Source organism: Ammospiza caudacuta, chromosome 28 (assembly GCF_027887145.1).
Source record: "Ammospiza caudacuta isolate bAmmCau1 chromosome 28, bAmmCau1.pri, whole genome shotgun sequence".
NCBI classification, from domain to species: Eukaryota; Metazoa; Chordata; class Aves; order Passeriformes; family Passerellidae; genus Ammospiza; species Ammospiza caudacuta.
The window spans coordinates 511387-572334 of NC_080620.1; the positions used below are offsets into that span (position 1 = coordinate 511387).

General features: G+C 45.9%; 3 protein-coding genes across 3 annotated transcripts; 1 reads left to right on the forward strand and 2 right to left on the reverse strand.

The window, feature by feature from the left end:
* The first annotated feature begins 33488 nt into the window (after positions 1-33488).
* LOC131569019 (platelet glycoprotein Ib alpha chain-like) lies at positions 33489-36557 on the forward strand. Its single transcript, XM_058821211.1, has 2 exons — positions 33489-33536; positions 34085-36557. The coding sequence occupies exon 2, from the start codon at positions 34088-34090 to the stop codon at positions 36233-36235; it is 2148 nt and encodes a 715-aa protein (XP_058677194.1). The 5' UTR covers positions 33489-33536; positions 34085-34087; the 3' UTR covers positions 36236-36557.
* A 650-nt stretch (positions 36558-37207) lies between these two features.
* Positions 37208-42500, reverse strand: KLHL33 (kelch like family member 33). The gene is made up of 5 exons (XM_058821185.1): positions 42262-42500; positions 40414-40941; positions 39226-40159; positions 38609-38779; positions 37208-38038 (listed from the first exon to the last, which is right to left on the reverse strand). The coding sequence occupies exons 1-5, from the start codon at positions 42344-42346 to the stop codon at positions 37462-37464; spliced, it is 2295 nt and encodes a 764-aa protein (XP_058677168.1). The 5' UTR covers positions 42347-42500; the 3' UTR covers positions 37208-37461.
* Positions 42501-43610: 1110 nt separating this feature from the next.
* On the reverse strand, positions 43611-46976 carry NDUFA11 (NADH:ubiquinone oxidoreductase subunit A11). Its single transcript, XM_058821190.1, has 4 exons — positions 46859-46976; positions 46675-46767; positions 44681-44803; positions 43611-43819 (listed from the first exon to the last, which is right to left on the reverse strand). The coding sequence occupies exons 1-4, from the start codon at positions 46938-46940 to the stop codon at positions 43707-43709; spliced, it is 411 nt and encodes a 136-aa protein (XP_058677173.1). The 5' UTR covers positions 46941-46976; the 3' UTR covers positions 43611-43706.
* Positions 46977-60948: the final 13972 nt, after the last annotated feature.

The window sequence follows — 60948 nt, forward strand, 5'->3', positions numbered from 1 at the left end:
ATCTCTATTCTCCCTACAGCCTCCATTTCACAGAATCCTAGAAAGGTTTGGGCTGGACTACCAAACCAAACTACCATCTAGTTCCACCTCTCCCTACCATGAGCAGGGACATCTACAGGTTGCTCCAGCCTCCATCCAGCCTTGAACATTTCCAGGAATGGGGCAGTCACACCTTAGAGAAGCTCATAGACAACTTCTGCCAGTGCCTCAGCATCCTTACAAGCATGAATTTCTTTGTAATAACTAATCTAAATCTCTCTTTCACTTTGAAATGGTTATCTCTTGTCCTATCACTGCATTCCCTGATAAAGAATCCCTCTCTATCTTTCCTGGAGTCCCCTATAAGATCTCTCAACATAACCTAGTTTCAGAGAGCACACAAGAAGCAGCTTACACAGGCCAGCACCCTAAAGCCCAGCAAGAGAAGGACTGATATGATGTAGTTCAGAATTGACAGCACTGAAGTAAGCAGGGAAGAATTGTCTCCTATGACAGAAACACCCACAAGGATGAGAAGAAAAAGACCAAAGCCAGAAAAAGGAAACATATTCTGAACACATGACCCTGGTTATTACCTGGCATAGAACAGCAAATAGGCTTGCTGCCTGAGAACTGCATGGATGCCACAATTATCCACAGACTCATCATCCATCTTGTACCATTGTCCATTGCTGGCCTGCAAAGAAAATCATCTATTCTGGAAAGGAACTGCAGATTTTCTCCACAACACGAAAGAGAGAGAGCAGCTAAACAAAGAGTACACCAAAACAAATCCAAATCAGCCCTAAAAGAGACCTTTCCCAAATGCCTTGAATACCTGTAACACTGACAAAGAAGTTTGTTTTTCCAGCACATGTTACTTTATCAAGATAGAAGTTGCTCTTTACCTTTGTATAGCAGAAGAAGTGTCCATCAAGACAGGTGTCACCACTGTGCACCACAAGAGCATATAAGGAGTAGAGGAGGGGCTCTCCAGCTGTGTCAGACATGTATGGCCGAAGATCCAAGTACTCAGGATACTCAACAATCTACGGAAAGACCAAGTGGGCTCAGAAATTATCCTGAACTACCACATGGAATAGCCCTTCAGCACATAATGGTTTGGGCAGCAGGAAACTGTTCTCAGCCAAAGCAGTTCTGTTGGAGCAGAGTCCAGGTCTTCTCATAGGAATTCTCCTCTACCCGTAACAGAACACAAAACCCCCAACATAAGCAGCTTCTGAAAGTGTACTGCTATGGGAAATCTCCTGCTTCAAAGGTAAAGTTGCACTGCCGTTGCATACACACCTTGCTGATCTTCCTGCCTGTGTGATCAGCAGCCCTTTCCAGGCACACTGTGAAGACCTTGGGCACACGATGGACTGTAACCCTCTTAGAGGCTGTTACCTTCTTCTCACACCTTGAAACAAAGCAGAGCCAAGTGCTGAAATGCACCCTATCTTTGCCCAACAAGATGAGACAAACTTTTGTGTCTCACATATTCTTACAGTATATTAAGGCTATTCCATGACATAATGTCACAAAGAAAATCCCATGTCTCATTATTGTGCTTTGAACCTCCATGAGAAGATGATTCTGCTCAATGACACGCAGCTTTTCCACACAGAATCAAGTGTTAATAAGTTGTTAGAAATTATCTTACTTGCTACATTTGAGGCAGTATTTTCCATCCAGATTCTTGGGTGTCACAAAGTCCTCCAGAGCTTTCGTAAGGGATGAAGGTGCCTGGAGAAGTGACAAAGGAGCCACTGAGCTGTGGGAAATGCCCATGCCTAAACACTTCCAAGGAGTCAACAAGAAGATCCAGGCAGCTGATGCTGAGGAGACCCAACATGACCCTGCAGGCTGTGGAAGGAAGAAAGGAGGGAGGGATTGGAGGGTAGGGGGGAGAAAGGGAGATGGGAGACAGGGAGATGGGAAGGGAGACAGGGACAGAGACAGGGAAGGAGACAGGGAGGAAGAAAGGAAGGAAGTGTCAGAAGGAAGGAAGTGTCAGAAGAAGGAAATGTCGGAAGGAAGTGTTGGAAGGAAGGAAGTGTCGGAAGGAAGTGTTGGAAGGAAGGAAAGAAGGAAGTGTCGGAAGGAAGGAAGTGTCAGAAGGAAGGAAGTGTCGGAAGGAAGTGTCGGAAGGAAGTGTCGGAAGGAAGTGTCGGAAGGAAGGAAGGAAGTGTCGGAAGGAAGTGTCGGAAGGAAGTGTCGGAAGGAAGGAAGGAAGTGTCGGAAGGAAGGAAGTGTTGGAAGGAAGTGTCGGAAGGAAGTGTCGGAAGGAAGGAAGGAAGTGTCAGAAGGAAGGAAGGAAGTGTCGGAAGGAAGGAAGTGTCGGAAGGAAGTGTTGGAAGGAAGTGTCGGAAGGAAGGAAGGAAGGAAGTGTCAGAAGGAAGGAAGTGTCGGAAGGAAGTGTCGGAAGGAAGTGTCGGAAGGAAGGAAGGAAGTGTCGGAAGGAAGTGTCAGAAGGAAGTGTCGGAAGGAAGGAAGGAAGTGTCGGAAGGAAGTGTCGGAAGGAAGTGTCGGAAGGAAGGAAGGAAGTGTCAGAAGGAAGGAAGGAAGTGTCGGAAGGAAGGAAGTGTCGGAAGGAAGTGTTGGAAGGAAGTGCCGGAAGGAAGGAAGGAAGGAAGGAAGTGTCAGAAGGAAGGAAGTGTCGGAAGGAAGTGTCGGAAGGAAGTGTCGGAAGTGTCGGAAGGAAGTGTCGGAAGGAAGTGTCGGAAGGAAGGAAGGAAGTGTCGGAAGGAAGGAAGTGTCGGAAGGAAGTGTCGGAAGGAAGTGTCGGAAGGAAGTGTCGGAAGGAAGTGTCGGAAGGAAGGAAGGAAGGAAGGAAGGAAGGAAGGAAGGAAGGAAGGAAGGAAGTGTCGGAAGGAAGTGTCGGAAGGAAGGAAGGAAGTGTCGGAAGTGTCGGAAGTGTCGGAAGGAAGGAAGGAAGGAAGTGTCGGAAGGAAGGAAGGAAGTGTTGGAAGGAAGTGTTGGAAGGAAGGAAGGAAGTGTCGGAAGGAAGGAAGGAAGTGTCGGAAGGAAGGAAGTGTCGGAAGGAAGGAAGGAAGTGTCGGAAGGAAGGAAGGAAGTGTCGGAAGGAAGGAAGGAAGGAAGGAAGTGTCGGAAGGAAGTGTCGGAAGGAAGTGTCAGAAGGAAGTGTCGGAAGGAAGGAAGGAAGTGTCGGAAGGAAGTGTCGGAAGGAAGTGTCGGAAGGAAGGAAGGAAGTGTCAGAAGGAAGTGTCGGAAGGAAGTGTCGGAAGGAAGGAAGGAAGGAAGGAAGTGTCGGAAGGAAGGAAGTGTTGGAAGGAAGGAAGTGTCGGAAGGAAGTGTCGGAAGGAAGTGTCGGAAGGAAGTGTCGGAAGGAAGGAAGGAAGTGTCGGAAGGAAGGAAGTGTCGGAAGGAAGTGTCGGAAGGAAGTGTCGGAAGGAAGTGTCGGAAGGAAGTGTCGGAAGGAAGTGTCGGAAGGAAGTGTCGGAAGGAAGGAAGGAAGGAAGGAAGGAAGGAAGGAAGGAAGGAAGGAAGGAAGGAAGGAAGTGTCGGAAGGAAGTGTCGGAAGGAAGGAAGGAAGTGTCGGAAGTGTCGGAAGTGTCGGAAGTGTCGGAAGTGTCGGAAGGAAGGAAGGAAGGAAGTGTCGGAAGGAAGGAAGGAAGTGTTGGAAGGAAGTGTTGGAAGGAAGGAAGGAAGTGTCGGAAGGAAGGAAGGAAGTGTCGGAAGGAAGGAAGTGTCGGAAGGAAGGAAGGAAGTGTCGGAAGGAAGGAAGGAAGTGTCGGAAGGAAGGAAGGAAGGAAGTGTCGGAAGGAAGTGTCGGAAGGAAGTGTCAGAAGGAAGTGTCGGAAGGAAGGAAGGAAGTGTCGGAAGGAAGTGTCGGAAGGAAGTGTCGGAAGGAAGGAAGGAAGTGTCAGAAGGAAGTGTCGGAAGGAAGTGTCGGAAGGAAGGAAGTGTCGGAAGGAAGGAAGTGTCGGAAGGAAGTGTCGGAAGGAAGTGTCGGAAGGAAGTGTCGGAAGGAAGGAAGGAAGTGTCGGAAGGAAGTGTCGGAAGGAAGTGTCGGAAGGAAGTGTCGGAAGGAAGGAAGTGTCGGAAGGAAGTGTCGGAAGGAAGTGTCGGAAGGAAGTGTCGGAAGGAAGGAAGGAAGTGTCGGAAGGAAGGAAGTGTCGGAAGGAAGGAAGTGTCGGAAGGAAGGAAGGAAGGAAGGAAGGAAGGAAGGAAGGAAGGAAGGAAGGAAGGAAGGAAGGAAGGAAGGAAGGAAGTGTCGGAAGGAAGGAAGGAAGGAAGGAAGGAAGGAAGGAAGGAAGGAAGGAAGGAAGGAAGGAAGGAAGGAAGTGTCGGAAGGAAGTGTCGGAAGGAAGTGTCGGAAGGAAGGAAGGAAGTGTCGGAAGGAAGTGTCGGAAGGAAGGAAGTGTCGGAAGGAAGTGTCGGAAGGAAGTGTCGGAAGGAAGTGTCGGAAGGAAGTGTCGGAAGGAAGTGTCGGAAGGAAGTGTCGGAAGGAAGGAAGGAAGGAAGGAAGGAAGGAAGGAAGGAAGGAAGGAAGGAAGGAAGGAAGGAAGGAAGGAAGGAAGGAAGGAAGGAAGGAAGGAAGGAAGGAAGGAAGGAAGGAAGGAAGGAAGGAAGGAAGGAAGGAAGGAAGGAAAGCTGAACATTTCCTTTTTGTCCCAGGAGTGGCTGAGGCCATCAAGAGCTTCCTCTGTAGAATGGGGAGATGAGTGCCATGGTCTCTGCAGAAGAAGGTGCATTCTCCTTACCACCCACCACCAAGCTCCCTTGTGCTCACAGGATCCATTGTTAAGACAAATACTTTGGATCTTAAAAACTACAGGGGCCCTGGGATTTCTTGAAGCACAACTGCGAGCCCTCTTACTTTGATATCCAAAAGGACATGCAGGAAGGCCTTGTAGGAATCAGAAACTGCTTGGCACCTCAAACATGTGACTGGAAGGAAAATCAAAATGCTGAGTGAAGAAGTTAAATTATGGTGACAGCTTATGTTCATGGTACCAAGTATGCCAGTTACAGGACCAGCCATTTTTCACAGACAGAAAGGTGAAAACAATGCCAAGGAGATCAATAGATGTGGAAACATTACCTCTGGATTTCAGAAAGCCCCCAAATATTTGATGGATGATAGTAGTTGTTTGAGAAGAGATGTCCTCACTGGAAATAAATGGCAAGGCAGTTATCCCCTCCTCCAAGAGTTTAGCTTGGAAAGCCCTGGGCATAGGTTTTCCTTGATGGGAGCACATCCAAGGAGTCCAGTGGGCTTGGGAACATGGAAAAGATAATTTACTTATGCTTACTCGCTGCTTCCGCTCAGACAAGCTCTCTGCATGGCCTCAAGAGCACAGCGTAAGAACTCATAGGCATCTCCAGCCATGTCAGGCTCAAATTCTTCTCCTATGACTAAGAAAGAAGTTAGTAGTTCTCATCTACACAAAAGGGAGATAACCTATCAAAGCATCTGAAATTACTTACATTTGAGGTCCCTGACAACAGCCCTAGGCCAGATGACATTGGCTGAAGAGTGCAGGACTTTCCTAACGTGTGCTTCCATGATGCACATCATGCAGAAGCCTTGCTGATGACCTGAAGGAGGAGGGAGGGAGGGAGGAAAGCTCCTCAGGTTAGCACATAATCCCTAGCACTGGAAAACCTAATGAAGATCTTGAAGTTCTAAGAATAATCTTCACTTCTCCCAAGTTGGTAATGTCACAGAATCATAGAATCACAGAATCACTAGGTTGGAAGAGACCCTTCAAGATCATTGAGTCCAACCCATGCCCTAACATCACCTCAACTAAACCATAGCACTGAGTACCACATCCAGTCTTTTTTTAAACGCATCCAGGAATGGTCACTCCACCACCTCCCCAGGCAGGCCATTCCAGAACTTTATTACCCTTTCTGTAAAAAACTTTTTCTTAATATCCAACCTATATTTCCCTTGGTGCAGCTTGAGACTGTGTCCTCTGGTTCTCAGCTGTTGCCTGGGAAAGGAAATCAATGGCCATCTGACTCACACCCACCCTTCAGCTGTAGAGAGTGATAAGGTCACCTCTGAATCTCCTTTCCTCCAGGCTAAACAACCCTAGCTCCCTCAGTTGTTCCTCATAGGCTTGTGTTCCAAGCCCCTCATCAGCCTTGTTGCCCTTCTCTGGACCTGCTCAAGCATCTCAACATCCTTCCTAAACTGGGCCCAGCACTGGACACAGCGCTCAAGGTTTGGCCTCACCAGTGCTGAATGACCTCTCTGCTCCTGCTGGCCACCCTATTCTTGATAGTGGCCAGGAGCCATTGGCCTTCTTGGCCACCAGGGCACACTGCTGGCTCACGTTCAGTCAGCTGCTGACCAGTACCTCCAGGTTCCTTTCTGCCTGGGCACTGTGAAGCCCCTCTGTCCCCAGGCTATAATGTTGCAGAGAGTTATTGTGGCCAAAATGCAGGATGGCACTTGGACTTATTAAACTTCTTGAACTTATTGAACTCTGCCCATCTTTCCAACCATTCCAACTGTTTCTAACAAGCCCAGGACATTTTAGTGTAGGTAAAACATTCTTCAGATTTGTCACAAGTTTTTGGTGCAATAAGCCAAGAAGGCTTATTGCTTGCAGGGACAGTGATACCAAGCAAGAAAAAGGTGTCTTCCTTAAGAGGGACACACATCTTGTGTCATCTGTGGACACACAAAATGGAACAATGGGTTCTTCTTTGAACACAAGCTCATGGGGCTGACAAAGAAGGGCTTTTGTCCTCCTAAATACAGTTCCAGGTTCTGTAATCCTTAGGATGTGCTCCAGAGATTTACAAGGAAATATTCCTGAAAGTACTCACACAGTTGACTGTGGTCACGAGACAGCAGGTAGTTGGCCAGAGGGGGTGTATATGTCAGGCACTGCAGGATGACATTGATGTAGCAAGTACTGCCCAGGTTGCAGAGTCCTGCTCCAGGTCTCTGTCTTTGCTGCCAGTCCATGCAAATCTTCTGTGGGGGAAAGAGGATCCTTTGTGGCAGAGCCATTCCCTCAGCAATGCCTGCCGCTGCAGGGAAATTATATTTGATGAGATATGACAATATTGTTGCTTGAAAGCACATTCAAATGTTGAGTTCTCTACAGGAACACCAAGGACAACAACTCTAACTGTCATCACAGAAACACTAGGGAAAGCCTAACAGGCCATTAACATCTACAGGAATGGAAACAGTTTTGGAAAGCAGTCTGTTCCCCTGCTTAGTCTGCCAGAAGTCCAATAAACTCCCACTCTGATTTCTGGACCTCTAGAGAGGAAGAAAAGCTACCTTTCTTCCTCTCTGACCCTTGGATTATCAGTTCCTTTTTCCTCATTGTAATGTGAAAAGAACAAGCAAGTACCTATGGATGTCAGGTCTTTCTATGAGCAATGTCCTCTTTCAAAGTCTTGTGCACTAGTGACAGAGTGACCAAATGCATTTTCCTGTGTCTAACTAAAATCACCTGGGTCAATCTGGCTGCTGTCAGGAAACACTAGTTTCACTCTAGTTTGTTAGCATACTGACGCTCAGGAATGAATGAAGCACCAGCCATGTTGTCTGTGGGCATTCACAAAGTCCAAGGCTGCTGGCAAAACTGTTACAGAAATTATTTCCTGTTGCAGCTGTTGCTCCTCTCAGGAACAGATGGAAAAGTTGTAGCTGACAAAGGATCCAGATCCTCCTCCAGAAAGATCAGATCAGAAGTAAACCCATCTCCTGTTGAAAAAGAAAATAAATGTAACTTGAAAATTAAAAAACCCAAAATGTGACCCACAGTACAGCTTTAACTGTCAGGATCATTTTGTTGATGCTTGTAGACACTGCCAAAGACAGACAATGCTTGAAAAAATGCAGACATGCAAGTAGGAAAGAAATTAGCTGAGTTATCCTGAAGACCAGCTCAATCTTTGCTGGTCTGCTCCTCAGAATACCAAGCATTGGGCAGGTGAGGTCACAGTGGCTGGACAGGTGCCACATATCTGCCCCTTTGTGATGCGAGGCTGCACGGGCACATCTCCTGTTGTGCCCACAGAACCCTATGGCTACCACAACCCAGGTACCTCTCACAAGTGGAAGTCACTGGACTTCCCCTGTCAAAGAGTTCACCCACCAGCCCAGCTCTTGTCTCTTCCTGGAGCTGCAGCAGCTAGAGGAATTAAAGGCTGCTGAGAGCTATGAGCTCAGTCACTGTTTTGACTGGCACACTCGCAGAGCTGGAAGTTTCTTTTCCATTCTTCCCTGGTACTGCAATATGTCCATGTGACCTGTGTAGCAAATCACCTAGGTTCTTAGGGTTCATTTCCAGTGAATTTTCTCTGCCCTTAAGGTCAGCCTCAAGCTGAACCTGAATTAGAAATACCAAATAAACCTCTTCAAAAACTGCTTGGGTGGACCTGCGATGGCTGCTAGGCACCCACCCAGCTTCTCCATCACCCTGGCTTGCTCATCCTTGCTAGCTTTTTAGCAACAGAATTCTTTGAAATCCACCTCTCAGGAGAGTGTGTTAGAATCCAAAGCCTCATTTTTAGCTCACTGAAGGCTCAAAGCCTTATGTTCTTGATGCCCAAAGTCTCATTTGGAAGCTAAAACAAATTTTTCTAGGATATAAAACTCCATTTTTAAAGCTATTCCTTTAGTATCCATATATTTTAGTCTTGTTTTGAGGAACCACAATTTCATTTTCAGGGTCCAAAAGGTCCTGGGTCAAGTCCAAACTGACCTTGTTTAGGCCAAAACCCTACAACTCATCTGAAGGGCTCAGAGCATCATTATGAAGGCTCCAAGTCCTTTTTGGAAGGTCCAAAGCTTCATCTGCAGGGTCCAGAGACTCATTTGTTTTAGTCCCAGAGAGGACACCTATGGAAGCTAAAAAGAGGATTTGGACCCCAGAAATACCTTTTGGAGTTTCTAAAGAAGGCTTTGGACTCTACAGATGAGCCTTCACCCTACAAATGAAAATTTGGACCTTCCAAATCAGGTCCCACAGGCAATAAAAGATAATATAAAACAGGTTGGAAGGTCAGAAATTATGGTTGTGGCCCTAAAATGGAGGCTTTAGGCATGAAAAAAATTAATAGGTAAGATGGTACCAAAGACCCTTTAGAGCCTATTCTTATTCTTCTCCACCACCAAGAAGTGAAGCTATAGGCTCCATGGGGAGCTAAATACCAACAATAGCTTTCTGTCCTGTTACCTTTTGTGTGGAAGCAATCCCTGAACATGTTCAATTTTGGATGTGCTCTCCTAAAAGTAGAGTAGGGCCTTTTAAGGTGGGTCTCTTGCTCTCGGAGGAGAGCGTAGCCTGCAGTTCCTCTTGCTCTCCTCAGTGAGGACAGGTCTATAGGATTCCTCACATTTCTGTGCAGATGAGAAGGATATGGGTGTTGTCCTACCTTGTACAGCAAGAGCTGTTGTTGGATGTAGCTAGACTCTGTGTCTCGGACAGCCATTCACTCTGGAAAGGAGAGGAAAGCCAGACTGTGCTCTGCATCTGCTGGCTCTCAACTCTCCCAGCACCCGTGGGCTGTGGGGCATTGGCAGATGTGCCACTGCTGTCTGCAGCCTTGGAAGGAGACACCCACAGGAGAACTGCTGCGTCCCACAATGCTGCATGGGTCCTGCATGCAGCATGTGGTGTCTGCAGATGTCTGTACCTCAAGGGGTGATGCTGGGCATCATGAAGGTGAGCTCCAGCCTCTCCCAGAAGCCCTTCTTGGTCTGCTTCATGTTAGTGAGTTGATCCTTAGTGGAGAAAGCCCTGACAACCTCTAAAATCTGCAGCTCCCTGTCTCAAGAGTCACAGCTGGTATGAAGAAATTTTTCACCTTGCCCAAAAAACTATAGAAGATGAGCCACCCACAGACAGACTGTTGTAGCTGACATGCATCCCAGTGTTGTTAGTGTTCAGAAATGCATGATCACGGAATGATTATATGCAGGTGCTTTTATTGAAGAGCTCCAGGTGTCAGGGGTACAGACCCAAATCTGACTCCAACATGGGGTCAGGATGCACACGTTTTTATACTCTTATATGATTCCATATTAATTATTAAACTTATATTGTTCTATTGTATACATTGATTTAATCCAAGCATGGATTTTTGTAATTTCCATCAAACCCCCCAAACATAGTTTCTCATTATTCTTGTTACAATTAAACAATAATTGTGTCCAATTACCAAACAATCATGACATTTAACAATCATCTAATTTATCATAGTCATTAAATGCAGTTTCGCATGATCCACTAAAACCTAACATTTTTCCAGGGCCTACCAGGCCCGACCTTTCTTTACAGCCCCCCTGATTACCCCATGATTTTAGAAACATTTCATCCCTATGCTATCAGTGTGACTCAGGGAACACCCACATCATCACAGAGCAGGAAGAATGAGCCCTCTTACCCCCTCCCTGCCCTCCCCTGCCCCATAGTGACTGAGGACCTAATTTACTCATAAGTGCATGAGGAAATGAGTCTTTGAAATCTTAAAAGAAGGACTGGAGATGACCAAATTGCAGACTAAATACTAAAGAGGGGCTTTAGTGCCCAACATTGAGGCTTTGGAAAACTAAAAAGAAAGATTTGGGGGCAAAAATGAGCCTTTGGACTCACAAATCAGTTTTTGGACCTTGAGCCTTAAAAATAATGCTTTAGACCCTCTAAATATGTCTTTGAACTCTAAAAGCATAAACCTTGGCAGTTATGAATTGCTTTTTAGAAATTTAGCAAATTTTAGCCATCTTACGTTCTAAAATTGTGGATTTTGACTTTAAAATGACTATTTATTCTCCTAAAAACAGGTTCTGGTGATTTAAAATGTAAGTGGTCTTCCCTCTTTGTGTGGATTGAGTCATAAAAATAGTGTTTGTGCCTGAAAAACTCAGGGTTAAATCTGAAAAATAATCATCTGGACCTTGAAAATGTGGTGTGGGATCTAATTTTTTAATAATTTGTTTGTTTGTTTGTTTGTCCTTGGGATTCAGATTAAGATTCTGACCCTAATAATGAGGGGGCTGGAACTAAGTTATCCCTGTGCTATAGGCCCTGTTCTTGGCACAAATCCAAAACATAGGCCCCTTAAAAGGTATTATGAAGAAATTTAACTTAATTACAGGCCAAACTAGTATGCCTTAGGTTAGAAATAAGAGTGTGTATTCCATTCCTATCTGTTAGGGGTGGGGCAGTGTTCTGATAATTTCTGTTAATTAAATAACGTTGTTCTGCTAATTCGGCAGCTTTCTTTATCTCTTCTACAACCAATCCTCCCTTTGGGGAGATATCTTGTGTTATTAGTCCATTGAGTCTCACTGCACGACTGATAAAATTACGTCATCCCACTGTGAAAAGCTCCACCCAGAGGGAGGAGCCGACCATTCCTACCTAGATATAATCAGAGAAGACCACAAATAGCCTTTTCCCACTAGATTCCCAAAAGAGCAGTTTTCTTCTCTACTGGATTCCCAGAGGAAAACCAGGCCCATCTAAACCACCCCAAGACCTTCAGAAGAAAATTACAGCCTTCTATAGGATCTCTCTTCAAGAGAACTACATCTGCTACTCCAGGAGGACTGTAGCCACCATATTATAAGCACCCTGACCACAGGGTGTCAGGTTGTATTCTGATTCTGTCAGTGGGGATTTTTTTGTTTGTTTGTTTGTTTGTACTATTGCATTTGTTTGGTTTTGTTTTGGTTTGGATTTTTTTTCCTAGTAAAGGACTGTCATTCCTATTCCCATATCTTTGCCTGAGAGCCTTTTAACTTCAAAATTACAACAATTCAGAGGGAGGGGGTTTACATTTTCCATTTCAGGGGAGGCTCCTGCCTTCCTTAGCAGACACCTGTCTTTTCAAACCATAGACATAGTACTACTGTTCCCCATAATCCCTTAGGTCCCTTTAGGAAACTAATAGGACTCACTTAAGGATGGATCTTGTTCACGTAGGTTGCCAGCTAACAACCCTCTGTAGCTAGTATGCAAAAGCCCCAGTTATGTGTTATAGGTTAGTTGTGGTGGGGAATCAATCACCGACTAGTAAGTCCAAATAAAATGAAATTTATTAATTGATAGTGCAAGTGATAATAGGCAAAGTCAGCGCCCCAGGCGTGCTGGGCAACAGGGGAGTCCCCGCTCCACCACTGCTGCCCTCTTCTGATATTTCGTGGAGTTTTTATACAGTCCTGCTTCCAGGTTGCTTTCAGGGTAGTACTCTGCGCATTCTTCTCCTGCGGCTAGGTGGTCATAGTCCGCCTCCTGGAGGTCTGAAGATGAAGGCCGGTATTTTCCTTATTTGCTAGGTTTATCTGATTCCTGGATTTTTAGGCTCAATCAGCTGAGTTCCTGGAATCTTAGGTTTACTGAGTGGATAAGCTAATACTGTGCTATCCATCATAGCAAGCCCATCACCCATATTAACAGTTTACTAAGCAGATAAACAAATGTTTGTGAAACCCATTGTCTTTGGTTTCATCTTCCTTATCTTTTAAGTCTGGAAATTTATTAAGCAAACAACTGGAGGTGGTGCAACAGTCTTACTGGAATAACTTTGTCAGCTTTGATGAACAAACTTAAAGTTTTAACCCATTACACTATGGGGTTTAAGAATACATGCCATATAGTCCAGACCCCTGCCTCCCCAAAATGTATGAAATGCTAGAACATTGACAATCCAACTCTTCTGAGATAAGAACAAATTATAGCCTTATTTTTAATAATAAATACTTACTACACTGTGTACCTGTAGTTACCAAAATGGAGTAAAACCAAACACAAACAACAAGCAATGTTTTTCATGTAGAGTGTCCTGAGTAACCCAAAATGTTATTGCCGTCTGTATGGATCTGTGCCAAAAAATCACTACTGCCTCTTTAAGAGCCTGCAGGCTGGAACAGGGGCTGGGGCTGGACCGTGCCTGGATTATTTAAAGTCGGAGCGCCCTGGAAGAGCTCTGTCTCTCGCCTCGTGCTTTGCTGCTCGGTTTTTTCTTGCTGCTTGTCAGTAGTCGCAACAGTAGCAAATCGAGAAGCTCCGTTTCACAATCAAAAAGTGTTTCAAAGTAAATTTTGCAACACTGTCCTGGTTTAGGACAAATTAGGGGAAATCTCCAAAAGGGAGCCCCCCAAAACAAAACAAACCCTCCCCCAATACCGGGTTCGGGAAGGAATTTCTCGGAGGAGCAAAGGGGAAAACAAAACCTATTTATTTACAAGTAACAAAAGAACACTCCCCAACACAAGAAAAGAAAAGAAAACCAAAACAGACTGTGTTGAGAGGGCGCCGCTCTTCTTTGCAAGCTTCGGGTGTCCTGGAGCTCTCAGGTCAGGTCCGGAGCCGGTCCAGTATCTTCAGGGGAGGGTAAGAAAGAGGGAACAAGAGAAAAGAAAAAAAACAGCGCAAAAAGCAGAAAGCAAGCAAGCAAAGCAGCTAGCCAAGCCAAGCAGCAAAAGCAAAAAGCCAAAGAGGCCTGGTCAAACCCTCCCTCCTCTCTTCCCCGCCCCGCCGCGGCAAGACGGCCGCGGGGGTGGGGGGGGGGGGGGGAAGAGAGAAAAGGCACAGCTGCCAGACACAACACATGATATTGGGATAAAGGCTGTCAACCCACGACAAACACCTGCCTGCAGTCGCAGCCGCGTGTTCCGAGGAGTGGAGCAGCCCCTCTCTGTCCGTCCACCGCAGCCTCCAGCAGCGCCCAGCCGACACGAGCAGACATGGGGAAGCACCAGCCCAGCTGCCTTGCCTTGCTGTCTTCTGCCAAGAGGAGAAATCCCTCCAGGAGTTCTAGCCCTTGAGTATCAGACGCCAGAAGGTGCTGGCCACCTTCGCCAATGGAGCTGCCACTGCCGGAGAGATAAGAGGGATGGCTGCCACAATTTTCCCTTTGTCTCTACACACGTGTTCAGCTGTGGGGGCCACCCTCTGGGGCAAGGGATCACTCTGGCATTTTGAGTTTCTTTGTTCCTGGGAGTCCCTGAGACTTCAGCAACTTTGTAACTAGTGACTATTACTGTTAATTTTTGCCCGTCGCTGCTTCACCTGGTAGTAGACTTTATTTTTTCACTTTGTGTACCTACTTGTATTCGTTTCTCCTCATTGGTGGAAAGGGATTGATGAAAACCGTAAGGCGAAGAAGCCATTTGAGGGCATCCACCTCTTAAATTGTCTTAAACTAAGACATAAAGGAAACAGAATCTCCAACTTGGCTCTTAGAAAAATCAACCCCAACATCAAACCCAATAGAATTGTGCAGAAAAATTCACAATGCCAGGGGTTTGTGTCCAAAAAGGAGACAGAGGATTCCTGTAATTGTATTCGAATAAAGGGAGAGGCCATGAGGTATTTCCCTGAGGTCTCTCAAATTACTGGAGGATGAAGCCTCCTTTTAATCCTATTTTCCTGGCCATATCACCCTCTCTCTTTCCACATTGGCTGTGGTACTCAAGGGGTACGGATTTCTTGAATTGCTTACTACAGGACCCCCTTAACCTATTACACCACCCACCCCACCCCCTGTTCTCTTGTTCATCATCTTAAAATTCAGGAACTTAACATGGCCTTGGTTGAGCAATATTTCCTTTTAAAATGGTAACATTCCTTTCTTACCTATCAGTCTCTGGTTTTACTGACAAGCAGCCTTACACTGACTCTTACTAAAGACACACTCATTACTTTCAGAATCATCTTAAAAGTCACAATTTTAAAAGTTTGAACCACATAAAAATGTAAGTTGAGGAAAGATGTGCTTATGTCTTTACAAATAGATTGCTGGGTGAAGGTTATGAGTGTTAATGTCTTTCAATTGGGTCCCAATGTTTCTACAGACTTTGGGCTGCAGGTTTGTTACCGGGCCCTGACAGTTTGGCTCCTGAATAGGCAAGGGTCTGAACTTCTGAACTTTGGTGTAAAATGACAGGTTCAAGAGGAGATATATGGTAGGCGGTTCCAGAAGGCTGTACCTTCCTAGTACCTCAGCCAATAGGGAAAGGAAGAGGGCAACATGTGGCTGAGAGTTTAGGAAAAAAGGGAGGCTGCAGTCCGTGGGTGTGTGTTGAGGATTTTTTGCAGGCTGAGGAGTTTTTGCAAGACAATGGCGAAATTCAGCTGATGCACAACTCAGCCTGCTTGTAATAATGGACAATGGACATGTTCACAAACAATGGATAGTGGACATATTCAGAAATGGGGTTAATATATCCTTGAGAAAGACACAAGAAGAAGAGTCATCAAGACTCAGCAAGTTTGTCAGCAAGCTTGAGAAAGTGAGAAAAAAGAGAAGCCATGGGTGGGCCAGATGACCACAGCAAGACGCAGGAAAAATTAGATTATCCAATCAGCATTCTATTTTAGATGCATGAACAGCTAGGATTAACCAATCATGTGTTAGCTAGAGACACATGGACAGTAGAAACTTATTATAAATATAGCCCTTGTAGGGATAATAAGTTTGGCTTCACTGGATCATATTGAGTATGGCGTGATGTCCCTGAACCTCCGCTCCCCACAGGTGTGTGCCCCAGTGGACTCTGTCTCTTTATTCAAAAAAGTTAAAGAACTCCTCTGTCTCCTTTTTGAACATAAACATCTGGCATTTTGTGCATTCTCCTGACACCTGAAGGCTTGGTTCAGGATCCTTCCACTCTCTGGGTCCAGCATGTGGCAAGAAGAGCTGGAGGCATGCCTCACCCAGTTTTGGTCATCTGCTCCCTTCAGCACTGGCTGGCCGGCGCTGGCTGGCCAGCACCGGGCGGTAGATTAGGTACCCAAGATTGTCCACAAGATAGGCAAGGGGCATACCAGAGCGTCCATGAAGGGGTCTTTAGGGAGAGGTGAACCAGGGAGGGTCTGTGAAGAGTCCATAGCAAGAAGAACATAGATTGACTCTCCTTTATTGCCTGGAGGGGGCAATAAAGGAGAGTCAAGAAGGGTCTTGGCAAATCTCACCAGTAAGCAGTACTTTGGGGTGTGATAAACACATATCATAGTTTTGGTTTTTGCGAACAATAAAATGGATGCTATTTGCTGTATATAATAATATAATGTTAACTTTTGCAGAAGTAGCTGTAATTGTGAAATAATAACAAATTATTTTACTTTCTTAACTAACTGACAATAATTAAAATAACTCAGACATATTTGTGGAGTAGATTTATATTTGTGATTTTGATTTAGAGTACTTGTGGTTAACTTGCAATGACTGAAATAGCTAAACTGTCTGCATGGTCAGATAACATTTGAGGAATGGACGTGATGAGGACCCCTGCTACTGACACTTCGACTATCAATAGCTGTCACCTGCTGAAACCACGGAACAGGGGGCCATTGTGAGGAGGTGACAAACGACCTTCAAAACCACATCCAAGATTACTGCACATGCTCCAAAAAGGCAGACAAAACAAAGGACCATGCTAAAAAATTCCTGGAACCGGTAAATTTGTTCAAAGAAATGTTTGAATATGTATAATCATTTATGAATATGCATTTTACTGATGCAATAGAAAGGGTATAGAAGAAGAGTTGCTATGGTTAGCTGATGTGCCTCTGGCTGCAGCTACACACCAAGCACTGTTATGTTTGATTTATTATTTTGTCCCCTATTGTCTATTAATGAAAAAAGGGTTTTGACTACAGGGCTGAGAATCCCAAAATACCTCTGAAGGGTCCTTTAGGAGAATATTGAGATGGTTTTCAGATTTTCCCAGAAGTAGCTACAGGGACATGAGTACCCAGACTGAGTAATATGGTGTATGCCCAGAGGGAGCAATATGGGGAACATGGATGTGCTTTGCGGAGATAAACAAAACTCCACAATTTTGTGAAAGTTGTAAAGCCGGTACGTTTATTACAGTGCTGGACGCATGTAGGAATTATTCCCTTAAAATGACATGCACACTTCTGAGAACTTCAGGTCCCTTTTTATCCCCCTCTCAAATACATATGCATACAATTTCACAATAGGCTCATACATATTCATTTTTACGAATTTCATGTGACATTTGCTGCTAGTTCTTCTTTATCAGAAAGAATTCCTAGGTCAGGTTTACCTGCTCTCACAGCAGTCTCAGTCTCTCTTTATCACCCTCTGTCTCCCCCCCCACCCCTTATCTCTGTCCTTCACTGAAGCAGTTTCTCTGAGCCTAGGCTTTTGCAGTCAGGCTAAATAGCTATGTTTTCAAACCACAGTACATGGGGGCTGAATCTGTTGCTCTCGGCACTGTATTCTTTTCTTTATTCAGCACATATGCTTTTCCTCATATCTACAGTTTGAACAATCCATCCCCTCACAGTCTCACCGATGTTATGTTTGCCCAATTATTCCATTATAAAAAAGAAACAAACAATATTAAAAGTAGTAGCAATTTTAATTGAATAGTTAAACTAAAAATATATAAAATTGGATACAATATAATTTGATTAAAATAAGGGATAATTTTGTTTATAATAGCGCATAAGCAAACGATAACCACAGGGTACAGAGGGCAGAGTTCTGGAACCCTTGCCACGTACAAGCTTGCCAAGTGAAAATCATCCCTTATATGCCATGTGTCAATACCATCTCCTCCTATTTTCGGTTCATCCCTTTTCTATCTCCGCCTTCATTACCACCTTTACCAAGCATGCGCCACCACTCGGTTTGGTGGTCGCACAAGTCTTTGGGGGTCATCACTGATGAAGGCTCAGTAGTCTTCTTCATTGTCCTTTCATTCACCTTTCGGTTGCACATGCACATCAAGCCAGTACAATGTAAGCCAAGACTAACATATCACTGCATCTACATATCAAGGCAATAAATCCCTTATAATTAGCATTTTCTGGGATCCAACCAGGTTTTTGCTCATTTTTAGCAACTGTATCTTCAGCTTCTTTCCTGTGGTCCTTGAGAACATCTGCTGGGGGGGGGGATGGGGGGTGTGGAGCCCCTCCTCTCCCTCTCTTCTTTGGCATTACAACTTTTAACTATTTTATTATCCTCAAATATTAATTACTGTATCAATATTGATTACTGTTTCCATTTTTATCAGCACAAATCATACCTATTTATCACACCCACTATTCTCAGTTCCTGCACCATAACTGATGGGATAGCGGTGTTATAAGGAGACATACACAGCTCCAAAAGATCTGCCTTTAACCGAGACTTAGCTACAGGCTGCAACCCCTTCCTTCCTGCCCTTGGAAGAGGGTATTGCTTTTTAGACACCAGTCATCCAGGTTGCTGCAGGGTAATGCTCCAGACCCAGTTTCTGTATCACAAGGGCACTAGTATCCCATCATCCTTCACAACACTAACTGGCATTCTCAACTCCAGTCTTCAAATCTCCTCCTAGCAAACCACAATCACAACCAGGAATAATCAGAAACTCATGCTTTTCAAACCCATCTCTTACATTCACCAAACTCTCACAGGCATCCCTGTGTTATTTTACACAAATTGCATCTGCTTATCTTTCTTATTTATAAAAAGAACATTACCACAATTGTTCCCCTTTGGCATAAAATTGAAATTAGTCAGAGAAGCCCCTGTGTCTACCAGGAAACAGACCTCTCCCTTCAGTAAGTGTTCCAGTGTAGTGAGCACCCAGCACAATAGCAGATCCTGAACCCTTAACAATCCATATCTAATGTTTTCCTTTTCCTTTCTTTCACATCTTCTATATACTTGAGGTGCCTTTCTACCCAATTCCTACAGGGACACACTTGGCCACCTCTCCAGCCCCTGCTCCTGCTGTTTGTGGGCTCTCACCTTCTGTAAGAAAAAACTCTCACTTTTAAAATTTTAAAAGGTTTATTAAACTTCAAAAAAAAATATACAACAAAAGACTGAAGAGGGAAAAATTTCATAGCTGGGAGTGTCTGTAGCTATCAGCCATGTGCTCATCTACAAAATGGATGCTCTGCCTTTTATACCCTTAGCCCCTCCCAAAGTTTTATAAGTCAAATCTTTCTCTGCCATCCATTGGTGGAGATTACTTTCTTACATCTTGATTGGAGTTCAGGTGTTGCTATGCCATGCCTCTTGGTAGCAAGTTGATCGTCTCCGAATGTCCTGACTACAAAGACTATTACAAGGGGGAAGCGAAAGAGGACTGTGGGAGGACATATTACAATAACATCACTATACATATGCATAATATTCACTCCTTAATTGTGAGGGCTGACATTACTCATCTATAACACTTCCCGCAGCTGCTAAACTCTCTGCAAAATCACTTACTTCCCTGGTGGCACCCTACACTGTACACCAAAGCTGTATCATAGCATATACCAAAGCCGGTGCTTATCAAGACGCAGTGTTTAAACGCACACCTGCAGCACATCTGGGCTGTTCTCCAAGCACCACAGACTCTGTAAAGCACCAGGTGCCAGCACAGCTCAGTGGGTGGGTACAGCTGATGATGCTACAGGAATGGGCAGGTGAATGGAACATCCTGCCAGCCTCATGGGGCTGGGGAGGCCCCTGCCTGTGGGGGTGGTGGTGTTGGGCACAGCCTTGGCTCAGTTCCACACCTCCCCAACAGGTTCCCAGCCCATGCTGCCAATCCTGAATATCCACACTTGACTTCAGCATTCTTCACCATAGAGAAACCATTTCAAGTCCTGAGAAGCAAGAAGACAAACCCAAATCCTCCACTCTGGCTTCATAATAACCCAGGAAGGAGTGTGGATGTAGGAATAACACCTGCCTGTTTTCCTTCTCCTAGAAACTGGGAATAAAAAAGGCTTGCAGCTGGCCCTGTATTACACTTCAGATTTTAAAGACAAGAGAAGGTGGAGAACATCCCAGTCCTCACTGTTCTTTCCTTATCACATAGCTTCCCTCTGTTATTTGCCTTAACCATATCTCTCCACATTCCTCTTCAACTGATCCTTTCCAAAATTAATATTGTATTGCCCCCTCTGGGCGTGCGTATCCTTAATTACTTCTGGGAGAATGCAAAAACAATTTCAACATTCTCTCAAAGGACACTTTGGAGACATTTTGGAGTCATCAGTCCCATAGTCAAGACCCTTTTTTGACTTTCCTCTGTTGTCCACACTGGGCATCCTGCCATGTTTTACTCCCCAACGTTGTGCTCACCAGTGAGATTTGCCAAGACGCTCCCTTGACTTTCCCTTACTGCCCTGCTCTGGGCATCCATGTCCAGTTCATCCTTTCCTATGGACTCTTCATGGACCCCCCCTGGTCCCCCTCTCATCTGTCTCCTGGATGATCTCAGATACCCAATCAATCACCTGGTTCTGGTCAGCACTGAAGGGAGCTGATCACCGACACTGGGTGAGGGTATGCCCAAAACTAGGCAAGAAAATAAAACTATAGTCACTTCGGCTACAGAGTAGGTATTTGTTTATTCCATGCTGGGAGTAAGGGGGTGTCCAACCTACAAAACTCACTCAGTCTTCTTTAGCCTTCAGCTACATTTTAGAAGTGCTTGTGTGGAACGTCACAATTACAACATATCATTAGCATACTCATATTTGCATAAAGCTGTGTTATAGTTTTGTAACAGTTGGTTGCTTTCATCCGTGTGTCAGTTCCTTCTGTAATGGTCGTCAGTTGTTTTACTTATATAGATCAATTAGGGCAAATAACAACAGATATACATACAGTCTGGCAACATGAAAAATACTCCATGAAGTAACAAAGGATGATAATCTTGGTCAACTGACTTATGGGAGACATTTACCTCTTAGCTCCCTAATCTAAATTGGTTGAAAAAATTATTCATGGGAATCCTGTTGTTAGGAATAATAATTTTGTGTACATGCATATATAGCAAATGCTTTTTGTGCTCCTGTCAGTGAACCACAATGTATTATGATGATTGGAAGAGATATAAACTGAGACATAGAGTAAAAAGAGGAACATATTTCCAGAGAATAAACACATGATAATTTGTGAAAAGATTCACAAAAGTGAAAAGAAAGGAGGGATTTTAAACCTAAGTGATGTGTAACAAAAGGTTAACCACAAGTAATATTGTAACAAGATGTGCAGGCAGAGCAAGCAAGATAGTGGAGTGAGTGAGATAATATGCACAAGCAAAAGCAGGCAAGATAGCAAGTTTTAACGGAACTTGCAAACTGCTAAATTAGCTAAAAACAAGTTAGACTGAAAAACAAGAAACACAGAGCTTGTGTTGAAGACAGAGGTAAAAAGTTCAAATGTGAGGAAAACTACAAAAGTCTTCATCAAAAGATCACCAGAAGACTGATGACCCATTTGTGCTGTGTGATCATATCTAATACCATATTAAAACCGTGTAATAATTTATTTGCAAATAATTGCAAATGGTTTGCAATTTTTACCACTTCTGCTGAGATATTCACTATACTTTTTCTAAGTGTAAAATTCCTGAAGTTGGGAATAAAGCTCTGACAAAGATGTGAAAGCCTGTGTTATATCTTGTCAGAGGATTAGAAGGTATACTTCGACTAAATTGGTTTCTCCAAATTCCTCTAAAGATCCCTGTAATTAAACTAATATGATTTATAACTTGTATAGGTGAGATGAGATACCCCATAGTACACTGACCTGTCCAATTTCCATGCAGTTGTTTAAGGGCTATTCCATTTCCACACAACCACCAAAAGTAATCTGGCAAATCACAGCTAGTTATGATGCTCATGTTGGAATTGTTAGTATGACTTGCAAACAAAGTCATACCATTGAGCAAATTGAACTTTAAAATCCAGTGAGATATGTGCTGAATTTACACCTGCTATGTTTCATAGAATGGCAGTAATTCTGGTCCACTTGGTAGTATTATTAAACTGGCCAGAGTTTGGTCCTGTAAAGTTTGGCTCCACATAAATAACATATTGACTGATGAGTGATAACTGAAAAAGGGGTTTTCCTAAAGGTGAACCTATTTGTTTTCATTGTGTACTAATACTATACAAGGTACACAGGCCTAATTCAATCCAATTACTAGAGGATCCCCCTAACAATGGTAAGTGTAATTGTTGTACCTCTCCACACAGCCAATAATCTCCTATTCCAGTATGATTAGCTGCTGCTTCAGGCAAAGCTACATACTTATTAACATCAAAAGTTACTACAATCTGCCAAAAATCAACAAAGCAAAGCAAAGTATTCATTATTTATTTATGATTTATGATTTTCAGCTTCAGTCCATCATTATAAATGATTGTTACTGTCCAAGGTGCAACAGGAAATTTCTTTACTCAGGTGTAATGAATCCAGGTAGGTTTTTCTCACACATGAATTACAGTAAAGGTTGTTAGGAGGACTTGACATGGTCTGTCCTGCTTCTCCTGTAGAGGATCACCTGAAAAATTCTTAACGCACACCCACCAGGATCAATCACGAGCAATTTATGATTTGGTTACTGAGGTTGGGTTTCAAATAGAACATTATACTTCTGATCAACTGAGTGTTAATGGTTTATAAGTATTCATAAATATATTGATTACCAATCTGTGCCAGGTTTTCATCATGAGGGGCATTTAACCCATAAGATCTACCACACAAAATGCCAAATGGGCTAATCTTTATTTTTTTGGCCTTGGCTTTACCCTGATTCTTATGAGGGCAATTGGTAATGCTTGGTACCAGTATGACTTTGTCTTATAACAGATCTTAGCTATTTGTTGTTTAGGTGTGTGGTTCATTTTCTCTACTTGAACACTATCTTGTGGCCTGTAAGGACTATGGAGTTGCCACCCAATTCCCATGTCATTGTTAACAGCTAATACAATTTATGCACAAAAATATGATCTTCTATCAGAGGATATTTCCCTATGTGCTCCAAATCTAGGTATGATCCATTCAACAGTAGTTACTACTTTTCTAACTTTTTATGTCCTACAAAGGAATGCTTCTGGCCACGCAGAGAAGTGTCACGATCTGTCCTAGTGAACAGATAACGTGATGGTTCGTAGGGGTGATCTCAGGGTGCAAAGAACCAACAAGGCACAGGGGATTTGCAGTAACAATCAACAAGTGCAATTTTATTGAAATAACCACAACAGAAATGCGTTGGTGAGGGGAACCGGGGGGAAAAAAGGAGAAAATAAGGAAAAGAGGGAGGAAGAGGAGGGGTGGGTTATAGCTACCAAACAGGGTGCTGCATTATCCTTCAAGATCCAGCTGATAAAATTCACCAGGCCACGTCTGGGGAGATCTCAGAGGCATAGTTCATCTGGACCTCAGTTATACTGTTTTGCGCTGGGGGAAGGGGGAATGAATTTCACAACCAAAACAAAGTTCTTCAGGGGGAAAGAATGGATTTTGTCACGGGTACACAAAGTCGAGCTAGACAGCAGGCAAGAACCATTGTTTTCATGGCCCATTGCTTGCACCTGTACTTGCTTTGGGCAGCTTTCCTTCCCCCACCGCTGCACATCTCCCCCAAGTTGGGGGGGGTTTCAGTCCCAGTCTATGGAAGAAGGTGAGAGGGAGCCTTCTCACACAGGGATTTCATGTCTTGGTTCCTTGATGAAGAGGCCTACATCTCTACTTGTCTGTCACGATGGTTAAGGACGGGCAAGAGAGGTCTTCTCTTGGAGGAGGGACCATCCCAAAGCTCAAACCAGTCAGGCCAGGAGGTGGGGAGGATTCCTGGGCCATTGTGGAAAAAGGGCAGAGTGATCAGAATCCAATTTTATTGTGAGATACAAATATTTATATACTATTTCAGAGAGACTAGTAATGTGTACTACATAGATTAGATTAAAATCACATACACAAACTTATGCAAATAACATCTCTTGCTTGCAGAGTTTAATGGGATTTTCTTTTTCCAGTAAACCCGTTTGATTGAATCTTCTTGCAATCTAGGTCTAATTTTCAAAGTTCCGTTTGCTTTTGCCAAGACATCCTGGTATCAAATCTCTTATGTTAACCAGGTCCAAAGTCCATCATCTGTCTTGTGTCCCCCAACATTCCAACACCCATCTGATTTAATCTTCTTGCAATCTTCAAAGCTATTTGTTCTTGCCAAGGCATCCTGTTATCAAATCTCTTATGCTAACCAGGTCCAAAGTCCATCATCTCTCTTGTGTATCCCAATAGTTAACAATATTGGTCACTTTAATTTCATTATCATTAGATTTGGCCAGGACTGCTTGGTATTTTAGGAAACTTGAAGGAGACAGCCAGTGACAGCCCTTTTGTTCTATAACAGCTTACACCATGTGCGACACTAAGTAATCTTTTGTCCTAGTGTAAACTTCCATTCCTCTTCAATGTTCATGATCACTGCTGGTATTGTCCTAAGGCAGGTGGGCCAGCCCTTGCTCACAGTATTGAGCTATTTAGAAAAATCGGCGACTGCCCTTTTGTAAAGACCCAAGTGTTGTGCCAGTTCCTGAGCCTAATCTTTGTCTCTCATGTGAGATAACCAAAAGTGTTTACTTACCCCAGGAAGTCCCAAGTCTGGGGCCCTCATGAGCTTGTGCTTTACCTCTTCAAAGTTGTGATTTGTTTCAGGGGTCCATACCACAATATTTTTAGAAATTTTCACTGGCTCATATAAAGGTTTCACCACCAGTTCATAGTTGTATATCCACAACTGGCACCAATCTGTTGTTCCAAGTCCAGAGTCCTCTTACGTTTTGTGGCTTTGGTGTTTGGCAGATTTCCTCCTTCCATGCAGTTCTCAGGGATCGTTGTTCTCCAAAGACTTCATATCCAAGATAGGTCACCTGTTGTTGCACAAGCTGAGCTTTCTGTTGAGACACTTGACCAACATTTAGACCAAGAAAATTCAACAGACTTATTGTCTATATAAGGCACTCTTTGATAGTTTTTGTAGAAATTAGTAGATCATCTATATATTGAAGGAGTGTTTCTTCCCCAGGAAGAGACTGCCATTGTTACAGTTCTTTGCCCAATTTATTCCCAAAAATTGTGGGAGGTTTTACTGTTTTTGAATCCCTGAGGTAACACTGTCCAGATAAGCTGGTTTTTCCAGCCTGTGATAGGGTTCTCCCATTCAAAAGCAAGTACGTTTTGACTTCTTCTGCAAGTGCCACACAGAAGAAAGCACCTTTGAGATTTATCACCAAGAAACAAATGAGATCATTGCAGAGTTTAGTTAGCAAAGTGCAGGGATTTGCAACCACTGGGTGGGTTCTTTTAGCAATCCCATTGACTGCTCGCAAATCTTGCACTAATCCATAGGTTCCGTTAAGTTTTTTCACTGGTATAGAAGTATTAAATTTGGATTCACATTCTTTCAACAATCCTAGTGTCAAAAACTTGTTAATAATTGGTTTGATCCCTTTTCTGTCCTCTGTTCTCAAGGGATATTGTCTCCTAACAGCTGGTCTGGCTCCTGTCCCCAGTTCAGTCTTATAGGGTCAGCCAATTTTGATTTCCCAGGAGCATCAGTATTCCATACTTCTGGGTATACTTGATTCATTATTTGCTGCAAATAATTGCTATTGTTCTCTGGTCCTCTATCAATTGCCAACCTTAATGCTAAAATAAATTTGTCCTTGGGTACTTTAAATTTAATTTTTCCCTCTCTAAACTCAATTGCTGTGTCTAAATTTTCAAGGTGATCTCTGCCTAACAGGGATTTTGGTGAATTTGGTAGATAGAGAGATTGATGTATTCCCATCCTTTTCCCAATTTCGTATTCTAACAGTTTTAAGAAAAAAAAGCATTCTCTGGTCGGCCTGTGGAATCCATTACCTGGGTATGTTTTTCACTTTTAGTCATTAAAGTCTCATTTAAAACCAAAATTGTGACCCCTGTATCTTTTAAGACTTCAACTGCTTTAAAATTCCATACCTGTATCTTAACCATAGCAGGTACACTAAGGAAAGATCTGTGGGTCCCTGTCACTCACTGTTAACTATTGCTGTAACAACAGCTTCCTGTGGAGTGTTCAGTAACTCTGGGCACTGGCATTTCCAGTGCCAGTGCTTTCTTACAGTAAACACATTGATTTGGTCCTAACCTCCCTTGGGATTGATTTGAGCTGCCTTTATTATTTCTACCTTTTCCTCTGCCTCGTCCCTGACCATATTCTCTTCTGTGATGTTGCTCTAAAGCTGTCACTGGCTCCTGTGAGTTTTTAGTTCTTTTGCTTGTCTCAGTTGTTATATACCCTCCATGTTTCTTCTGTGATTGCTTCTAAATTTCTATTATCTGTCTCTTTTAATCTCTGTGATGTCTGGGCTGGACCGTCCTGGCATCAAGGAGACTAACTGCTGCTACCCCATTTCTGAGGCAAGATCAAGGGTTGTAAACTTTCACATTGTCATTCAGAGACTCTTTACAAAGTCGGTTGGAGACTCATGCTGTCCCCGTTTAAAATTATACATTAATGCCCAATTTACTGCTTTCAGAATGCCATTCTCTAATCCAAATTTTACTAACTCCCAGTATCTGGTTATTGAGGCATATTCCCCTAGATTGTTTGGATCCCACAGAGGATTTGTGTTAGGGATTAGCATGTTTGCATTACTTTATAGGGCTCCACTAGCAATTCATCCCTGCACACGTGCTTTAGTTCTAATCAGTAACTGTTTTTCAGTTTCTGTTAATTCTGTCAGCATTAAATTGATATCACCTCAATCTGGGTCCTGGTTCTTGACTATCAAATAATTTTGCCACTTTACTGGGGTCTTCCCTGTAACCTTTAAGCTCTTCTCTCCAGTGATTCAAATCACTAGTGGAAAGAGGTACTTTTATGCATCTACACTGGCATCTGACATAGCATCTACATTTTCAGTGGGGTCTGTAATGGTATCTTCGTCTGCAATGATACCTCTACAGTGGGTATCCTCATCTGCAATGAAGTCTGCTATGGTGTGTTGGTTTGGCACAGCCTGGTTTTTGATAGCAGGGGAACAACAGAGGTAGCTTCTGTGACAAGCTGCTAGAAGCTTCCACCATGTCTGACAGAGCCAATCTCTGATGGCTCTGAAGATGGACATGCTGCTGGCCCAATTAGAGAGGTTGGTAACACTCTGTGATGACGTATTTGAGAAGAAAATCAAAACACTGCTCATGCAATTTTTTTTCCAGGGGTGGCAAGGTGCCACCACCAGAGGCCATTCCTGGAGCAGTGCACAGCAATATGCCACAGCTGCAGCCATCTCAGTGTGGCCAACAGAGAGCCTTGCCAGCCTGGCCACTCCTAGCCACTGTGCCATGGGCAGAAGGGCAGGGGCAGCAGCGGCTCCCCCTTCCCGGTGCACGTGGAGAGGCATTGAATGGCGCCAGCGCCGCGGCAGCCACCACTGCCTGTGCAATGGGGCAGAGCCGCGTGGCTGGCAGCAGAAGCATGACGAGTGATTCCCAACGTGGAACCTGGGCGAGATCAACTTCTCAGCGCTGCAGGATCCTGCAGGAATCTTTGAACTCGTGGGATTTGTTGGCAGTGGTTCCTATAAGCAGTAGCTCTTCTTCTAGTCAGAGAAGAGGAGGAAGTGAGGACTCGTGAGGGAAAACAACATGGCGGCACCAAGATCAGTGGTAAAGAAAGAGGGGGAAGAAGTGCTCCAAGTGTCAGAGCCAAGATGCAAGCTGTACTGAGGACTGTGGTTGAAACAAACTGTCTACTTGTAACGCATGAAGTCCACCGGGGGTGAAGAGAGCCGCTTGTAGCTCATGGGAAAAGTGCTCACACTGGAGCAGGTAGATGCCAGAGAAAGCCATGATCCAGTGTGTGAAAAACAACTGCTCACTCTGAAAATTTAAAAAGCTTTATTAAACCTTAACAAAAAAAAACAACAAAGGACTACATAAGGAAAAACTGCAGAGCTGGGAACTGCCCCTCATGCACACCACATTGCCAGTTCATCTTCAAGATGGGTGCTCAGTCTTTTATACCCCTGGGGATTGCATCAGCCAGCCCTGGCCCTTCCCAAAGTCTGTCAGCCTGCTCTTCTTTGCCATTTTTTTAATGGAGACTGCTTTGTAAATTGATTGGAGGTCAGGTGTTGCCATGCTGCACCCCCGAAGCACCAAGCTTTTCCATTCCCAGCTGCCCCATGCAAGGGACACATGTGCACACCTTCTTTTTACTTATCCTAGAAAACCCAGAAAACTTTACTTAACCTAGAAAACTGTCTGATGGCAACAATACGGGGGGGCGGAGGGGGGATGGGAACTATGGGGAGAACAGAGGACATCTCAACTACAATAACATAACTATACATCACTAAAGCTTTTCTTAATATTCACACTATAGTTATCTTTTAATTGCAAGAACCAATTTTCTCATTATCCATCTATAACAAGTGGGACACCCAAATAGAGAGAAAGGGGCCCCAGCTTCCAAAGACAGAGAGAGAAGGAGCCTTTGCTTCCAAACTAGAGCAGCCTATCCTTATGGGACTGCACCCCTTGGATGAGTGACCCACACCACAACAATTTTGGGATGACTGTTTGCCCGTGGGAGGGACTCCATGGCATAGCAGAAAAAAGACTCCCCTCCCTGAACAAACAGGAGATCTTGAGTGACTGTAAGAGACAGTCCTAAGTTTCCCTCATTCGCCTCATGACCGTTGCAAGGACAGAGACCAAGACCCTGAAGATCCCGACTGGAGTTCTGGCTTGGTTGAGGTGGATGCTTGCCAAGGGATTATTTGCAGGTGAGCTTGCTGTGTCACCACAGTACACTGCTTTGAGCAGAGACTGGCAAGGAGCAGCTTGCCCTGTATGCTTACACCTGCTTCATGATCCTTGTTCATCACAATAGCCATGAATCTCCCCACCTCTTGGCCAGATGCCACTTGCTTTAGAGAAGGTAACTGGTGATTCCCCATGGAAGATCCTTCATCTGCCTCACGACTGCCATCAAGGACAGAGATTGAAGCCCCCCACCAAGGACTGAGACTGAGATCCCTATAATTCTAACACAGGGATGCTGGCCTGACTGAAGTGGGATGTCTGCTAAATGTTACTTGCAGGTGTGTTCGCTGGACCAAGACTGGTTTCCCATGGGAACCAGTCCTGAAATGGGTCCTGCTCACTGCTGGGACTGGTTTGTCCTGTTTGGAACTGGATTGTCTGTACTTGTTCTCAACAGACTTATTCTCCACTGTTCTGTAGCTGTTCCCTCAACATACCACCCTGTTCCCACCCCCTGGTGGAAGACTATAAAAGACCTCTGAGTTAACCAAAGACTAAGATTCTCCCCAGTGTGACAAGACAGATCTATTGGCTGAACAAAAAGGATTTAGTCTCTCTGTTGGTAGCTATTTCCCCCCGCCTCCCTTTTTCTCTCTCTCTCTGTCTTTTATCTCCTTTCTAATCCTTCTATCACATTTGCTGTGGGCAAAGTGCATTTGTTTTTATTAATACTGAAAGTCCCCCTGCTGTACATCTTTTGCACTCTGAGATCAGTAAAACGAACCATCCTGACCCCAGCTTGTACCAACGGATCGTGACAGTAAGTGTACTTGTTGATCGTGACAAACTGACCAAACTGACAACAAGTGTACTTGTTGATCGTGACAAACTGACCAAAACCCCCACACCCTGTCTCCCTCTGCTGTTGGTGGTGAGGAGGGAGGGGCTGGGGGAAAAAAAAAAGGTGTTTTAAAGGCTTATTTTACATCTCATTATCCTCCTCTGATTCTGCTAATGATAAATTTATATCTTTAAATTTGAACTTGTTTTGCCCTTAGTGTTTTTTTCCTCCAAGACCTTATCTCAACTCATGAGCCTGTTGTTCATCTTTTTCCCTCTCCTTTGCCCAACTGTAGCAGGAGAGGGTAAGCAAATGACTTTTGTGGGTGCCTGGCATTTGGCCAGTGTCACACCATGACATATGGCAACTTAACCTTCAATACTACCTGCTTCTGCAATGTTATCTGCACTCGGTTGTTGGACATAACAAGTGCTACATATATCATTCCATATGCAGATAGCATTGCAGATCCTGTCACATGCGTTGATAGCATTGCACAATTCTGTGGAGACAGCAACATTATTACAGATATACACATATAGCACACCAGGGCTCAGCACTGCTCAGACCAAATATACACAATACCACACCATGTATGGTGTTTGCCCCCTCCATACCCACAAATTCCCCTCCTCTTTAGTACTGGAGGGACATCGGCCAGTAGGGGACACTGCTACAGGGGAACGGTGCACAAGCACTCACCGCCCAGGGAGATGCTAAGGGCACAAAGCACCTCACCCTGGGCAGAAGGCTTCAGAGATCTACACAGTCCACCATGGGGCTTCAGCCAGACTCTTTTTTTCTGGTAGCGGCAGGAGGAGACACCATGGATCACAGCGGAGAGGAGACACCCAGCAATGCCCTTCCAGCCTGCTGCTGGCCTAGCAGCAGCTCCAGCTGAAACGATCACTAGAAGACACAGCCCATACTGCATTTGTTGAACATTCCCCAGAGAAATCCATTCATTGCATCTGACACTCAAGCAGCTTCAACATGGACCTGACTACAGCTTTACCTTACTCTCTTGCAGAAGAGGATAAGAAGACACCAACAACTGCAGTGGACCCAGTGTTTGTATCTCCAGACCACACTGGAGAACACACTCTGCACTTGCTTTTTGCAGTGACACCACTGTTTCAGCAGTGGTCAAACAGATGTGAGCCAGGCAATATATAAAACAGAAAGAACAGGGGCAAGCCAGTTTTACTTATCAGCATGCTTCTGCTATCTTTCTGTTGCTAAATGCCCCAATATCGTCAGGATAAATAAAACCCTCTAATACTGTCTTTTCAGTGTTAACAAGTAAGGCATTACTTTATCCTTGGTCCAGAGGTGTGTGTATGGCCAACAAAATTCCAGCCTCCATACAGACATTGATGCAACACTTTTTCACTTACTTGTACGTTGTTAGCAAACAAAGAAATTAACAATAATTTATTCTAAATTACATAACTCTCTTTCATAATTACTATTCTATCTTCTACTGGCCATTGAATTCTTGCTTCTTATGCTAATTAGTCCTTATTTTTAGTCTTTTTGGTATCTTTTTCCTCCAGTAGGGACTTTCCAACACATATACTGAGTCTTTGTTAGCCCTTTATCTTCCGGTTTCTGTGAAAAGGTCCTTACAGTCCATGATTTCTGCATTCTAGATGTCCAGCTTCAACAATATATCTCACTCTCCCCAGTTTTGTTCATTGAAACTTATCTGAGTTAGTTTAGAAAAATGTAAAGTTTCAGTAATTTTCCAAAGCTGTGTTCCCATAAAAGGAGCATATGACAACTTTACTAAATGCTGGCTAAAAGTTATTTAAGACTAACACACTACCTATAACTTACATACTGATTATGATTAATTTTTAAAAATAATTAGATTATAATTAAAACATTAATTTAAAAATTAGAGAAGTTATATAATTTCCAACATCTGGGCCTAGAAAAGGGAGCAGCCAAAGCACACAGGTGTATCTGACTGTAAAAATGAAAAGTAAAAAGAAGGAAAAAAGCCTGGGGAATCAGAGGTTCTAGTTAAAATGATACGTCCTGTCTCAATCCCCAAAGATTCTGCCCATGTTTTCTTTGTTTGGACTAGGGAGAATAAAGAGAGAAATAAGAGAATTTTTAAAAGAAAAATAAAATTAAAAGAGGGCAAGAATATTAAGAAAAACTTATATTCCGAGCTTAGGTAACTCATATGATGTAGGCAGACGCAAATGCCATTGCAATTACTGTTGTAAATATAGGTATCATTTCAGACTCCATTTCTTCTGCAGATACCATTATAAATTAAGATTTCATAGCAGAGGGAAATGCATCTGTGGATGAGTACCCCAGTGCAGTTACAATCACACATACCATTCATAACTTGCATCTAAGCTCTGTCTTCCAGCAACCAGGCATGTTGTGTGACCACCTGCACAGGTTGAACACATTCCTCCTACCTAACTCCCAAGGCAGAATGGTGGACACTCCTTTGAGAGCAAAGGCTGCAAATTCAACGCAGAGGTCTGCACCATCTACCCTGGCTACTGCCAGTTCCTGCATCCAGACAGAGCTGCCAAAAGGAGAGGCTGCAGTGTGGATCTCTCATTGCAGGAAGTGAATAGATCTTTCTCTAGGGCAGGAACAGGCAGCAAACTTACCTGCAAAAGGTATGCCCAGGTGGAGGACCAGCTGTTGTTAAGAAAAGCAAGAGGCAGTGAGAGGGCTGCATAGTATCATGAAGGCTGAGAAGGAGTTCTTTCCCAGGAAGGAGAGAGTCTGCTGGTTCCAAGCACAGTTTGCAGTAGACCCACAGCCATAAAGCCTAACAGCAAGAGACTCCCCCAGGGACACACATAGAAGGGAAGAGGACCAAGAGAACACACAGAAGGGAGAAAGGCTGGTGTGGAAGAATGGAAACTTGGAACAGCAAGGACCTGCAGTAAGAACAGTCTTCCCCCAAAGGCACAGGTGCTCTTGTAGAACCTTTCCAGAAGACAGAGGTGCCCTTGCAGAACCTTTTACTGATCTGTAGAAAAGACTCAGCAGGAGAGGCACTGAAGATGAGTAAGGCAGCCTCATCTACTCCCCATATAACAACCAGTAAGGCAGCATAATCTGTTCCCCATATAACAATCAGCACAACTAAGAAGAGGGTAACAGTAGGAAGAGACTCTCTTCTGAGAAGCATGAAGGCACTATTTACTGGCCTGCTGCATTGTCCAGATCATGCTGCTTACCATGGACTCCTAACAGAGATTTCACTGAGACACTACCATGCCTCGCACAGTCCACCATTACCTGCTGCAGCTATTTCATGTGGGTGCCAGTGAGAAGCATCAAGGAGGATTACAGATCCCTGGGAGCAGCAGTAGCTGCTGACTCTGGAGCACAGGTAGTTTTTGACCTTCTCAGTCAAAGCAAAGGGGTTTGAAAGAGCCAGTCTAATCTGGGGAATCAACAAATGGTTAAAGGACTGGTGCCACAACCAGGGATTTGGCTGCTTAGACCATCAGACTTGCTTTGAACAACCTGGTCTACTGAGGGCAGATGCAGTCCATCTGTCAGAAAAGGCAAAAATCATCTTCACTCACTGGCTTGCCAAGCTAGAGAAGAGGGCTTTAAACTACAGCTGCTGAGAGAGAAGAGCTTCAGTCCATCCTACTCCTATCACAGACAGCAAGAGACATCCTGAGTCTCATGGCATCCTGGTCCAGATAGGCCTGCCTGCATCCAGATGCAAGGGCTTCTCCAGCATGATGGACATGGAGTCATTTTTGTATCACCTCAGCCCCTGCTCAGAAGCTGTGGCCAGTGTTCCTGCCCCTTTCCTCTCCAGAAGCCAATGGAATTGTTTTCTGCAAGCACTCCTGTAAATCATAAGGAGAAAACTGGCTTGAGCAGCAGAACAAGCAGGATCCAATGCAGACTGCAGGACCTTTTGCTGCTAGGGCAATGCCTGCTGATCCTTGACATTTTGCAAAGACAGATGGTGATGTGGCAGTGCAGCCAAAGCAAGGGCTTTGCGAAAGGACAGGAGATGGGTTTGGCTGCTCAGGAAACCACAGCTCCCTTCCCATAACTGCGGGTGCTGATAGAGGGCTGGGCAGCTCCCCACTAGCACTGTCCCAGAGCACTGCCTGGTCTGTGGGCAGGAGGAGGCAGAGCAGCAGGAGAGCAAACACTGGAAGATCTGAAGGTGAGTCAGAGTGTTCACAGGGGCCTGGTTGCTCATGGAAGACACATCTGTGCACAGGAAGGTTCTTTCTCATGTTTCATGCTCCTACCCTCCAAATCTAACAGAGGGCTTAGCTGGTGTTGGGTAAGAGCATATTCAGGGAGATTCTTCCAGCACATGATTTGTCCGGGTTGAGCTGGGTGTGGGTATACTGGGACACAAACACTGCAGAGGCATGGCTTTTACAGTGGTGAGGGCAGCAATGCTGCCCCAGTGGAGAAGGCAATGCTGTGAAGAGGCCCATCAGTCAGATTCTCCCCACTATGGAAGAGAACGAGGAGAGCAAAAGGGCCAAAATATCATCTGCTGACCTCCAAGGACAAGATGGCAGTAGGTGTGGGATTCATTTCTCCCTTCCACCATCCCAGGGAGGAGCTGCAGAGCTCAGAGGGTGCCAGAGGGTCTGGCAGGGGATACCAGTTTTGCTGCAAATGCCGCTGTGTGGGAAGAAAAGCAATGTGTAGATGCATGCCTGCTTGCACCCACACCCCTCGGTTCTCCCCCTCCAGGTCATGGAGGTCCTTGCCCTGACCCTGGTTACTCTTCTGGCTCTGCTGCCCCCAGCCCAGCCCTGCTCCTCAGAGATGAACAAGGTCAAGGACCTCCTGGAGGTGAACTGCACAGGGCAGGCTCTCAGCGCAGTCCCCCCAGACCTGCCTGCAGACACAGGCATCCTGCTGCTCAGTGACAATCGCCTGGAGTCCCTCTCCACCACTGCCTTTCTGTCCCTCACCCAGCTTCAGGACATTGACCTGGCCAACAATGGGCTGGTGGCTCTGCACACGGGGGCCCTGCTGCTGTCCCTGAAGGAGCTGACCCTCTCCCACAATGCACTGGCAGCCCTACCTGTCCTGGAGGGCCTGCCTGCACTCACCCACCTGGCTGTGGCTCACAACAGCCTGGAGACATTGGCCCCGGGGGCTTTCCGCACAGTGCCAGAGCTGCAGAACCTGGACTTGCGAGGGAACAAGATGCAGCAGCTGCCCCAGGAGGCCTTTGCAGGGCTGAATGCACTCAAGGAGTTAGACCTCTCAGACAACCTCCTGAAGGAGCTACCCAAGGAGTTGCTGCAGGACCTGAAGAAGCTGGAGACCCTCTGGCTCTCAGGGAACCAGCTGCAGACCCTGCCAACAGACTTTTTCCCAAAGGGGCACTTATTCATGTATGTTTTCCTCACTGAGAATCCCTGGCATTGCAACTGTGACCTGCACTACCTCCAGACCTGGATCCAGAAGAATGCTGACATTGTTTATCAGCCAGAGCGGGGTCTGGAGGAAACAAAAGTGGAGGTCGCACCTGAGAAGGTACTGTGCCACAGCCCTGCTGAGCATAGGCAAAAGCCCATCATTCACTTCAAGCTTAACTGCAGCATTGTGGAGGATGAGGATGAGGAAGGAGGGGATGAATATAATTACGAAGAAGAAACAACAGAGAAAGCTACCATGACCACCTTTCCCCCACATCCATTCATCCCCAAAGAGCACACTACCATGCCCTGTGCTATTACCTCATCTTGCCTTCCTACCCTTACTACCACAAGATCTCCCCTCACCAGACCTTCCCTCAGCACCCCTTGTACCTCCACCCTTTCCCCAAACCCTTTGCTTGGGGTGCTGACAAGCATCAGAGCTCCCAGCACCACCATTCCTGTACCAGCCAGTCTCACCACGACACCCACACAGACCCCCAGTACTGCCACCATTCTCACGGCTGCTACCACCATCACCCTGCACAGACCTGCCACCTTTGACAATGCTACTTCACTGCCAACAGCTATGAGCAGCAACCCTTCTAGCACCAGTGGCCATCCCCAAACCACCCTTGCTGCCAACAGCATCTATGGCAGTCTTATGGCGTCCACTGGCACATTTCCCACCACTGCCACAGCAGTGCCTTCCACTGCCATGCTAGAGGCCTCTTCCATTGTCAGATCTCCATGTCCAACTCTGATGTCAGCCAACACCATGCTTTCCACTCATGCCCCAACACTACCACCTCCCTTGGACACCACACACTTCACCCAACCTGCATGTTCCCCTCTACCTGCTCCTCCTCCCCTCTGCCCATGCTCCATCCCAGGACGGGCTGTACCTGTGCTGCATTTGCAGGCAGGTGGGGAGGCTCTGCAGTGGGGGCAGTGGGTGCTGAGGCACTGCTGCCTGTTGCACTGGGTGCTCTACCTGGCTTCCTTGGCTCTGCTGGTCCTGACCATGCTGGCTGTAGCAGGTTGGCTGACATGGATGTGTCTGGTGGGACAACCCTCCTGGTACCAGTCCTTGCAGACCCAAGAGGTGCAGTATCCACTGCTGGAATGGAGGGAGTCAACAGGAAACCCTATGATGCATCTCAGCAGCTTCAAAATCCCCCTCCAGCAACCTAAATTCTGTACAATCAAGGAAGTGGAGTTGTGCCCTGAGGTTACATACTGCACAATTAAAGATCTGGGGGTACAGCGCAGTCCTCCTGCAAGTTACTCCTTCTGCACCACAAAGGAGTTGTGGGTTCACCACAGTCCTCTGCATGCATCAGTCAAGCCTTTCTCCAGGAAGCTGATGGTCACAGACCTTAGCTTCCTGAGGACCCCATCTGTCTACAGCCTAGACAGGGGTGTTGAGACCATCGGTGATGTCAGAGTGAAATATGCAGGTAACACCATGTAAATGTGTTACACACATGTGTACACTCAGAGAAAGAGATTGAGTCATGGCTCTGTTCTATATGCTTTGTTTTACAAGGGAAAGATCTACTTGCCTAGGAGGAAGCCATCTAGCTCTTTCCTCTAGTACTCTCAAACAGCCTGAAGTTTCCAGAGCTTGGGTATTTGGCAGAGGAAGATAATGTCCTAAACTGGTCATTGATAGTCTGGGGCTGCCACTGCCTGATTTAGGGGTGATTGAGGGCAAGCAGAACTTATGTTGTGCTCTGTCGCAACTGCTTCTGCTCAAATTATGTACACAAAGATGCAATACACTTTCCACTCTGTGCCAGGTTCTTAATCACATAATAAATATTCTGTGGCTGAATTTAAAAGAGGTTCTGGTTTGATTTCACTGGACTTGCCACAAGTCCTGGTGTTTGGAATAGTGAAGGCAGGGAAGAAAAGTCCGTGGAATGTCAGTATCCTAGAATGTCAGAATCCAGAATGTTTTCTCCCCACTGGCATTACTGGTATCCCAGTATTTCTCAGAATCCCATTACCTTTGCCTCTCCTTGCAACTCCTCCCTGGAATTCTCCCACCTCTTCACACAACAAGCACTCCAGGTCACTCCAGGAATCCAAGACCTCTCAAAACCACCTAGGAACCCCAACACCCCCAGAACTCCCTATTCTACCCCACCATCAACCCCCACAAATCCTGGCACCCCCAGGATTTTATTCCCTTAGGATCCTCTAAGCACCCCAAGACCCCTCTCAGTCCTGAGACACACATATACGCACTCGTGCCCAGTGAACGCAGGCACGCAGAGTCCCAGCGCCCAGCATCACCCACCCAGGACACTCAGGTCACTGGTCTCCTGCTCTCCTGTTCCTTGTGAGAAGCACCTGGATGTCTGGGTTCTCCACCAGAAACAACAAGACCCAGATAGACAGTTCAGGAAGCACTTTTATTCAGCTCAAGGGTGGGGGGAAATTGAGGGATTCCTAGCTCCCAGTGAAGGGCTCAGACAAAGGGATTGAATATTCCTGGAGGCAGAGGGCTTCATGTGGGGAAGCTTTATGTTCCACAGGTTCACAACCGTCTAGGTCATGTACCCTGAGGGTGAAGGGTTGCTGGAAACCACAGAAGGTACCCACTCTGGGAGAGGGATCTGGACACTTTTGTCCCTTAGAGGTACCCATGGATGCTACCTGCATATCCCATGGGGTATATGCAGAGAGTATAACCTAAGCATTACTGGAAGTTTCAGTTGATCTCAAGGGGTCCTTAAGGCAGCTGGGGGCACGCAAGGCAGAGGGTACAGTGAGAACACAGGCTTGTAGGTCAGTATAGGCATGGGGCAATGTGCCTCGTGTGATCCAGCGCCGGGTACCCGGCTGGTAAGCGTGGATCAAGTGTGTGTCCTGGTAGGTCTCATGACTGTACCCTCCCAGTACAAGCAGCTCCCCTCCCAGCACAGCTGCACCCCCAACTACATGTGCACGGGGGAGAGGGCTAAGGAGGACCCAGATATTCTGCTTGGGGCTGTAGACCTCAAAGGTCAGCTGGTCCTTGTAGCCAGTCAGCCCAGCCCGCTGACACAGGCCCCCAGCCACATAGAGCTGCCCACCTGCCTCCTCCATGACATGGCCAGCTCGGTGACCATTCATGGGGGCCAGGAGTGTGACAGGTGCACCTGGGACATAGCGGAGCAAGGATGCCTGACACTGGTATGCTTCATCACACCCACCCGACACGTAGAGTTCACCATCCAGGGCACACGCCGCATGCCCACACAGAGCCATTGGCAGGGGCTGGCACCTCCTGGGCAGGGAGAGAGGGAAAGGTGATGGACAGGTTAAGCAGAGCTATCCTGCAATGACTGATTACTTAGGGGTTCCCTGGTGAGCCATGGTTTCATTGACCACTCAGCAGGCAACCCTTGCCAACACCCAATGAGTCCCAGTGGACAACATCAGCTGACACAGAATGGATGCCCCACAGATGGGGCCATCACTGTTCAACACTTTGTAGTCACCACACCATTGGTCAACCGCAGTGGGCTCCATTAATGGGCAACAATGGCCATCACCCCATGAACATTATGCCTATGAGAGGAATCAAACTACTTTTCTCATTGGCTGATGGCCAACAAGACCGGCAATGAACACACTGCTGGCCAAAAACTCATTTGCCACCCACTAGGCAACACTGGCCAACACCCAGTCCCCAAGAGACATGATTGTTCAACACCCAGTAGACCTCTCTCAAATACCACTGCAGGTCCATTCTCCACCAGAGGCTTAGTGACACAAAGCACCCAGTGGGCACCATGGCCAAGACAAGGGGCTCTGAGGAAAAAGGAAAACTAGGCGTTGGCTGGAGCAGCCTCACCTCCAGGTGTCATTGGCCAGGTCGTAGCACTCCACAGTATCTGTGCAGTAGAGCTCCCCTGAGCTGCCCCCCAGGGCATAGATGAAATTACCAAGTGCCACAGCAGCAAAGTAGCTCCGTCCACATGTCATACTGGCCAGACGCTCCCAGGAACCATCCATAGGCTGGTACCTGGGTTTGAAAGGCAAAGGGGCAAGAGACAACCTGTTACCTACAGCACCATGAGCTGACGTTGGCACTGCTGAGGGCAACAACCCACCTACAACTTGCTAGTCCCATAATGCCTTGGGACTTGGTCACATGGTCACCTTGCATGGGAATATCCCCTCCTTCTGGACAATATCAGACTCATAATGTCCTGGGGCATCTTCAGATAGATGCCTCCCACTCCTACTCCCAAAAAGCCTGTAATACCCCAGAGTAGGAGGGCACCTTTGAGTCCAACACCCAACCCTGAATGGGTTGGGGCCCAGGACCCAGAATGTCTTGGGGCCACTTGACCAGCTGCAATGCCACAATGTCTTGGATCCACAGGGCAGCTGTAACTCTAGCTCTAGCAATACATCCCACAATGTCCGGGTGCCACATGCCAAGTCCAAGTCCTCTGTAGCTCTCACCTGTAGACACTGGCTAAGGTGTCATGGACCCCGTAGTAGTGCTTTCCACCCAGGATGTAGAGGTTGTTGCCCACCACAGTTACAGCATGACGGAAGCGTGGGCCATCAGGAAAGTGTCCCAGTGCCCTCCACTCAACCTGCTTCACCAGCCCCACAGCACTGAGGTAGCGGTCTGCAAACCAGAGATGTCTGCTGGGCTTCCGGGCAGTCAGGTTACCCTTTACTTTGTCTCCACCACAAACCACCAACACCTCTTGCAAGGAACGTACCCGGCATGGCAGCTGGGCCGTGGGGGTGAAACTTGCTACCATGAGCTCGCGAAGGACCTTTGGGTCAGCTACCCCTGCAGTCACAGATGGGACCTTCTTCAGCTCCAGGCTGGACATGAGGGCAAAGCGAACAGAGGACAGGATCTCTTTGGCTATATCCTCCTGGCCATCTCCATTGGCCATAAGCCACCGAGATGCTGCTTCCAAGGCTTCCAGTTCATGGAGGACATTGAGACCATCAGAGCGGAGGAGGCGGATGAGAAGATGTGCAGGAAGATCCAGGAAGGCTGGTGTAACCACCACACAGGGAAAGGTGGCCAAGATGTAGTTCTCTGCTACATGGACCACCTCATCCAACCCATAGGCCACAGCAAAGGCCAGCACGTCAGGGACAGTTTCTGGGGTCAGGCCATGGGTGAAAACATCCAGGCAGAGAGTGAGGAGCCCCCAGGCCTGGTAGCGCAGGGAGGTCTCAGCTGCCTCCAAGACCATGGGCCATGGCCCTGCTACAGCTCCTGTGTAGGCAAAGGAGAGGAGGAGACGCAGCTCGGCTGGCGACAGCCCCGTGACCAGTGGGTCGGCAGGGTCATGGGTGGCTTCTCGCATGGGGCAGGTGAAAAGGGCCCGGAAGAAGTCACAGGAGCAGCTCAGGGCCAGTCGCTGAACTAGGAGGAAGGAGGAATAATGATGTGAAGCAGCAGGGAACCCTCTGCAGTGTGCAGCCCCTGGAACTCAGGTGTCCTGGTCCCATGACCATTAAAGTCCCAGCTCTGCCAAAGAGGGCAGCCGTGCGGGCACCTCTAGATCCTGATCCCCACCTGGAGCTGCAGTCTTATCATCCCCACCAGAGGACTTGGCTGTCCCAGAGCACCCTGTCCCACTCCTCAACCCTTCATAGGGACCCCCACCTCCTGCCCACCTGGGATGACCTCATTCCCTGCCTGGAGCTGGAGGTCACAGCCCACACCATTGATATGGAGCTGCTCCATGGCTCTTAGTGTTTCCCACTGCTCCTCCAGGGGCTTAGGACCTTCTTCCTGGTGGTCAATCTCCAGACGCAGGGCACAGGCAGCCACCAGCCGGGGGGCACCCAGGGCCCGAGCAGCCTCTTCCACCTCTTTCACCTGGCCATGGGGCACAACTCCCCCATAGGCAAAGGTGAGCACAGCCCGCCAGCCCCACAGTGTGGCCCCAGGTGGCAGGGGGATATGGGGGAGAGGATCTTGGCAGAGTTGTCTGGTTCTGCCCTCCAGGAAGCGGTGGAAGAAGGAGCTGATGGAGGCCAGGACCACAGCATGGGCCATGTCACCCTCTGGGCCCACAGTCACATCCACCAGCTGTCCTGCGGTGCGGAGATGGTCAGCCACAGACAGGAAGTGCCCAGCATGAGCCCCATCCCGCAGGTTCCACTGGTCTGGGGCCGGCCCCTCTGCAACCCACATCTCGCCTGTGGAAACACATGGAACAGGGTGTCAGGGAGCTGTCTTACAGCTGGAGCCTCTGGCCCATGGCAGGAGTACTGGGTGGGGACATGGGGTCTTGCTACTGGCACATAGCAAAGCCACCAGATCCACCACCAAAGCCTCTCTACCCCACAGCCAGGGCCACCATGCTCTGCTACTGCTCCATTACTGAATTTGATGCTTCTTGGCAAAACTGCAGCTCCACAGGTGAGAACAACATCCCATTTCACTGCCCCATAGCTGAGCTTGATCTCACCTGCTTTATCTCCGAACCCTTAGCATGAAGCTACTGACCCACAGCCAATGCTGCTGCCCCACATAGCTCAGGCCACTGTCATCACTCAGAGCTTCAGTCCTATAGCACACACAACCACACCCTTCCTCAGCTATCGCCCCATAGCTGAAACTACTGATGGTCCAACAAGTAACCAAGCTGCTGGCCCCCACTAAAGTGCCTGCCACTCCTGCTCGGTGCATGGCAGTGCCTGCTGTGCACTGCCTGTCGTGTCTCACACTGTCTGTCACACATTGTGATGCGTTATCCTGCAATGCTGTCTGCAGTGTCACATGTCATGCTCCCCTGCACTGCATACTGTTGAGGTGTGCTGACTATCATATTACTGCCACCCCTTGCCCCCTCTGTGTTGCTTGTCCTTGCTCAGGCCATGCACTGCAGCCCCATGAAGCGCTTGCTGTATTCCGTGCCCCTGCATTACTGTGTGGCCTGTTAGGCTGTGCCATGCACTTGTCCCCCTTACCGCCTGCTGCTGCTCTGCAGAACTTCTGTGACCCCCTAGGAATGTGCCCGGGTAATTATAGACTGGACAGAACACGTGGCCCCAGCCAGGAGCCGGGAGAGGCTCAGGCAGAGGGAGGTCCAAGGCCCCAGAGTCCCCAGTCTGGGACAGTGGTCACTGAATTCTCTGAGGACAGGCAGCAGGGCCAGCTGAAGCTGACAGGAGCTCTGTAAACCCCGTGCTACCCTGGGCAGGTACTGCTGGGGACCCCTGGCCCCTCAGGCCCCTCTATAAACCTTGATCTTCTCCAGAGCACAGGGTGAAGCAGAGCCCCCTCCCAAGCCTTCGGGTAGGAAACAGACAATTTGCCTATTCCCCACCCCCATTACGGGGTAGAGAGGTCCACCACCACCTGCTGTGCTCCTGAGAGCTGTGCTGGGCTACTGACTCCCAAAGAGCTGGGGGTCTCATCTCCAGGAGGATACCAGCCCCTTGGCTCAGCCTCAAGTGCCCCCAGGAGCACCCCACAAACACCCAGGACCCCAGCAGCCCACACAGAGCACATACCAGAGGAACACAGCCTGCCATGGCTGCGACCGTGTCCCAGTATCACCATCCCTCCCTCTGATGTCCTCTGGTGCTCCAATCTCATCTTGTCCCCTGTTGCCTTCTGATGCAAGGCGAGGCGACCTGGTTCTGAGGAAACGGCACAGCGACTCACTGCCCAGGGTCACTCGGGCTAAGAACACACGCAGACACCAGTATGGTGGACGGTTCAAGACTTTTATTGTCTTGTCTCGTCGGGTTTTATACTGGGAAAGTTTTTTCTCTATGTCAGGGGGTCTTACTTTACTGTAATTGGTTAGTAAGGAGTAGAAAGTTACTAATGTTAGGGAGGACTACATTCTTGGGTGATCTCTTATCACTAGGCGTTAGGGGGAGAGGAGTCCTGCTGCTTTCTGTGACATGGCGAGATTTTCCGAGCGCCTGCCCCTATCTACTACAGTCCCCTCCCCCATGCACCTGCGTCTCCCATGTCCACATTCCCTGTCTCAGTAACTCATGCACCCATCTCTGTACCACACTGTTCCCACATGTCCAGTTGAATTCTGTGTCCCCAAAAATGTTCTCACATCCTCTACAAGTCCATTTTTCAGCACTTACCTATCCTGCTTGTGATTTTTTTTTCTATCTAGTTAGAATTTCCCTATCTTGTTATTTCCCATCCTTCACTGCACACCTGAGCCTCCACTTTCTGTAGCCACTAAGTAGTGAAAAAGTCCTATCACATCAAATCTTGACCTTTTCTCCAGGAAAAATGATTCAGTTCTCACCTCTCTTTGCACATCCTGTGCCTCCATGCTCTCCATCTCTGTAGTGGGTTTGCAGGACACACTTGTTGTTCATAGAAAAATCAACCAGATATACCTATAAGGTACCTGCTCCAGTTCTCAGCTGGCATTCAGGGGTCCCTTCCAGCCTCAGATATTCCTCACTTTCAACCCTGAAGCACTTAGCTCTAGACCTCCTGAAATGCTTTTTGGAGAAAGACTCCAGGCTCTCAAACACATTGTGAGCAACCCACGACTTCTTCCTTACCCCACCTTCCCTATCTTCAGCTCAGAGCCAAGCACTTCTTCAGAAGCTTTCGCTCCAGACCCTCAGTGATGGGCTCAGTGCGTGTAATTCCACACCTTGTCAAGAAGCCCCATTTAACTACAAGAACCTAAAGCTACAGGAGCTCACCGAAGCTACAGCATAGTGCTCACACTTGAGCACACAGTACTGAGACATGGAGGCAAAGTAACTTGTGCACAGAAATCACACCCAGACCAGATCATGCTGCTTCCTCTTCAGCAGCTCCAGCTTTCTGCACCTCAGCCCAGATGCCAGGAAAAAGCCGCATGACACCACCATGTTGTGACAACTGCTGATTGGACCAAATCTTTATTACATGACGTCCTAAGTACATACAGCATTTGGAAACCAGCTCACAGGGGGAAAGGTGACATTCACAGCTTGGGGGGTCCTGTCAGTCTCCAGCCCTCCTTGTTGCCGATCTTCATGAGAGCTGCAGTGATTCCGAACCCCAGACATGCTGTGGTGCCAGTGAGGTAACTGTGAGCTGAAGAAAACACATCAAACCAGAAAAGATCCATTAAGGCGCAAGTCCTTTGCAATAGATCTTGATAGACTGCCATTTTTCATAAGTCCTTTGACCATCAGCAACATTGTTTGGCCAGAGGAACTAGAAAAGTGACCTTTTTATAAAATTGAGTTCTCATGCTTATGGCTTGCAATTTGAAATATCAATTTCAGTAATCCACTGCCCCATCCCCTTAAGTGGCAATCTTAAATGGCTCATTTGAGTGACAAAAATAGCAATCACTGCTTTGAAATCTCATCAGCTCACAACCAGGACAAGTAAAAATTAATTATATTTCACCACAGTTACAACTTTAAAAAAATCCCTCACTTCTTTGGGTTGGAGGATGAATGTCTAAAGAAAACAGAATTGTGTCAGTATCTGCAGGCGCTGTTTAAGCCTTTCAAAGGGCTACAGGAGCAACAGCAGCAGGACACAGTTTGTCCCTCAAACTATGCGACGAATTCACAAGGCAAATACTAGATTGTACTTGCTGTCTAAAATAAATCACGCTTGTTGCCAAGAAAACATGGATTTCTACAACCATGTTTTTCCTGTCCTGCAATTTTAAGGTACAAGCAGTAGCTGTAACTGCCAGTACTGAGTGAGCTCTCCTTTCATTCTGTATGTCAGTTCATGTCCCGTTTGGTATCCTCCCCTCCTGCAGCCATATTTAATTCAGCAGGCCCACACAATACCGCTGAAACTGGCATGAACAGAGGCTGAGATGAATCATTACCAAAGAAGCCTGACATCAACATTCTTTAACATTTTTCCCCAATTGAAAAGTTTCTAAAGCCAGCAAGGGCACGTTTCAATGCAGGCATTGTCCAGAGTTACCTCTCACTCCCAAGACAGCTCCTGATGCACAGCCGCCTATGAAATAGTTCAAAGGATCCTCTGGCTCTTCCCGGACTTGGGCACTGAGACAGGTACTTAAGCCAAACACAGCTCCCAGTGTAGCTGTAAAGAAGTAAAAAAACAAAATCAAAATCCTCAAGGACCAGAGAATTCACACTGAGCACGACTTCAATATTCACAGTGACTACAATGGCAAATGAAGATCCATTTCCCAGGGACATCCTAGCCCAGCTGCTACAGTGAGACTCAGCATTCACTCAGTCCCACTCAGCTTCCCTGGGTTTCTCTCCCTGCACTGCTCAGAGCTGGAGCCTCATAGCACCCCACACCCACTGCCCCCAAAGAGCACCACATGCTGACAGGGTATCACCTAACAGCCCTTCCCGACAAGGCACGGGGCAGCCCTGACAGCTGGGGGCAATGGAGGGGAGCAGTGGTGTCTGTGCAGCCACTTCCCCAGCTTTGCCTGCACTCTGCACTGTAACTCAGCCCTCAAGTCCCCGTGAAGCCACCTCACAGCACCAGGCAGAGCAAGCCCAAGGGCTCTGCTCTCCCTGTACACTGCTAGTCCTGGCACTTTCCTCCTCTGCCTGCCTGGGGTTCACAATGATTACTGGATAGCAGGAAAATGAATTGAGTTTCTAAATTATTCTTGTTTGTAAACTGACTTTGAAATGAAAAATTTTGAATTGAACTAAGAAACTGCAAAGCAGAAGCACCCTGTCCACTGAATTACACACTTCATCCCATCAGACCCTACACTGATATAATTGCAAACTTTGGCAAAGAGCTGTGTCAAGAAAAGCTGGGTTTGTATCGAGTATAAATTCTTGATCATGAAACATGAATCTGTCTACCAGGCAGCATCTGCAGATTTCAATTCACCTTTCTTGGGAACAACAAAAGTATCCAGGTTAAAAATTTTCAATCCCAATATAAAAACAGCAGCTCCTGTTACAAACCTATGCAGAAAATGAATTATGCTGATGCCAAAATCAACTGAAAAGAGCACTGCAGAAACAAAACCCCCAGACCTAGGACTGCATTTCAACTTTCCTGCTCTCCCTGCTTTGAACCAAGGCATCTGTAGGCAAAATGCACAGCCTGAGGCCATGAGGTGTAGCTCCTGAACAGCAGGCAGGACAAACCCTTCCTCAGGTATGAAACTGAGGACCCAATATGCCTGTTTAGGATTAAGGGATTTACTGAAATCACAGTTGATTACATGATCCAGTGCCTTCATAACGACCTCAGCTCATTAGAGGATATGCCAGATCCTGGTTTAGAGTCAAACTACTCAAAAACGCAAACCTGGACTGACTGTGCCCCATCTCAGAGCACCAGCACTTAGGGAGAGGCAGAGGTGGCACAAACCATTCAATTAGACTGAAAAGCAAAAGTATGCTAAGAGGAAAACTGCACTTGACAAGGGACAGAATGAGCTTCAACCATGCAGCCCATTCAACTTCCTGCTCCTCTCTTCAGCATCCACTTTCTCTTCCAAAGACAATTCAAGACAACTGCATAGTTTCTCCTTGTCTATAGAACGTGACGGGGGAAACCCCACGTTTATTTTCCTTTTGCCACCAAAAATACTGCATTGTTCTTTAGCAAATGCACTCTATTAAATACAATACCTAAGTATATTAAGCAAAAACCTAAATTTGCTCGTACTATGTTGTTGCTCCCAAACTGAGTACTCTAAAAATACAAAAAAACACAATGTACCTTTTACTCTAGATTGCAAAAAATATGTTACCTCACCTGCAAATCAAGGATATGTCTTTCCGTTTCACTGCTCTGTCTCTTGCCTAAACAACGACCCAAGCCCGGTGGAAGAGAGAACCACCGAAACCGTGCAGGGGCAGAGGCAAAGGCAAAAGTGAGGGCGCAGCCACACCGGGCGCAGGCGAGGCTGGCGTCCCTGCGGAGTTCCGTCCCAGAGTTACACTGCCGAGGGGCCCGGCCCTTACCCATCGTGACACTGTCCGCCGCTGCCGTCTGCAGTGCGGCCAGAGCCGAGCCGGGCCGCAGCAGGATGATGCGATACGCCGCCCCGACCAGGCCTGCAACACAGCACTGCGCGTCACTGGCCGGGCCCGAGCCCAGGCCCCGCTCGGCCGCCCCCCCGTGCGCCTCCCTTCCCCCGGTGCCCACCCGCGGCCGCGCCCACGCGCGTGGCGAGCCAGGTGCGCTGCGGGCACTGCTCGCCCTCGGGCCCGTCCCAATAGCCCGCCATGGCGGCAAGGGCACCACCGAGCTCTCGCGAGAGGACGGCGCCGCCCCGCCCCGCGAGGGGGCGAGGCCAGGGATCGTCCCGCGGGCACGCGCGTGACGAGTGCAGCGGCCCCGCCCCGCCCCGCGGGGAGCCGGAACCGGAACCGGAACCGGAACCGGGGCCGGGCCCGTCAGCGGCCGCTCCCCGAGCGCGCCCGCGCCGTCACTGCCCTAAGGGATTTCTACGTGGGGTTCCCCGGTGCCCCACCCGCGGCTCCCAGGCTGTTTGCCTAATCCCGGGGCTGTGACCCTCCCTTTTGTCTTTGCTGTCTGCTTGCAGGGTGGGGAGATCAGTGGGGTTTTGTTTTGTTGTGGGTGTTTTGCGTTTTTGTGGGGCAGGGGTTGTTTTTTGTTTGTGGTTCGCTTTTGGTTTTGTTTTTGGTGGGGTCTACAACTCTTACTTATTGGCGCTTGAGATATTTTTAATGAATTTTCAAAGATTCTGATTTAGTTCGCTATCTGTGTCTATACTGCTGTATGGTTCCTATTTCCTGCAGAAATAAAAAACATGCTTTGACAGAGGTTATAGAGATGCTATGTACATTGATTTTTCTAGTTGTCCACAGTACACCAATGAAAAGACAACTCTACTGTGCTTCTTGGTGATATATGGAAAATCACACAATGAAAAGCCAATGTCCATAAAGGAGACTGAGGAGTCCTGCAATTTTATTTGAATAAAGGGCGAGGATCCACTGGGACACACGCCCATGGCGTTTTGTTCTCTCGAGGTTTCAGAGGACGCAGCTTCCTTTTATCCCAAATTCCCGGCTGCATGTTGCCCTCTTCCTTTTCCCACTGGCTGAGGTACGAGGAAGGTAGAGCCTTCCCGAACCGCCTTACCACATATTCCCCCTTGAAGCTGTCATTTTACCCCAAAGTTCAGAAGTTCAGGTTTGTCCTCCACTTGTCTGTTTCAGAAGTTGGGCTATCTCGGCTGGGTAGCAAACCTGCTTGAAGTTAGTAGAGACTTTAAGAGCCATTTCAAAGACATTAACACCCATACCCTCACCCATCAAATGGGTTTGTAAAGACATTAGCATGCATCTCCTCTATCAGTGACATCCCTTCAAGCAAAGCTGTTCCAGTTGTTTTCCCGACTCTTGAAATAACTCCAAGACCTGAGTGAAGAAGTCTACAACTGTATCTTTGTTAGCTCAAGCTTTCTCACCTCCCTACCTCTTTTCCCTGTATGTGAAAAGCATATTAAATACTTGATTTCTGCATTTTCCAGTATGCTGAGTCCCCCACAGTATCTCTTTCCGATAGGAGCTCAAAACAGCTGGAGTTGGATGCTACTGCTCCGTTATAAAGGAATTTTTTGTAGTGCTCTATCCTGCTGGCAGTAAAGTTGGAGCTTCACGAGCCCTGCAGCAGGAAAAGGAGAAGGGACATGACCTTCCTGAAAGCCACCTACATACTATCTCAGCCTAAAACCTCTATAAAACACTATATTCCTCTTGCTGGAACAAGCCAAAAACAAACACAACAAACCCCAGAACAAGCATATTCTGATGAGAGCGAGTCATTTATTGAATTTTTCTGAATTGTCTTGCAGTTAGGAAAAAAAAACCTCAGCATTGAACTTTGATCTGTATTTTACAAAAAAATACCGGGGTTCGGTAGCTGTGCTGTATCACACCAGAGATGTGCTGGGGTGTGCTCACAATGCAGCAGGCAAACCTCCTCTGCTCCAGAGTTGTCTCAGGGTCAGAAGGAGTGGGTGTGGAGTGCATTCACAACACAGGGCCTTCCACTGACCCTCGGCTTGGGCACTGCTTCCTCTGCTTGCCGGAGAGCTGGCTGTTCTTACACACAGAACCAATGCCACCATCAAGCGCTCACTGGTGCTTTAATGAAGGATGCATTTTTTAGAACAGCTTTACCCCTTCTCCAAAGCTCTTCCTAGGCACACCAGATGGAGGGCTGTGTGACCCTTCCAGACAGCAGGATGGAGAAAACACTTGCCTGCAGGGTGGCACATGCTGCAAATGTTCTTTCCCCAATAAAAACCATACAGAAGCCACTGAATCTTGCACAGGGCAAGACTCTACACCATTAAGTAACAAATAGTTTTTGGGATCCAAGCAGCTGTTAAATGGTCTTCTGAGACCATATCCCATGCAGCAAATTCCTAATGCGTCTTCCACTGACAAGGGAGGTGGGACAGAGAATTCACAGATCTCCTGCTTTGCAGCAGGTACAATGCCTGCAGCTGCAAGACTCAGCACACTGCTGTCTACAGCTTTGCACTTGCCTCGTGGACAGACTGCAGCTCACCTGCTGCACGCTGCTGGTAGCGGTTCATTCAGCAGATACATATCTTTGGGCTGCAGACCCTCCCCGGGCAGTCAATGCTGTTAAGAAAGCTACAATAAGAGAGAACAGTTACCTTACTATAAACAGGCAAGTTCAGGGAAAGCAATGCATAATTAATGTAAGATTTTTCCCTAAAAACTAACTTGGTTCCAAATGATTTTACTGCTGATTAATAAACTTGCTGATACAGGGAGAAAAAACTTGCTTAAACAGGGAGAGGGAGTTCCCATTGTACTACAAGATGCAGATAACTGTGTTGTAGATGAGTAATGCAATGGTTGACTCTCACAATTAAAGAACAAATATGATGTATATGTTAAGAGAAGTTTTGTAGATGTATAGTTATGTTTCTCCCCCCTTGCATTGTTACCACAGAATGGCCTGGGTAGTCGGGACATTTGGGAGGGTCAGCTTGTTACTACATGTGAAACATGCATATTATAGGATTGGGTCTTCTTAAATATTAAAAGGAATGCTATATGTGTTATGTTGGAAAGTTATGTTTATTAATTTTGTAGTACTATTAGTACTGTATTAATCCTTGTTAAGTAGTGTGTAAATATAGTTTTAGGCTATAACATATTAAAATAGAAACTATGTGATGTAAGATACTTTTTGTAACTAGCTCAAGGAATGGATAAGATAATCAAGAAATTCTTCACAGAGATAACAGCAACAAGACACCAAAATTTCAAAAGAATTATTGCCTCCCTATTGGGGAAAACCAGACTCCTTCCACCTCCTTCCAGACTCTGAGGAGCCAAACAATGATTTACAAGATGAAGGGGGGGAAGTTGACAATAAACAGAAAAATCCCTAGCTTGAAAGGAATGTTTGCATCATAAATGAGATATATGAATATGCAACAGGCTATTGCTTTTAAGAGTTAATCCTTTGTTAGTGGTTATGCTTTTTGGGGACTTAATGCCCAGGAAGCATCCAGATATCTGTAACTCCTTGCTTTTTTATTGTCTTTTACTGTCCTAACTCTGATTGCCCAAATTCTTATTGCTCTAATTGTTATTATTTTTATAACCATTTTATTACTATTAAACTTTTAAAATTTTAAGACAAGTGATTGGTGTTTTTCGCACTATGGTAACATCTGACCTCCAATCAAGATGTAAAAAAATTATCTCCACCACTGGACAGTGAAGAAGGAGTCGATTGACAAAACTTTGGAAGTGGCTAAAGGGTTGAAAGATGGAGTATCCATTGTGTGGACGAGCAGATGGTGATAGAATCCTTTGCTCCTGGTGTGCTGTATTATTTTTTCTATTCAGTCTTCTGTTGTATTTTTTAATATGGTTTTAATAAACTTCCTAAATTTTTTGAAAGTGAGTATCATTTCTCACAAATGGGGACTAGTCGGTGATATACACCTGGCCCCGGTGGCCCTAGGACTTTTCAAAAAGACACGTCCCTGCCACAAGTTTGGCAGATTCTATCAGACTTTCCCAAGACTACTGGTGGTCACAGGTTGGAGCCCCAAAGACACCACGAGACTGAATAAAGAAAAAGGGGAAGGGGAGGTGAATGTCACCCTCATAACCATATTTGCCCAGATTGTGATTCTGTAAAGCCAATGTATAAAAGTCAGCTTCAAACAAGTATTACACGGGACCTGTCCTGGTCTGTTGAAGCTTCAGGATATTGGACAGTCGAAAGGAAAAAACAGTGGGACGCTTGGGGGGAGGAAAAAACAGCAGGACACATGGGGGGACCCCACGGAGACTGACACTGTGGCTGGCAGGACACGTGAGATTGAAGGATTTTGGGGGCTTGGGAGCGGGGCAGCTGCTGAAGGGTTTGCAGCAGGGGTTGCCCATCAGGGAAGACTCTGCTCATGTCGGGACAGGGCTGCAGCTGAGCAGAGCCAGACAGGGCAGGGAGCAGAGTGCAACTGTGGGACCAGAGCATTGAACCAAAGAGGAGAGGAACAGCAGGGACCAACCTGGTGATACAGAAGTCCCTGGATCGTAGGTGCTTTTTTTTTTTTTTTTTACTTTTTGGAAGAGAGGTTAAGGTTTTTTTCCTCTCTTCCCTTTTCTTTCCTCCTTACCTTTTCCTTTCTTAGGAAGGCGGGCCTTCCTGGGAGGGCCTGTGGTTACCTGTTGAGATGGGATTGGGAACAAGCAGGGAATTCCCCAAGGAGGAAGGAAGAAGCAAGGAAGTACCAATAGGGACACCCCCAGATAGCCCTCTGGGAAGGAAACTAGCCTGGTGGAAATATGACCCCAATACCAGAGATAAGGACGAGCTCAAAAGGATTCAGTACTGCATGCTAGAATGGACTAAAAGGGAAATTAGGAGTGATCATGCACACTGGCTGGGATATGGATCAGACGAAGGAAGGACATGTCGGGCATAAAACATCTATGTAAGAACTCAGAAACCATTCATTCAGGAAGAGTGTGACTATGCTGCCTCTTGGGAGAGGGAGACTTCAACCTCGAAGGTGAGCGTGTTTAAGGTATCAGGAAATAAAGAATGGGACCCGTTAGAAAACTTGCCCTCTCCACCTCCAGTAGCCCCAACTGCACCTCCCCTACCCCCTGATGGGTCTAGCCAAAACACTAGGAACAGAATGGCACAATGAGAGGAAAGCAGATCAGGGGATGGGAACCACGCAATAGTATTATATCCTCTGAGAAAAGTACCACTGGGTGGGGCACAGGGAGGAACTGGATTTGTAACCATACCTCTCGATTCCTCTGATGTGAGAATGTTCAAGAAAGAATTAAAAGGATTACTAGAGGACCCTATTGGATTAGTGGAACAGTTAGACCAGTTTCTGGGGCCCAATATTTATACATGGGAAGAGATGCAATCAATAATGACCATGCTATTCACACCAGAGGAAATGATCCAGGCAGCTGGGATACGGATATGGGAAAGGGAGCACATGCAAGGACCTCCTGGGGACCTGAAAATGCCTGTAGTGTGCCCCAGTTGGGACCACAACAGAGCTGGGGGAATACAAGACATGGAAGAGTACAAAACATTAATTATAAGTGGTATCAAAGAAGTAGCTCAATGAAATCAAAATGCTTGTAAAGCTTTCAATGAGCAGCAAAAGAGGGAAGAAAATTCAACAGAGTAGCTGGAAAGATTGAGGAAACATATGAGGGGATACCCCAATATTCAAGAGTTGACCTGTAGGAGTCCTTAAAATCAGAGGGTTTTGGGAGAGCTGCAAAAGACAGGTCTCAGAGATAACAGAACTACTATTAGAGCTAAGCAGTAGCCATAAGATTTGTCAGCAGAAAAATTATATAAGAAGTAGAAAAGTAAGAACAATGGTCTGTGTATTAACACTTGTCTAGAATAACTCCCTAAGCTAGAGAAAAGTATATCTAGCCAGATGTTAGGAAGTTCTAAGCTTAATAATGGAGCTCTGTGCATTGTGTTTTAAGGCTTACAAGCAGGTATTGTATTCGAAAGAAGCAAGCATTGTTTTAACCAAAGGTACGTGTGCTTATAGTGATTGGATAGAACTACTGTCAATGTGCTTTTGCTTTGGGTGATTGGGCAAAAAACTTTTGAAGTAAGTTGAAGTAACAAAACACCTTTGAAGAATTGAAGTAACATTAATTTCTTTGTCTGCTGCTGGGGACGTGAGCTGCTGGCATCTTCCCATTGTCATAACCATGTAATGAGACTGATGCTAGAAAATAAACAACTTGAGACACGATCCTCAGCAGTTCTGTCACATTCATGATTTGTACACAGACCCCTGGCCAGCAATATGACCCTGATACAATGGCCAGACAGATTTTACTAAAGATAAATTTTGTCAGTCTTGCTTGGCCAGATGTACGTAGGAAGTTAAAAAAGTTAGATGAGTGGCAAGAAAGGAGATTAGAAGATCTTTTAAGAGAGACACAGGAAGTGTATGTAAAGAGGGATGCAGAGAAGGCCAAGGCGAAAGCCAAGGTAATGACAACCACCATTAAGGAAGGACAACAGCACGTAAAGAACAACCCATGTAAGGGAGGGGCACCACAAATGTGAGAAAACAGATGGAGGGGGGATGCAGCTCCTTGGGACGGGACATAAAAAAGAGAGTTTGGGAGATGGGGGAATGTAGGACCTGTAAAGAGAATGGGCATATCAGAAAAAATTGCCCCCAAAGGGAAAAGGACCTGAGAGTCTGTGAGACTGAGCAAAAAGGAGAAGCAGAAGACTAGGGGTGTTAGGGGCTCTACCTCCTGGGGACAGAATACCATCAGGAGCCCTTGATAACTTCAAAAATGGGTCCCCAGGAGGAAGAATTGGAATTCTTGTAGACACAGGGGCTGAAAGAACTTATGTTTGTAGAATTCCAAAGAGGTGCAAAAAGGGTCAAGATACCATGCAAGTAATAGGTGCAAAAGGGGAAGGGTTCAAAGTCTCATTTATAAAGCAAGTAAAGTTTGAAGGGACAAATAAAATAGGGATTGGGAATGTCCCATTAGTTCCAGAAGCCGGGTGCAGTTTATTAGGATGGGATTTACAGGTGCAGTTGGACATTGGAGTACTCCCAGAGGAAGCAAAAATGGTAGTTAAGCTTCTTCAATTAAGGGAAGAAGATAAGAAAAAAATTCATAGAATGGTATGGGCAAAACTGAAAAATTGAGGTAAATTAAACATGAAATCTATGGTAATAAAAATAGTTCATGAAAACCATCCAGTTCAGGTAGGACAATATTCACTCTCCCTGGAAGGGAGACAAGGACTATGGCCTGTGATCCAGGGCCTACTTGAGGAGGGGACCTTAGAATCATGTATGTCCCCCCATAATACACCCATATTACCAGTAAAGAAGTCAAATGAGACTTACAGGCTTGTCCAAGACTTTAGAGAAGTGAATAAAAGAACAGTGAATTGATACCCAGTAGTGCCTAATCCCTGTACACTACTGACTTCACACCAGTGGGTTAGTGTGATAGACCTAAAAGATGCTTTTTGGGCTTGCCCACTAGCAGGATAAAGTAGAGATATATTTGCCTTTGAATAGAAGGGCCCTGATTCAGGGAGGAAGCAATAGCTGTGGTGGACTAGGTTACCCCAAGGGTTTTCCAAATCGTCAAACCTATTCAGTGGTCAAACACCAAGAGAAGTACTACAACTTTCTCCATCAAACCTGAGATAAAACTTTTCCAATATGTAGATGATTTGTTTCTGTCAGGATAGGAAGAAAAAGAAGTTTGGGAATCCACCATGGCGTTAAATTTTCTGGGGGACCAAGGACTTCAAGTATCAAAAGGGAAACTCCAATCTGTAGAACGTGAAGTAAAATACTTAGGCCATGTAATTTGTCAAGGGAGCCGGTGACTGAACCCTGAGAGAATTACGGGCACAGTCTCACTTCCACGGCCTAAAACTAAGAGAGAAGTCAGAAGGTTTCTAGGCTTGTTGGGATATTGTAGGCTACGGATTGAAAGATAACCACAGGCCATCAAGTTCTTGTATGAAAAGTTAGTAGAAGAAGAGATTAGGTGGGAAAAAGGATATGAGCAAAATTTTGAAGCTTTAAAGCAAAACTTAGTGTACCGGCACTGAGTCTTCCTGCCTTAGACAAACCCCTTTATCTGTAGATATAGAAAAAAAGGTAGCTCATGGAGCACTAGCCCAAGACTGGGGAGGATCCAGGAAACCAGGGCCTATCTATCAAAGTTGCCAGACCCTCTCAGCTGGGGATGGCCAACTGACATTCAGATGGTGGCAGTGACTGCCCTACTTGTAGAAGAAAGCAAAAAATTAACCTTTGGGGGAAAATTGAATATATACATCCCACACTCAGTTAGGAGTATCCTGAGCCAAAAGGCTGAGAAATGACTCACTGATTCCCAAGTGTTAAAGTATGAAGCCATCTTAATAGATAATGATTTAGGATAATCGTGAGTAACCAAATCAACCCTGCCCAGTTTTTGTATGGAGAACTAGATAAGGAACTAATACATAACTGCCTAGAGGTTATAAACTATCAAAATAAAGCAAGAGAGGACCTAACAGATCAACCACTCCAAGGAGGGAAACGATTGTACATCGATGGATCTTCAAGGGTAATCCAGGGGCACCAGGTATCAGGGCATGCTATAGTGGATGAAGGGTTGGAGCCATAGAAAAGGGAAAGTTACCTTCCAACTAGTCAGCCCAAGCATGTGAGTTATATGCCCTAAAATGAGCTCTGGAAATATTAAGACAGAAAAGAGGAACAACATATACAGACTCAAAATACACTTTTGGAGTAGTGTATACCTTTGGAAAATTTTGGGAAGAAAGGAGGCTATTAAATTCAAAGGGAAAGTAAATGATTCACAAGAAACTTATTTAAGAAGCATTAGAAACCTTACAATTACCAGGAGAAGTAGCAGTAGTGTATGTTAAAAGACATCAAAAAGGGGTGACTCAAGAGGCACAAGGAAACAATTTAGCAGATTTAGAAGCTAAAAATGCAGCTGAACCAGGGACAGAAAAACTAATGATGGTATTACCCCCATGAGAGAAATACAGGAAGTCCCTGTATTCAGTGGGACAGAAGAGGAAGAACTCCTTAAAACAGGAGCCAAGAAAAATTACAACGGGAAGTGGAGATTAGCAGATGAGAGGCAAATGTTGAATAAAAAGTACACTTTACCGAACTTCCCCAGGTACACCAGTGGAAGCTTCTGCTAGTGATAGTAGGTCACTTGACTCATTGGGTAGAGGCAGTACCGACTGTTAAAGCCAATACCAATGTTGTGAGTAAAACACTTCTAGAATCAATCATCCCCTGATAGGGGATGCTAAACAGGATTGATTCAGACCAAGGAACTCATTTCACATCTAAAATATTGCAGAAAGTTGTTCGAAAACTGGGAGTAAAATGGAATTACACACTCCATGGCATCCACAGAGTTCTGGTTGTGTTGAGAGGATGAATCAAACTCTTAAAAGAACTCTAGTTAAGCTGTTGATTGAAACCCAGATGTCATGGATAAAATGTCTCCCTTTAGCCTTGTTACGAATTAGAACCCAGTCCTGATCAGATCTGGGGATCTCAGCTGATGAAATGATGTTTGGGTTACCCTTTCTGACCTTGCCCCAGGAGGTTGCCTGTGATGAAGGGGAAGCCAATGCCAAGAAATAAGTTATGTCTATAGCACAAACCTTAGAAGGGCTAAGGCATAAAGGGGCAATTGCTCAAACTACCACCCTGGATTTCAGAATCCATAATATTAATCCTGGAGATTGGGTAATGATCAAGTCATGGAGAGACCAGCCCCTAACTCCTCAGTGGGAAGGTCCCTTTCAGGTGCTGCTCACCACCGAATCGGCCGTGCGAACTGCAGAGCGGAGATGGACTCATGCTAACACAGTTAAAGGCCCAGTAGAAGAACCCCAAGAATGGACTATAACATCCAGACTGGGTGAAATGAGATTGACTCGCAAGCAGAGACCAAGAGATAACCAGAAAAACAAGATGCCAAAAAAGTAGAGTCAAGTTTCCATCAGCCAGCTTGAGAATTCTTTTTCTGTTTTAATCGGTGAGAAATTACAAGGATCTGTTGAGGGGAAGTACACGAGGGACCGTAAGAGGTAATGGGACAGCCTCCTTAAGAACCATAAGTAAAGTAAGACAAGGAATGGAGAGCAAGACCAGGTTGGTCCCTTTGTTCACTACCAAGAAGATTCCATAGCCCTGATGTGGGTAGCAACCCCATAGGCATGGTAAGGTAGGGGCAAAAAAGGCCATACTGGACCTTTATTATTCCTCAGCTGCCTTTTAATACAAAAGGGATTAGAGGGGCAAGACCAAGTTGGGTTCTGTACTTATCACTAAGATTCACCTACTCTGGGTAGGAACCCAATAGGCACGGTAGATGGGACTCAAAGCCCTACTGGACCTCTGTGATGCCCTTTTGTCCATTTCAAGTAAGTGTGTCTAGGAAAAACCTAAGATTTTTTCTCCAGTTCCCACTGCTCTTACCCACATCAGTAGATGTTAATATGACTCATTCAAGAGAAAAAAAAATTTTAAGTTAATTGTTTGAGCCAAATGACTTATAGAAAAGGGGGGTTTGTTATAGATGAGTAATGCGATGGTTGATTCTCACAATTAAAGAGCGAATATTAAGCATATGTTAAGAGAAATTTTGTAGATGTATAGTATGTTTCTCCCCCCTTGCACTGTTATCACAGGATGGCCTGGGTAGTCCAGACACTTGGGAGGATGGACTTGTTACTATGGTAACATCTGACCTCCAATCAAGATGTAAAAAAATTATCTCCACCACTGAACAGTGAAGGAGTCGATTGACAAAACTTTGGGAGTGGCCAAAGGGTTGAAAGACAGAACATCCATTTTGTGGGTGATAGAATCCCTTGCTCCTGGTGCACTGTATTATTTTCTCTATTCAGTCTTCTGTTGTACTTTTTGATAAGGCTTTAATAAACCTTCTAAATTTTTAAAGCGAGTGCCATTTCTCACAATTGGGGTTCCTTCTATCTCAAAAACCTTTTCAAAAATGGCAGAACCATCCATCAACAAATTGCATTCAAAACATTACCCCATCCCTCCCCTCTCAGGAGCTTTTTGTAGGGCCTTGTCCAATAGATCTCCTGGCTGCAGCAGAATTTGTGCTCTGAATTCTCTGGAACAGGAATCTATCTTGTCTGCTAAATGGACTACAGACAGCAAGCTGCTTTTCAGAGGACAGGGTACAGTCAGCACATGGATGCTCAGTTACCAGCAGCAGACACCCTGCAGTGGGGGCTCAATGATACCTCCTGGTCTCTGGAACAGAGGAAATCAAACATAACATCACCATTTGACTTCTCCAGTTCCATTAGAAGCTGAAGGTAAGCTACCAGAATTTGATCAGGAGTGGTTCATTTAAAATAACCCCACATTTAATTCACAGATAACCCTGGAAAAAAGGCATTCACTGCACACCCATGCAACAAAATTACCAGTGTTCTCAGTGACAAATTCAGCTTTTGTATCTTTACAAAAGGACAAGTTTTGGAAAGAAGTCCTTGAAAGGAGGTAGCCAAAAGGAAGCTCTGAATACTACCTTCAAATGAGACTTTTATTTACAGAAATTATCTGTAAGCATTTCTTAATGAGATACCTGTACTTTCACCTAGCAAAAAAGAATCAAGGACGACTGTCTTATTTAGCAATTCTCTCTTGCCCCTGTGTTGGTCTGTGATGATTTCACAGGAGGGAAAAAAAAGGAACTCTTTAAAAACAATTAAATCATCTTTGTAACATCCTGTCTGAGAATCTGCTACTCACAGAATGGACTAGAGTTCAATTTAAATCAGTCAATGGACAGAAAGACCAAGTAACACCGGGAGAAAAAGCACACAGTGAAAAGTCAGTTTAATAAAATCTTGTATGACAAATTATAGCAATTATCATAACTGGAATTCCTAAAACTAGAGAAGATTATGGGAAACATGGTAATTTTTGAAATGCGTAACATGTTTCTAAAAAGTAAATAAACCGTTTTATACACTCACTGGGAGAGCAAGAGACCAGTTGAACTGCAGAATGGGATGTGTTAGGAGCAGTCATTTAATGGCAGTAATACCCAAGCAATGGCATCAATTGAGACTTCAGGGAACAAAGAGGAGCCATTACAAAGTTGGACGGTTTTTATTCCTGCAGGCTTCTAACCATCTGGTCACCTCCCACCCTAGTTCTAGTGCAGGATGGCTGAGGACTCATTTATTGAGATAATTTCCTGCCCTGTCTTTTCTAAAGCGATGAACCAGGAACTGGACTCCCGAAAGATGTTGTTATGACAACATTCTCTTACCTTAATGTTTGTGTTTCCTGTGGGTGCCTTTTTTTTTTCATTTTTTGCCATTTTATGGCTAAGAGGTTTAGCTCTGGTTTCGGTGACATCACCATTCTAACAACATTTTCATGGAATCACAGAGCACGATGAGTTGCAAGGGACCCATCGGGATCATCAAATTAAGCACCTGGCCCTGCACAGGGCACCCCACCCTATGACTGAGAGCACTGTCCAAATCCTTGAATTCAGGTTGGTACTGTGACCACTGCCCTGAGAAGCCCATTCCAGTTCAAAAATCACTCTGGGTGAAAAGCTTCCTGATATCCAAGCTAAACCTCCCCTGACTCAGCTTCATGATCTTTTCTCAAGCTCTGTCATTGGTCATCAGTGTACAGACTGGTACCTTCCCCTAACCTCCCCTCGAGAGGCTGAAGATTGCATTGAGATCTACCCTTAGTTTCTCCTTCTCCAGGCTGAACAAACAGAGTGCCCTCAGCAGCTCCTCATACACCTTCCCCTCTAGACCCTTCCCCATCCTTGTGGCCCTTCTTTGGACACTCCTCTACTAGCTCAATGTCTTTTTTATACTGTGGTGCCCAAAACTGCCCCCAGGACTTAAGGTGACGCTACCCCAGTACAGAGCAGAGCGACACAATCCCCTCCCTCACCCAGATGGCCTGATGCCCCCCATGGACATGGTTGGCCATCCTGGTTGCCAGAGTACACTGTTGAGTCATCAGCAAGCATGCTCAACTTTACTACACTCTTCAGTATTTTTTTTCCACTTGGAAACCTGAAAGGCTGTACCTGTGTGGGTTAGCAGCCAACAGGCTATAAGGAATTGTCAAAACCACACAAAAGTTAACAAGAGGCTTAAGGGGAAAGATGGAGCATAAGCACGATCAAGGGGAAGATTGCTGTAAGGCAGCAGAGCTGGTCACCATTACCCTCCCCTCGAACAGCCGCTGCTTGGTACAGGAAACACAACGCAGGGCTCAGGGTGTTTTGTTTGCTTGCTTGCTGACACAGGTTTTAATGTAATTCCCATGTACATTTTGATATGACAGTCTTACATAGATCTTTTGAGATACATGGGCATTATCCAGTTTTGCCTGTCACTGGCTTACTAAAGGCTTAAAGCAGAGAGCTAAGTCAGGGTTTTGCTTTGGCTAACTGTATCTTGCTGGGCAGGGCCTGAACTCAACCCACTGCCAATTCTGTTGGGATGCACAGCAACACAATTCTGTTGGGATGCACAGCAACATTTCTGCCTTCACTATAAACATTTATGCAAAGCTTCTAGCTAAAAATAAAATCTACATCAGTAAATAGCTGCCAAAATTTTTAGAAAGCTGTAGGTGATTGTGTACCATCAAACCCCAAAGCAAGCATGCTTATTCAATATTTCTGAATCTTCATGCACCATTGTTTGCATTTTAGGTAAAACACTTCAAAGTGAGACTCAGCATGGACGCCATAGAGCCTTGGACCAGGAAACAATGCCTGTTTTCACAAAAGTAGGTGTGCGGGCCAAGACACCTTATTATTTTCCTTAGGAACAAGCTGCCGACAAGAAACAGCTTTATGGTGCAAGGGTTTTTGAAAAGAGTAGTTTAAATCCGAGTATCTCAACAATGTAAAAAGATCCCAGATCCAAAATGCAGATCACTTACTCTAAAGTCCCCAGACTTGTGATGCAGAAACAATTGTGTGGTGGGTACTAAGAAATCTGCCATGCTCCTGTAGAAGCATGCCAAGAGTAGGGGGCGCAGCAACAGGTCTGTTCATTGATAAAACCCCCATAACCCTAAGGAGGAAAAAAGAAAACCAAATGCAAGAAGGCATGAGCAGACAATCCAGAGAGCTCAAGATGCAGTG

Bases quoted from the DNA above. Each gene is read 5' to 3' on its own strand.
- LOC131569019 (XM_058821211.1), top strand. From the start codon at position 34,088: ATGGAGGTCCTTGCCCTGACCCTGGTTACTCTTCTGGCTCTGCTGCCC.
- KLHL33 (XM_058821185.1), bottom strand. From the start codon at position 42,346: ATGAGATTGGAGCACCAGAGGACATCAGAGGGAGGGATGGTGATACTG. The intron at 40,942-42,261 runs GTATGTGCTCTG...GTGTTTCCACAG, and splicing joins TGGCAGGCTGTGTTCCTCTG to GCGAGATGTGGGTTGCAGAG. The intron at 40,160-40,413 runs GTGGGCAGGAGG...CCTTCCTCCTAG, and splicing joins AGGGAATGAGGTCATCCCAG to TTCAGCGACTGGCCCTGAGC.
- NDUFA11 (XM_058821190.1), bottom strand. From the start codon at position 46,940: ATGGCGGGCTATTGGGACGGGCCCGAGGGCGAGCAGTGCCCGCAGCGC. The intron at 46,768-46,858 runs GTGGGCACCGGG...GCTGTGTTGCAG, and splicing joins GCGCGTGGGCGCGGCCGCGG to GCCTGGTCGGGGCGGCGTAT. The intron at 44,804-46,674 runs GTAAGGGCCGGG...ACTTCTTTACAG, and splicing joins GGCGGACAGTGTCACGATGG to CTACACTGGGAGCTGTGTTT.